Source organism: Salmo trutta, chromosome 25 (genome assembly GCF_901001165.1).
Source record: "Salmo trutta chromosome 25, fSalTru1.1, whole genome shotgun sequence".
Taxonomy (NCBI): domain Eukaryota; kingdom Metazoa; phylum Chordata; class Actinopteri; order Salmoniformes; family Salmonidae; genus Salmo; species Salmo trutta.
In genome coordinates this window covers 25,442,074-25,504,724 of record NC_042981.1, presented here as the reverse complement: position 1 = coordinate 25,504,724, position 62,651 = coordinate 25,442,074, and the positions used below count along the sequence as shown (strand labels likewise).

The 62,651-nt window shown below is 43.3% G+C and overlaps 2 protein-coding genes across 4 annotated transcripts; one reads left to right on the top strand and one right to left on the bottom strand.

Annotated features, from left to right (window-relative positions):
* Positions 1-2,468: 2,468 nt before the first annotated feature.
* Positions 2,469-27,762, bottom strand: LOC115162238 (sacsin). Of its 2 annotated transcripts, XM_029713361.1 has the most exons (9): positions 27,277-27,762; positions 27,017-27,061; positions 26,704-26,791; positions 26,372-26,483; positions 17,605-17,751; positions 15,933-17,370; positions 15,573-15,661; positions 3,291-15,454; positions 2,469-3,200 (listed from the first exon to the last, which is right to left on the bottom strand). In XM_029713361.1, the coding sequence occupies exons 2-8, from the start codon at positions 27,040-27,042 to the stop codon at positions 4,431-4,433; spliced, it is 12,924 nt and encodes a 4,307-aa protein (XP_029569221.1). In that variant the 5' UTR covers positions 27,043-27,061; positions 27,277-27,762; the 3' UTR covers positions 2,469-3,200; positions 3,291-4,430. The 2 variants fall into 2 exon arrangements, with proteins under 2 accessions (XP_029569221.1, XP_029569222.1); XM_029713362.1 differs by lacking the exons at positions 26,372-26,483; positions 26,704-26,791; positions 27,017-27,061; positions 27,277-27,762 and having other exon boundaries at positions 15,933-17,351; positions 17,605-17,734.
* A 1,504-nt stretch (positions 27,763-29,266) lies between these two features.
* LOC115162237 (zinc finger protein 239) lies at positions 29,267-32,948 on the top strand. Of its 2 annotated transcripts, none has more exons than XM_029713360.1 (2): positions 29,267-29,647; positions 31,235-32,948. In XM_029713360.1, the coding sequence occupies exon 2, from the start codon at positions 31,384-31,386 to the stop codon at positions 32,425-32,427; it is 1,044 nt and encodes a 347-aa protein (XP_029569220.1). In that variant the 5' UTR covers positions 29,267-29,647; positions 31,235-31,383; the 3' UTR covers positions 32,428-32,948. The 2 variants fall into 2 exon arrangements, with proteins under 2 accessions (XP_029569220.1, XP_029569219.1); XM_029713359.1 differs by having other exon boundaries at positions 29,267-29,654.
* Positions 32,949-62,651: the final 29,703 nt, after the last annotated feature.

Here is a 62,651-nt window from a genome sequence, read left to right as displayed (position 1 = left end):
ATACACTTCCACGCCCACAAAGGTTCTAGCATCAGGCAGGGCCATGACTACACCAGTGAGAGGAACCAATTAAGTTCCTGCTTAGCAACAGAGATGTATTGGCTGTCTAGATGTGTAAGGTGTTGACCCCGCCTATTAGGAGGTTATAAATATATGTGCTTGTGTAATCATGTCTTGTCTTTGCAGCTGTATGTCCCAGTGGGTGAATAAACTTGGTTTGAGCTTTTTCTAGTCGTCCATTTGAGTTTTTACTCTGTTTGTTCAGAACCTAACACTAACTATATCCATACTATGACCAATAAGCATACTACATACTCAACTTACGTCACAAATAGTACCATTAGTTAGTTCGAGCACAGCTCTAGTTAAGCTGCAGCTGGGCCAAAACAGAGTGGCACATCTTGCTCTTCATTGTAATCAGAGGACTAATATACAGTGGCAAGAAAAAGTATGTGAACCCTTTGGAAGTACCTGCATTTGTGCATAAATTGGTCATCAAATTTGATCTGATCTTCATCTTAGTCACAACAATAGACAAAAATAGTGTGCTTAAACTAATAACACACATTATTGTATTTTCTTGTCTATATTGAATACATAATTTAAACATTCACAGTGTAGGTTGGAAAAAGTATGTGAACCCCTAGGCTAATGACTTCTCCAAAAGCTAATTGGAGTCAGGAATCAGCTAACCTGGAGTCCAATCAATGAGATTGGAGATGTTGGTTAGAGCTGCCTTGCCCTATAAAAAACACACAAAATTTGAATTTGCTATTCACAAGAGGCATTGCCTGATGTGAACCATGCCTCAAACAAAAGAGCTTAAGAATTGTTTAAGCTGGAAAGGGTTACAAAAGTATCTCTAAAAGCCTTGATGTTCATCAGTCCATGGTAAAACAAATTGTCTATAAATGGAGAAAGTTCAGCACTGTTGCTACTCTCCCTGGGAGTGGCCATCCTGCAAAGATGACTGCAAGAGCACAGCGCAGAATGCTCAATGAGGTTAAGAAGAATCCTAGAGTGTCAGCTGAAGACTTACAGAAATCTCTGGAACATGCTAACATCTCTGTTGACGAGTCTACAATATGTAAAACACTAAACAAGAATGGTGTTCATGTGAGGACACCACGGAAGAAACCACTGCTGTGCCAAAAAAACATTGCTGTACGTCTGAAGTTTGCAAAAGTGCACCTGGATGTTCCACAGCGCTACTGGCAAAATATTCTGTGGACAGATGAAACTACAGTTGAGTTGTTTGGAAGGAACACACAACACTGTGTAGAGAAAAAAAGGCACAGCACACCAACATCAAAACCTCATCACAACTGTAAAGTATGGTGGAGGGAGCATCATGGTTTGGGGCTGCTTTGCTGCCTCAGGGCCTGGACAGCTTGCTATCATAGACAGAAAAACTTGGGAATTAATTTATCAAGACATTTTGCAGGAGAATGTTAGGCTGTCTGACCGCCAATTGAAGCTCAACAGAAGTTGGTTGACGCAACAGGACAACGACCCAAAACACAGACGTAAATCAACAACAGAAGAAAATATGCCTTCTTGAGTGGCCCAGTCAGAGTCCTGACCTCAACCCGATTTGACATGCTGTGGCACGACCTCAAGAGAACGGTTCACACCAGACATCTCAAGAATACAAAACGGTTTCATTTCAGCAATAAAGAGGAATGGTCCAAAATTCCTCCTGACCATTGTACATTTCTGATCCGCAACTACAGAACATTTTTGGTTGAGGTTACTGCTGCCAAAAAAGGTTCAACCAGTTATTAAATCCAAGGGTTCACATACTTTTTCCACCCTGCACTGTGAATGTTTACACGGTGTGGTCAATAAATACATGAACATTTATAATTGTTTGTGTTATTAGTTTAAGCAGACTGTTTGTCTGTTGTTGTGACCTAGATGATCAGATCACAATTTCTGACCAATTTATGCAGAAATCCTGGTATTTTCAAAGGGGTCATATACTTTTTCTTGCCACTGTAATTACTATGCATGCCAGTCTCTGAGTTGAGGAGAGACTGACTGCATCACTTATTATTTTCATAAGGAGCCTACACAGACACTTATTCCACAATGAGTCTTTTTGCAGTCCCCAAATTCAGAACAAATTCAAGAAAGTGTACAGTATTTTATAGAGACATCATTGTATGGAACTCCCATCTCATATTGCTCAAATAAACAGCAAACCTGGTTTCAAAAAACAGATAAAGCAACACCTCACGGCACAACGCCTCTTCCCTATTTGACCTAGATAGTTTGTGTGTATGTATTGATACAGTTTGTAGGCTACATGTGCCTTTTTTAAAATTGATGTAGTTCTGTCCTTGAGCTGTTCTTGTCTATTAATATTCTGTATTATGTTATGCTTCATGTTTTGTGTGGACAGCATGAAGAGTAGCTGCCTTGATGCATCAGGTGGAAAACTCCTCTACAAGCCAGAGACAGTAACTTAATAGAAATACAAAACTTTAATTTAAAATTGGTCAACTTAAAGCAACATATACCAACATTTTATTGAAATTGCACACACCAAAGGTTCTGGCCAAATAGCTGAAAACAGTTAATTTCGTCATACGGTTACTGAGATGTCCCCTTGAAGCTTGTTAATTTTGTAGCAATGCTAGTGTAAACGAATGGAATCAGCTGATTCCTATCGTTTCCACTGGCATTGCAACAAAATGCAAACAGATTTCTCATGAACTGTAGTGCAAGTTTATTTGACAAGAACGTTGGGCATGGTATTGAAATGGATGCAGATTAGAATGGACCCCCAAGAGCCTCCTAACCCACCATCTAATGGAGCACCTGCCCCGGGTGATGCAGTGAGAAGGAGGCGGCAGCTTATACAGAGATTGGTGGTAAGAAACAGAATGTTCAACAATTGCATTATGTAAATTAATCAAAACCCTTCATATTCTTCCGAGTTCAGTCACAATCTGCCCAACCTGTTCTGGTTTTGCAGGACTGAGGCGGTCAACACGCAAAATGTAGACGTGGACGCAGACGTGGATGGACCCTCGACACCTGTAGCCAAACCTGGATAGCACTCCTGGCACCTGCTGATTTGGGAGCCTCACGCACTTTATCCCTGTGTGGAGGGGGCACGGGCTGCAACGCAGCTTCCCTTGGTGGAGGGGGCACATTCACCCGGTGCACGGGCTGCAGAGCAGCTTCCCCTGTTTCTATGTGAATAAAATAATATAATGAAATCATGTGCATGTGTTGTATATTAAGTATTGACAACCAAGTTTCACATTATCTTAATTACTTACCGAGATCAAGTGATGCAGTCGTGGGGGTTTCGCACGCCGACTTCATCGTTTCCGATGTTACTGCTAAACGATGTAGAAGTTAGGATTAAACCCCCCCCCCCCCCCCCCAATTTTTCGGTTATGCAAACCCAAAGTTTCATCAGATGTCCAGTTGGCTGGTCTCAGACGATCCCGCAGGTGAAGAAACTTCTCAGTGACTATGTTGTGACGTACAGCAAGTTAGCCACCAGGGGGAGACTCGTCGAGGCCTGGTGACCAACGGAGTCTACATCTCGAGGCGATGGCTCTCTCTGCTGGATGTGCCAGGTCTCGACGGGCTCTCCGGCCAGGACTAATTGGGGCTGATTGTGGTTGGTGACTAAGGGCAGCACACAAGGTTGGGGGGGACTGGGGGAAGAGAGGTTACGCCTGTGTAGTTGTGTGCAGTACCAGAGATAACGGATGGAGCTTGGTTTGTTCTCCACAGGATACAGCAATACTCTGGAGCCCAGAAGATGGTCTTCCAGAGGAGGTCTCCTGAAGGAGACCTATTCTTTTCTCTTTGTTTGTTGTTTAATGAGCACCCTTGAAACCGAACTAATACAATTGTGTCTGATCTGTGTAAACGTCTTGACCAAACCCCCCTGGTCTGCCACAATGTATTCACGATGTCAATACCGTCTCAGCAATTCACCAATATCCCTTAAGTAAAATGAAATCCAAATGTTATTTTTTATTTTGAACCTTAAACTAATTGTAATTGGTAATGCATGATCTCTGAGGTACTTGAACTCTAATATTGTCATGTGTCAGAGAGGATGCAGAGAGAGAATGATCAATCTTTATTAAATCATGTTTATATTTGACATTTATGAGAACAATATCTTCAACATAAAAAAGTAGAAAAACATGTAACTGTATTTTTGTGAGCATTTAACAATAATATTGTTCTTTTTAATTGATTCTTCAAAGGAATTATTGAACCACTATGTGTATAACATACTCTCAGTAAAGAACAAGATCACAACATGAAAGTTACATGTAGCATTTCTAAATCAAGTGAAATAGCCTTTAGCATTTTTTGTAGCATTTCTTAATGAACTGGGTGTCATGTTTTTGTTTTCTATCAATGCCCAATTGCAATATGTAAGTGGTCTTCAATCAATTAATATATATTTCTATTTTGCACAGAAGTTTTGATGCCATGTCCAGCACCTCTGATTCGTTCTCATACTTGAACCTCGTATTGGGAATGTGTGGTGATGGGTGGTAGTTTGGGTATTGAGTGGTCTTGGGGTCGACTCCCAGCTGTTTCAGTTTGCTCACAATGTTGGGTAGAGTGTCTAACTGGGGGCTGTAGCCAGACACCCGCTCAGCTAGGCTGGAGATGGAGCTGTCTTTGTAATGATGTCCATGTCTTCTGTACTCTGCTGCCACCAGAGCCTTCTCCACGGCCTGATGTACCTTGAACAGAGCCCACTCTGTGGTCCTGCCTCCTGTGTCGTTGTCAGCAGCGGCTAGGTCACACTGTGCTTGTCTCAGCCAGCGCTCAGCCTCTGCTCGGTTGGGTTGTGGTACATTTTCATGATGTGCCCAGAAGTTGTATCTAGTATTGTGTCCCCTGTAGAACCTCTCTCTCCCACACCTGTGGCGATGAGCTTCTTGGTTCCACTGGTTGTAGAAGTTTCTGAAATTTGTGTTCCACTGCTGTGAGGATGGTTTCCCCGTCTTGTGTGAGCATGGTTTCCCCGTCCTGCCATTTTCAAGATCCTCAATTCTGTTTTTCAGATACTTGAATGCCTCCGTGGCTAGCTTTTGGCAGTCTGGGTTTTTGTCAGGGTGCCACCTCAGGTAGAGGCGTCTGATGGCCTTGAACCGCTCCTCTGCAGACAGAATCCAAATCTCTGCCAGACATTTGTCTATTTCCTTTTTGGCTTCTTCCAGAGACTGTGGTGAGGTCTTTGTGGATGAAGACCGCTGCACAGATTCTCCCAGTTGTACCAGTTCCATGCACGTTGCTCCAGTGGAAGAGGATGAGAAAGGCTTCTTTTGCCGTTTAAATTGGTAGAGATCAAGGGCACTGACTTCTATGACTTCATCTTTCCCAATCTGTATTTTGTATCTGTAGGGACTCTGTCCTGATTGGCCAGATGGCACACACAGCTGTTCCACTATAACTGCATAGCAACAATGTTCCTCCTCTGCCGTATTCTTAAAGCCAACATATTCCCCAGATTCATAGTTGTTGAGGAAGCTCATGTCTAGGGCATCATGCCACTCTTCAGGAACAGGACTTCCTGGTTCCGGTGGCCTTTTCAGGGAGTCCTCAGTATCAGCACTGTCATGGATTCCAATCTGTTCTAGAGTTGTCTTGACTTCCTTCATGCTATCACACGAAAGAAGGTGTCCTAGAACTAGCAGGAGGTTTGAGCCAAGAATGTTATTAAGAAGGGCATTAATCTCTTTAGTCAGTCTCATGATGATCTCACTCTTCACTTTGTGGGCCTGGTCGTCATTGTGTTTCAGGTAGAAGGTACAACCTTGCTGGCCCTTTTTTACGTACACCTGTGTGACAGCAGTGGTGTCACTCAGTAGCTCCTGGCCAAGTTGAAGCACTGTTTCAAGGCTGTTGCAGCAGGTAATCTCAATGCCGCCAAAGGTTTTCTGACACATGGTGGCAGCATCGCCTTGTGATATCTTGCCCTGACACTGCTCTCTGATGAGACACACTAGACCATGCATGAAGGGAGCTGAGGACAGGTGTGCCCCAAACCATCCGCTGAACTCGCAGCCCTCCCCGTACTCACACAGTTGCATGTTGGATTCCACCACATTCTCTACTGTAATCTGAGAGAGCATTTTGGGTTGTATCTCCAGGGGCAACAACTGCATCATTTTACAATGTTCATACATGTCGTTCTCTAAATGGCAATTGCTCAGTTTCTCCAGGAGTTTATATTTGTCTTTAATGGGACCCTCCAATCTGCTAAGCTTGAAGACTGTGTCATTGAAATACAGTGAGGCTGAAAGGTACAGTCTGCCATCGGTTGAAGGTAGATACAAGGTCTTGGGAAATTCTGAGGTTAACTGATTTTCTTGCAATTTGATGATCAGACGAAAAAGCTGCTCCACAGCCCGCTTGACAGTTTTCTCCTGATTTGGCTGAAGGGTCTGCTTGTCGGTGGAATCTGCATGGATTTCTTGTAGAACATTGCAGTACTGCTCTGCAGTAGGCTCGTCTTTGACGCCACTTTTCTTGAAGAATTCTGCAAACATGACATCCTTTGGAGGAATGCAGTACAAATATGGCCTGAACTCCACATAATGAGGCAGTACCAGAGCTGTTTGCTTGGTCTTTACAAGTGCAGAATCTTCCTCCACAAGCACCACAGGGAGATCAGTCAACGGCTTGGGGTCAAACTCTATTGTTTGTAGATAGGTGTAAGATGTCCGGAACACTTCAGCTCGTGTTCCAACCAAGTCAGCAGTTTGGCATGGTGACTGACAGATGTTTCTGAGGTTCTCTGTCACACGTTCTGAAGGGGGTCGATCAACTGCACCTGCTTCTCTAATCATTTCAATATGCTTTCCATTGCAGTTTCCTAAGTGCAGTATTGGCATGGATGTCCAAATCAGGCATTGGTGGAGGACATCTTTTCCAATCAGACAACCTCTGATTGAAACTACAGTCCTCTTTCCTGCAAATGACTGGTGGTAGTTGCACAACCTCTCTTGAATTTCCACAGGAAAAACAAACTTGATGTCAGCAATCGTTTTCAGAAAGTCTGGTGCTAGGTTTTTGACATTTATTTTCAAAATAGTTTCAAACAATGTAGACGACATCAGTTTCAGCTCATTGAGGCTGGCAGTGCCTTTGGCATCCAATTCAATTTGATGAGCAAATTCAATTATTTCCTCATTTGACACAGTGCACTTCATTCCAAGTTCAATGAGCAGTTTCCTTGCTTGTCTCTTGAGATTTATGTTCCCTCTATTATTAAATTCATTCCAGAAGCTTTCTGGCACAAATCTTTTTTGCGGCAGCATCACCTTGTACAACTTCTGATTCTCATCAAAGAAGTAGGAGGCCATCTGCAGATTCCCATGGATGTCCTGAATGAATTTCCCATTTTTCATTATAGAGATGATTTTATCATGGTACTGCTGATAGTCGTGTTTGAGTTGTAGTGACAACAACAGCTGGACAGAGTGGATAGTTTGTTTGTTGTTTAGCTTGTGCAGGAAAGGCAGAATGAACTGGACATAGTACTCCAAATCACTTAAGATCTTAATGCTCAGGTGTCTTGACAAGCTCTCATTTACAAAGTTGTATTTCAGGAAAATGTTGTCGTCATCTGCCATGTACACATCTGGAAAGCTTTCCCTGAACTCTGTGTTGAGGATGTATACATTTCTGGGTCCATCAATACGCTGCCGTCTACCCTGTATGGTTTCAAATAGTGGCAATGACTTGAGCTTTCTCTGGTAGTCCTGTTTGTTTTTAGATGAGCATATCCCAGACTGTAGGACAGTTTGAAGTGTCTTCAACTCATCATCTGAAAGATGCTGAAATTCTGAATGTTCCAGCTGGTGGACTTGGTCTAACACAGCACTGCTGTCGCTTGTCTTCAAGAGCTCAGGTAGTAGATATTGATGCCTGTTCAGTTCTTGGAAGAATGTAAGGTCCAGTTTCATGAGACCAAGTTTCATGAGAATTAATATAATTTCTTCTTTTGAGAACAGAATCACACTGGACATCTTCCTCATTGTTTGCAGAACATGTTTGTTGTTTAGTCTTGGGCACACAACAGGCAACATAGGGCAGTCAGAGAACAGCTCCTTGATGGCTATCAGAGCCTGGTTACCATCTCCATCCGTTGAAGCTGTATGATTTATGTGATAACTAAATAATTCCCATAGTTCTTTCAGCCATGAGTGTATTATCTGGTTTGGTACATGTAGCCTACAGTGTGGATCAGTTTCACAGTTTTGAAGGAGATGCAGAAGTATAGGTTTCAAATACTTTGCTGCGACTGGAATTGTCAATTGTTTAAGAAAGTTCCCATCTTGTAGAACCTCAAAATGTTTGGTGTTGGTTCTGACATCAGCAAAATCCTCATGATGTCCATGGAACATTCTGTAAAATGTTGACAGAAGCTTGGGAGAGTCAGGGTCAAACACTCTAAGAATCTGATCTTGAGTGAGAAGCAGTGGAAGTCCGGTGACTGAACTGGAACTCTTCTTGTTAGCATCTTTTTTAAGTCTACTGTCTGAACTGGAACTGTTCTCGCTAAATTCAAAATTATTGATACAGTACTCCAAGAGAATGGAGCATCTCTCCTGGTTTCTGATCAAAGTCTGGCCAATGGGTAGAGGTAAATCCATTTCAGTGTGAGTTGGATCATTCAGTGGTTTCTTCCTCAGGTAGTTACCCACTGTCAAAGGACTGACTATTCTCACTTCAACCCCAGCCGTTTTGAAGCTGGTCCATATTTCTTTCATTTTTCTGGATGAAGGAACCAACTGCATTCCAAGATCATCTAAAATAGAAACCATAGATCTATTTTCTTTGCTCAAATGAGGTGCATCACTTGGTTCCGTCTTGCTCACACTAGACCACTCAACAGTGTACTCTGTTATTGACCTGTGTTGAACTTGTCGAGTTGAGCCGTGTAGCACTGGAATAAGGTCAAGTTTTCTGTCATTGACTGACCTGTAAACTTCATGAATCATTTCATGCCAATCTTGTCCAGTGTCTTTGGTGATGGTGGGGAAAAAACACAAGTATGAGCTATCAAGGACTGAATCAAGATGTATGGAATTGACTTTCACTTTCTTTAGGTCACAACGGATGTAATTGAGAAGGTCAGCATACAATGGGACGATGACATTCAATTTCAGGGACTCATTCCAATCTATCTTCAGACTTTTCCCATCTTCTTTCCAGAAACCCCGTCTGGAGGAATCTACTTCAAAGTTTCCGTTGACATGGACTGGAAGTCCAGTTTTACCAGGCAAGGGCAGGGAGCAGAATGCTTGTCCAATGAAGTCATCCTGTTTAGGCAGAGAGCTTGTGCTGAGAATTGTTCCTCGTTCTCTTGGCTGAGAGCTTACACATGCTGCCAAAGCTGCCTGGGGAACTCTGCCAGTCTGTCCTTCCATATCAGTGTTTCCTTTATAAGAGCCAAACTGCTCTGCAATGATCCACTGGCTTTGCCTTTTATCAGATGATGAAATTTTGACACTGTAAATGGCTTTCTGTGGTGTTTGTCCGTGGGACAGCAGCGACTGTTGTACGTGGTTTTGAAAAGAAACCCATTCTGCAATGCTCTTCTCATGAATACTTTTTTCAATCGAGAAGGTAATCTTGAGCTTTCCTGTGCCTGGGTTGATTTCATGAAACTGGATTTTCCTGATGTTCTTCAAGAACATTATCAATCCCTCAGGGTCTTCACAGAGAGCTGAGGACAGTTCTGCCATATCTTTGACATTGACCCCACTGTCGGATATTTCTGAGGATTTTGCCATGGCAACAGTCCTGATAGGCAACCTAAACATGGTGCCTTCTTTAAGAGAGAATTCTTTTGGGAGAAATGTATTGTAAACATCCATGAAGGTGTTCTTACATTCCTCTTTCCATAAGATTTTGACTCCTGGTGATTCTCGTGATCCATCAACATACTTCAGATTGGGATCAGATATGCAGAGCCATTTGTCACCGGTTAGGATCGAAGGACAGTCAGTCAGGTGGTAGACTGAGTTAAACCCAAGTCCATATTTTCCGGTTTTCCCTGGAATGTTGTGCTTTCCACCTTCTCCTAGCTGTTGAATACCTTGCAGATCAGCATGAGAAAACACCTGGTTGTTGTACACACACAGTGCAGGGCCCTGAAGTGGATTCCATCTCTTTCCAAATGTTTTCTCTGTGCTGTGCTCTCTTTTGTCCCAAACAAAGTGAATTTCTGTGGCCTCTGCATCATCAGCATTTTGGATGAGTTCTTTCAGGATGTCCTTCTTCGAGGGATAAGCTGAGATTATGTTTTTAATGCGAACTGTCAGTTTCTCATGTTGTCCAAACTCTTCAGAAAATGGTGAGAAGTTCTCTACTGAATGCTTTAGCAGTGTGTGATGTCTTGTTGTGATCACCCCAAAATGAAGTGCAATGGCACGAGATATTTTTGTATGGCACAAAGTGACATCTTCTGACACTTCCATCCAGGGGCTGTCATTGAAATACAGCTGGTTAGATGGCTGCAAAACACCCCTTTCATCAGGTATGAGACATTCATCTTGTTTTTCATCTTTGGCCTCATATAATCCCCTTTGGAGTATTGTCAGACAAATTTCTAGATCATTATTGGAAAGTGGGCTGATGCCATAGGCTTGGCTGAGTTTCTTTAGTACACCATGAAACTGTTCTGGTGTGAATTGCTTTTGGATGCATAGACATTTCCAGAGCTTCTTGAAACTGGAGAAGGCAGTTGGAAGCACATGAAGATACGGTTTAGCATCAAATTCCTCATTTTTAGCCACAGACTTTACATCCACAAACCTGTCTTCAACAAGGATAAAGGGGAATGAGTGTGCCCTCTCAAAAACGACAGTCAATTCCTTCTCATCATGCAGCCATTTGTTCAAAAAGCTGTAGCAATTATGGGCTGTGTTGAAGAGCGTCTGTTTGTCACATGTTTCCGAGTGCTTGGATGCTTCCTGTAGCTGCTGAAGCACTGTCTCGAGGGATGGGCTTTCACAAACTCCCAGTATGCATAGCACTGCATCGTCACTGTGTATTTTCAGATTTAAAGAGTCTACCACAAACTGTGTCATGTCAACTAGATGGCGACATCTGTCACTGTAAATGTCAGTGGGCTTTTGAAGTCTGACTATTCCATCCTTCACTGCTCCACCCTTCCCTGCGTATGTATTAACTGGAGGACATGCTGGAATGAACACGGTGTTTCTCAGAGTCTCCCAGTGAGGCGAGGCTTCCTCCTTTAGGGAGTCCCTCATCAGCTCCAGGATGCACTGAACATGCTTGTATGCTTTGACTTTGTCTTTTTGCCAGATGTTGGCAATGGTCTCTGCTCTTTCTGTGATGTCCTCCAAAGGGAGCTGGTCACTCAGCATCCCCAGTTCTGACAGACGTTGAATCCTTTTAGGGGAACGAAAGTCGTTTTTGGTTCCGCCGAGGAACCGTCCTTCCTCTTGCTCAAACAAGTATGCCACTTTTCCAGAAGTATTCACAAGTTTTTTGATGTACTGAAGTTTTCCACTTTTCTTTGTAGGAATGCATGGGTAGCTCCTTAGTAGATTGTCAATGGCATCGTCCTTCAGGTCAATAGCATGCAACACAAGAGCATTCCTACTCTTCTGGTCCATAGTGTTCAGGTTGTTGAATACCACTTCTTGGTAAAATGCTTCCCACTCCAATGTTCTCTGCTGGAGAATCTCATCTAAACCAGTCTGTATGAAACTCTGTCTCACCCAGAAAGGCAGAGGAACAACAAGATAAGATGTGCTTGAATTGCTTTGACACACCTTCATTGCAAGCTCCCCAACAGCTTTGTCCTCTTGAATAGTTGGGTGCAGAAATCTGGCTTTGTCCATTGAGCACCAGTTTTCCCCATCACTGAAGAGCTTCAGAGGTTTGCCAGAGAAGTGCTGACTGACGACCAAGTAAAATGTATCAACCAAGGGTTTGAAGGGTTTGTTCACGTTCTCTCCATTAGGCCAAAAGGTATAGTACTGGTAACGTTGAAGGGTTCCATTTCTTGACATCTTCTTCAACATTAGCAGTGTACTGACATATGCGGTTGTAACAGCATCCTGAAGGAGAGCTCTATTCCAGTCGTATTTCACTCCACTCTCCCACAGACCTCTCCGATTAGAGGTCACAGCAAAGGATCCGTTCAGGTTCACTGGGAGCCCTGTGGCAACAGAGAGAGGGAGGAAGCAGAACGCCTGGCCAACCAGGTTGGTTTCTCCAGGGACCCATTTCCCCGTCTGTGGTTCTTTGTTTAAAGGTACAGCAACACCTCCGATTGGCAAGGTGAGCACAGTCTGCTTATTGTCTCTCTGGACCATTTGTAAAGAATTCTTTGTCCCAAAGCAATTGTATAGGAGCCAAAACTGGACATCAGATCCATCACGATGTTGTTGAGTTAGTTCAGCTATGTTGGCTCTATGGCAGTCAATGACCTCTTGGCATTTCACATCACGCTTCATCAGACATTTCAGAGCATCATTCTGCAATATTCCTAGAGGAGTGTCCTCTGGAATCTTGATTGTGCTCACAACCTTTCTGGTGGCAATGAAAAGCTTCTCTATCTGGTCGTCTTGAGGAGGAGTGGAAGCATCAACCGGAAGGTTTTGAAGAGATATCATGTTGATGTTCTTCAGAAAGAGGAGGTGAGTTTGTGAGTTGTTTGTCAGGTCCTGTTGAAATTTCACTATGTCATCTCTGTCATACACATTTCTGCTGATTTCTGACTGGACAGCCTCCTCTCGTGTCCTGAAAGGTAGTTTAATGAGCGTGCCCGGGTAGAATTTCTGAGTGCTGTCTCTTGAAAGATTGCAATCAAAAATCCGCTCATATGGTCTGAATTGACCAGGAAACCTGTGCAGAAGCTGCTCCCGAGATAGGTTGAGCTTGATTCCAGGAGTTGCTTTGTTTTGTATGTGCTTTTGCAGGTGTGTAACATTTGGATCAAGTATCAGAAGCTCGTTACCACTGAGGATTGAGGGAATATCAGTCACATGGTACACTGCATTAAATCCAAGTCCAAATTTCCCTATTTTTTCAACCTGGTTTTCCTTTGAGGCAGATCCGAGTTTGACAATGTTTTTCCAGTCATCCTCTGTGAACAGCCCGTTATTGAAGGCCCAGAGACACGGTCCCTGACAGAGGACCATGCCTTGGTCTATGAGGCTATCAGCAGGATCTTTGTGGTCCCTGAAATCCACCATGAACTTACAGGTGTTTGCCCCAGCATCTTCTGCATTCTGAATTAGCTCTTTGAAGATGTCATTTTCTTCGTCATACTCCTTCAGAATGTTCTTAATCCTCAGAGTTATGGGCTCTGACTGCCCACACTGTTCTATTCCAATGAACTCTGGACGCAGGATCCGGGTGCTGAGGAAAGGGATGTTCAGCCACTGTGCTGTCGCCGGTGGAATCTCCTCGTGGATGACATGAATCTCCTCCTGGTCATTCTGTAGATCCTCCAGACCATCCCTGCTTATATCACAAAACACTGTTTTGGACAATGGTTGCAAGGTAAATCTCTGACTCCCTGCCATGACCGGCACTGGGATATTGTCCCTGACTGTCTTCTTCTCTCTCCACATCCAGTTCAGAATGGCTATTGACACTTTCAGCTCTGAAGGTTTTCCAAAAGATTGGGGCCTTTCTTCAATGGTCTGTTTGATGTCATGAAGGATGTCCTCTATTTCTTTCTCTGAGAGTGATGTCTTCACTCCAAACTCTGTCAGCAACTTTTTGTATGGAAGAAATTCATCTAGCACCTTCTCAATGTATGAGCTCAGATCCAAATCAGGTGGGTAGGCCAAGACTACATCATGAGGAAAAACAAAATGATTGTGTATCCACAGCCAAGGTATGAATATTTTGTTAATCACTTCCCTGACCTCACAGATGTGATCTTGCATGTATTTGTAAATACTATGCAGCTTGGTTTTAAACTGCACGTCTTTATCTGGATCTGTCATTGCCTTGGCCACATCTGCCAATGCTGACAGATTCTCCACAACCTTCTCAGCAGGAGGTAGGCGTAGCAGACCAAGTTTGCTGCTTACTTTCTGACTAAAGTCTCCCGTAAGTGGCATGACATGCCCTACAATGCCATCGTACTCTGAATGTCGTATCTCCTCCAGCTTGTAGAAACTTTTCCCCCTGTTATTTTCTTTCGTGATGTAAGGACTCTCACAAGGGACCCACTGCAGCTGTGATAGGTGCTGCAGCTGCTGATGCGAGAATTGGGAAAGCAGGTCATTGCCATTCAATAGTCTTTGAAGTGCTTCTGCTTTTTTGAAAGCATTTTGTGAATGAACATGTGATTTATCAATATGGGTGGCAACATGCAACACGTTGTCTGCTGAGACGTCAGTTTCCTTTGTCTGCAATCCAAGACGTGTTAAGCTGTCAAGCTTCTCTGGAGTATTTGTGAACACTGCTGGAGGAAAGAATTCTCTTTCAAAAAGGACTTTGAAGGTTTCATTGTTTGGATCAAAAATACTGTCGGTCTTCTTCAGCTTTCCATCTACTTCGATGAAGCTCAAATTTTGGCATTTTTTGTACAAGGTCCCATTCTGTGAGAAGAGGATACTGCCATGCTGTAATATCCAGGTCATGATTCCCTCTCTCTCTTGTTTCTTGAAAGACTTCTTCTCAACTCCATCAATCAAATGAATGGCCACCTGAGCAGTATTCAAGAGATCAATCTTGAGCAACATTAGGAGCCTGCGATCAGCCTCAGTTGCACACCGGACAATGGAATCCGGCATGGGGAGCTCTGTGGGGAGAGCTGGGGTGGAACCCAAAACCACTGCCTGCTTGTATTGGGTGGGAACATATTCTCCGGCCATTGATTGGAAGAGAGGCATCTTTGAGAGCAGGTCTCTCTCATAGACTGTGAGAGAATCCAGAGTAGAGAGGTAGGCTTTGAGTTCCTCTTTCTCATGGTAAGGAGCAGACCTGATTCCACTGATGACCTGACTAGCAGCTAAGTTCATGAACACCTGTAGAGTGTTCTGAGGCGATGGTGGTAGTACGTACGAGTCAAGATCTTGGTGCTTCAGGCATTTGTCTCTGTTAACGACTGTTCCCCCAACCTTCTTCATGACTTTCTCTATTTTGTCTGGTAAGATGGATTGTTTGCTTTTCTGAAAAATCATGGTTGGATTCTGTTGTAGTCTTGCAAGTATGACAGAATTGCTAGTATCGTGTAGTGGTTCGATGGGTATCAGTGGCATGCCTTCAAAACGTCTCAGATCTATGCAGTGAGTGTTGAGACATTTCCAGAACTCTCTGAGCCATTTCAATGGTGGGTGCTGACCACTCCCTACCTCCCAGGTGACATGACCTGTCTGTTTCCAGTCCTTTGGGAGAGTCTTCTTGGCAAATGTAGCCACAATTTCCACATCTACATTGAATACTTTGAATATATCTAAAAAGATGGAGATATGAAAATAACAGCCATGTGACAAACATGCAGGTATTTGCAATTCTACATGATATCCAAAACCTTTCATTGTTAAACATAATTGTACAATATGTTCCCTTACTTGTTGCAGCTAGTTGCTTCAAATGTTGGATGCTAGTGGTGCTGAGATCATCAGGCAGAAACAGGTCTTTGCAACCTGGAAGCAATACTCTGTATGAAGAGAATACTTGTAAATTATTAATGGAGAAAGGGAATGGATTATCCATATGAAAAATACTATAATGTATACAGGGATGGAATTTAAGGATTTTGCGCATGGGCCAGCCAGGATAGAAGACTACAATTTCTAATAGCCCAGATGGAGAGCGAAGGGTCCAAAATCTATGCAATGTGATATTTAAGAAGACACATGTCTGGCATATTTTCTACTAGCCCTGTCTAGCTTTATTTCCATACCTGACTAAGACAATTAAGAACTTACCTTGGAAATGAGTCATTGTCAATGAGAGTGATGTCCTTTTCTTCATTTGTGAATGTCTTGAAAGTCCCGTCACTGAGAGGCAGCATCTTCAGACCCCTGAGGTCGTGGTAATTCTCATCAGTCAAGATGTACTGCAGCAGAGACAGTTTGTCATTGTTGGAGAGATTAGACACAACACCCCTGCGGAGAACACCCCTTACAAGAGCTGGAGTCACCCATTTTAGCGTGTCAGGGTCTGGGAAGGCCAGCTGGACAGCTCTGGAGACATGATCTGGGAAGGTGACAAGTTTTTCTCCACCTGCAATCAAGGCCCTGGTCACGGCAGCCATCGTTTCAGACGTCATGGTGTCGTCGGATGGGCACACAGCCATGGTGGGAGAAACAAACTGTCTTTCGTCTTCAACTAGAGAGAAGATGGCGGTATTCTGTTTGAGTAGACGTTGTAAAAGGTCTTCAGCAATCCTATGCCACTTGTCTTTGTGTTTGGTCTGACTGAGGTCTGGCCAGATGTTGTACACATATGAGACGGGGAGTGTGGAGCTCTTGGCTAGGTTGGTGGCATCCTGCAGCATCAGGAGGTATGTGTGAGGGAGGACCTCCTTCACCAGCAGCTCATTCCACTTCGCAGCTTCATCATACTTCTGGTCTTCCTCCTGCCATTTGATATGTCTCCTGTTGTCAGTGAGGCCGAAGCAGGCATTCACATGGACCGGGAAGCCAGTCTTGTTGGAGTCATTGTTTGGGAGGGGAAGGAAGACACTCAGTCTGCCATCAGTCAGGACACTCTCCTGGCTACACCGGAACGCCAAGTCAACTTGAGGGCGGAAACTCAGCTTCTTGGCCAGTAAATCTAGCTCCGGAACATGTCCCTCTTTCATGCAGCATGTTGTCACGAGCCACTTGGTCTTTGTCTGCTTCTTGCCTTCGGGAGTAGAGGTGATGGTTTTGAAGCAGGTTGATCCATCAATGTTTGACTCGTTACTTGTCTTCAGACTCAGATCAACTGTGGGACTTGAGGTCACTGTAAGCCGGACATTAACGGATCCTTTGGTGTTGATGTGCTGCAAGGAGACTGATGACACATTCCTCAGGAACAGAGTGCTTATGTCTGCATCCGCAATGAAGCTGTCAAAAAGCTGGACTACTTTGTTGGAGTCATACAGGTTGTCTGAGATCTCTGAGGCCTCACTGCGTAAAGGAAACCTAAAGAGTGTCCCTTTAAAGTGCTGCTCCTCCTGGATGATATCCTTCCACCTCTGGCCACTGACTAGCTTGACAACGTCTCTGAATGGTTGGAACTGATCTTGCAGATTCAGTAGAGTTTCCTTGTCTTCCTCTTCCTCCAGAGACCACCGGAAGCCTCCAGTTCGCTCCCCAAAGAGCTTCTCTTGGGGGTCCAGGAAGCCCATGTACTTGGAACTGAATATGGATGGCACATCTAGAAATGATCAATATTACTGAGTGTGAATAAAATGCTGTAATTTAATGAAAAGCTGGCTATGAAGAGAAATTAAAACTTAGCAATGGGTGTTATGACTACATTTATAGTATACCGGTATAGATCCCTGTGCTGTGATATGGATTTTGTCATATCAAGCAGATCTTGTGATATAGCTAGCACATGTTCATGGTTAGATCATTTCATTGTGATAATAATACCTCTGAGGTTCACCTGTTATATGGTAGACCGAGTTGAATCCGATCCCAAACCTGCCAACTTTATTTGGGTCGTTGCGTTTGACGCTCCGGCCGGTGGTCTGGATCCCCTGCCAGTCCTCTGCTGTGAACTCTGCATTGTTGAAGGCATACAGAGCAGGACCTGCTCAAAGACACAACGTTCATACACATCAGTAGTCTAATTAATCAGGCTGTAATATACAATTCATTGGTATACACAGCCTGAAGCTAATGCCTGCTAAATCATGTAAATGTTCCTTACAAGCCAGAATGTTAAATAAAATTACATTTAAACTTACTCTACCGATTTATCTGTGCGGTTTGTCCTTCAGCTGCTCAAATTTTGCATCTGAATCTGAATATAGGTATATAGTTTGGTTTGGCACAGAGGTAAAATTATTTTGGATATTCGGGTTTCTCTCGCTATTGAACCAAGCATGCCATGACAATGACAAAATGTATATTCTGAATCAGGAGGATGGAGAACAATAAAGACAATTTTTTGTGTTCATCTTTTTATTAAAAATATTTTCTGGAGAATCCTGCATGGAATTCTGGATAAAGTCTGTTTGCTGATCAAGCTCTGTGACAATTTTGGCCTAAATTGAACTTCACGAGTTAAAAGTACATATTTGACCTTCTAAATCGGACTGGCAATGAGTAAGGATAAGTATTCAAATGGCATCAAAGAGAAGATACTCTGCTATGTTCACCGTGTTTAAGTCACTAACTGAGCCCAACTCCACGAGGTGGTAGAGGCCGCCATCACAGCTGAAACAGAGATGGCGGAGGTTCATCTCTCATGGCAAAACTGAAGTTATTTCAACGAGAAACAGCCACCTCTCTCGACAAGATGCAAACCTCTATCAATTGCATGAAGGCTACTCTAGAGAAAAATTATAAACGGATGACCCACATTGAGAAAAAAAAAGAGGAACATGACGAAGAGCTAATACAACAAAACCAGGCTATTAACTACCTGATGGGCCAAGTAGAGGAATTGTAAAAAAAAAAAAAAGAAAAAGTACAGTTGGAATAATATTCAAATGTTTGGGCTCGAAACCAATGCAGAAAATGGGCAGACAATTTCTACATTTGTGGACAAGATGCTGAGGGAGGTCTTGGAAATCGATGTTGCTACACCTTTGGTCATGGAGAGAGCCCACAGAACGGCACCTGCAGCCCAGAGTAGGCCCGGAGTGAAGGACACACAGAGGCCCAGCTCTATCATCGTGCGCCTTCTCAACTTCGAAATGAAACAGGAGATAATGCAGCCGTTGAGAACCAAGGGAGAACTATTCTACAAGGACAAGCGCATATCTATCTCTAATTGGCAGCCAAAAACATCACCTACTCTCTGATGTTCCCTGCGAAGCTGCACCTCACCCATGAGAGCAACCCACATCTTTGATTCTGTACCTGATGCCGAGTCTTTCCTGCACTCCATTGGGATTATACCACCTTCCAGACCCGAGAACAGGGTCTGAAAAAATATGCCCACTATGTGGCAAATTGTTGGACCCAGAAGGAGTGAGAGACAGAAGGACTCAAGGCTCAAGAAGTAGCTCAAATCTACCATGGAACATTGTCCAGTCCACATTGACTATTGAAGCGACCCCTTCTTCTTAAGGACTTGAAACTATTTGAATTTATGCTTATAATTGGGAGTTTAATGCTGGAATAATTCATCAATCTTTGACCTACAGTTTGTCGGGATGATAAGGTATTATTTAATCTGGAAAAAACAGAATTGCCTGCTTTCCTCATTCCCACCTTCTCTTTTAGTAGGCTATAGAGTAAAGATGATTTATTTGTATACATTTTTTTACGTTGTTTTATGGCAATTCCATATAGGCTACCCAAGTGTAGGTTACTGAAAATATTAGCCTAAAATTTGATTTAGACAATGCTTTTGGATTACATTTAATTTCCTGCATTTAACCCTTACTGTTTAGGACAGCCTGCTTTGGAACGAGAGACAATTACTATGCCTGCCCGCATATGCTTGAATTAATTTATTTTGCGTTCTGTTTTCTTATAGCCTATTATCGACTTCTGAATATTGTAACGACCCTGGGTTTATAAGCGCGGAAATCGACTCTGCCGCTCGAGCATGCTTTTGCGGCACAGTCGATAGCGCGCCGGACTTCGGGCTTGAAGATCGAGGGTTCGAAACCTGCACCTTCCTGTTTCATTACATTGGTGTCAGAAGTGGGATACACAGGCTACTGTTTGGCCGTAGCCCACGCCAAATAAATGAAAGGTACACTACAAACCAACCGTGACCTTCTCTTGTGAAGTCCAGACGTAAGAGAGAGAACAATGGCTAAACCCGGTCTTAACTTCCAATGCTCCATCCCCCTGCCCAACCCCCCTCCACGCCACTCCGCCAACCACCAGGCTGCCCGGTATCAGAATATTCCAGGCATTCCCGTCATTGGCAGATAGCAGGTTGTTTGGCATGACCCCGCGAACACTGGTAAGTACAACACAACCCACTAATAGCCTAACACATAACCCACAGCTGTCTGTGCGGGTCGCTACAATAATATCAATTACTCTAAGACCCAACTCAAACAAACAGTTATGCTATCTCTCGATGCTGAAAAAACATTTGACCGCGTCGACTAGTCTTTCTTTTAGCAACGTTAAAGAAGTTTGGTTTTGGAGAGCTCGTTTTGAAATGGATAGAGTTAATATATTCATGTCCAAAATCATCTGTTATAACGAATGGGAATATGTCGCATTCCTTTTCGCTACAACGAGGAAATCGCGAAGGAAATTCTCTCTCGCCACTGGTATTTGCCCTTACCCTCTGGCGGAAGCTATTCGAAGTACCCTAAACATTCACAAGATATCTCTATATACAGGCGATGTCATCCTGTACTTATTAAGAGGCTGAGACAACAATTCCAAATATATTAAAATTAATAGGTGCTACATCAGGCTATAAAATTAACGTTGGTAAAACTATTGCAATGATGCCATTTGGCGATGCACCCTCGAGTATCAAAGACAACTACGCATTTAGGTGGACTGATACAAGCATGCGTTACTTGGGTCTTAATATTACATCAGACTATGGGAAACTATACGCTTTGAACTACCCTGTGATTAGTAAAATCACTGAAGATCTAGACCGTTGGATGCATCATGCCCCTCTCCATATCTGTAGCAGGTCGGGTTGCTTCAGTGAAAATTAATGGCTGACCAAGACTGCTTTATCTGTTTTCAATGCTTCCTGTTAAAACTCCCGCTAAAACCTTTACTCGCCTAAATGCAGCAATAGGCAAATTTTTATGGAAAAATAAGAAGGCTCGTATTAGTTATAAAAAACTACAGCTGTTCAAAGAATTAGGTGGGCTTGGCCTCCCTAACCTTAAATCATATTACTGGGCGGTGCAATTTAATCACATAGCATCATGGATTCAACAACCAAAGGATTTGTCATGGCTTGAAATTCAGAGTCAATATTGTGAATACCTTTACATTGTATTCTCTTTATAGCAGACCCTATTTCTATTGACAGGGATAAACAAAAACCAATTATTACTCTTACATTGAAGACATGGAGGGAGGTTCAACGCCAATATTAAATGAGTAATGACTCACCTATATACCACAACCCAGCCTTTCTTCCTGCTACTATGTCCCAATTATTTAGGGATTGGGAAAAGAGAGGGCTTTGTAGTCTCTCAACTATTCAAAGGCTCAATTTTTAAGTAATTTCAAGAAATCCAGGAGGAATTCATTGTATCCCAAACAAATTTGTATAGGTACCTTCAAGTAAGGCAATTCATTGTTAAAAAATGATTGTTACAAAAAATGACTGAGCCGATTACTCCTATTGACAAGATTGAATTACTTTATCAAGGGGAAAACATTGGAACCGTTTACATTTTTTTATCACAATATCCTTAACATGCGAATATTAACTTTATATAATCTTATAAACTCATGGCAGGTTGAATTACAGGTGCAGATATCAGAGGAGAGGTGGGGGAATATATGGAAAAGACTATATAAAGCCACTACATATAACCGAACAAGGGAGTTTCAATTCAAAGTACTACATTGATTTTTATGAGCCCTTATAAACTTAAGAAAATGAAAAAAGGAATATCCGCTACGTGTTGGAGGCAGTGTGGACAGATATGTACTTTATTACATATTTTGGCAATGCCCGAAAATCCAGTATTTTTGGTCTGACATCACCGGTATTATTATTCAACCAGACCCATGTCATCTCCTTCTAGGTATTGTTCCTATATCTTTTAGCAGCAGCAAGGAAATGTGTAACAAAATGCTGGAAAAAAATTAACATGCACCCTCAAAAGATATGTGGTTAGGTCTATGTGGGGAAATAGCTAGCTAGTTAGCGTTGGTGCGCGCTAATAGCGTTTCAATTAGTGACGTCACTCGCTCTGAGACCTTGATGTACTTGTTCCCCTTGCTCTGCAAGGGCTGCAGCTTTTATGGCGCGATGGGTAACGATGCTTCGAGGGTGGCTGTCGTCGATGTGTGCAGAGGGTCCCTGGTTCGAGCCCAGGTAGGGGCGAGGAGAGGGAAGGAAGCTATACTGTTACATTGGTGCCAAAATAAACACCATTTTCAGATTTTAATCTTTTAAAAAAGTTGAAAATTCTAAAAATAAACAAGTGTGGATTGTTCTCCATCCTCCCCTGATTCAAAATATACCATTGTCATGCATTCATTGTCATGGCAATCTTGAATATTCAATATTAAACAAACTTTACCTCAGTGGCTTTTGAGCAGCTGAAGGACAAACCACACAACCGGTAAAGTATGTTTAAATGTAATTTTATTCAACATTAGCTAGGTTTCCATCCAATTGGCACAGATTTTCATGCCAATATTCTCAAATCTGCATAGAAAAAAATTGCTTGATGACATAGTGCACATAAAAGCACTTTTGCACTTACGCATTCATGTACCAAAAATGTTAAATATGTTTTTGTGTTTCCATCAAATGCTCAACTCTACCATGGTTTTGTTACAAAAACATGTGATAAATAACATACTTGCCCAATCTGGTTTTGCCCAATCATGCTCTATAGACAACAGTTTGCGGATAAAGTGGACAAGGTAGGTTATATGATGAGATACGGATAAAAACAAGATTATTTTATTAATTGGCAGCCAAGAACCGATCATCATGTCAGCAGCATCATTCATATGATAGGGCCTAGCCTACCCTCGATATTTTTTTGAAATTTGCATGAAGCTCGTCACCGTGCAGTTAACCACCATAAGTTAAGTTATTAAATAACTTATGTTAATGATAACTTATTCAATATGCATATGAACTCTGTATGCTTTTCCATGTCTTGGTGGTAGTAGGCTACAACCATAGAGAATGATAGAGGCCTCTAGTGGCCAAAAGGCAGTTTTAGCATGGGCAGTGCCATAGAGCCCCATTATACCCAGAAAACCTAGAGGTCAACAGGGGTATGGTTTCAATTGTTTTCCCACCATTTTTCACATAGGGGATTTTAGAAACACTTCAAATAAGGGCTGTGTTTCGTGTAGGCTTACCCTGGCGTGACGTTTTGATAACCATGTAAATGTCTCTCGGACAAGGTGACTTTTCTCAATACATTCGGCTCTATTTACTCTCAGATTTGAAAATGAAATAGTATTTGTCACATGTGCCAAATACAACAGGTGTGGACCTTATCGTGAAATGCTTACTAACAAGCCTTTAACCAACAATGCAGATGTTTTTTTAAGTAAGAAATAAAATATTTGCGAAAAAAATAAACATATAAACTAAAGTAAGAAAAAAAGTAACACAATAAAATAACAATAATGAGGCTATATACAGGGGATACCAGTACAGAGTCAATGTGTTTGGGTACAGGTTATTTGAGGTAATTGAAGTAATATGTACATGTAGGTAGGGGTAAAGTGAATATGCATAGACAATAAACAGCAAGTAGCAGCAGCATAGAAAAGGGGGTCAATGCAAATAGTCCAGGTAGCCATTTGATTAAATGTTTAGCAGTCTTATTGAGCTTTTTGGACCTACAGTGGCAAGAAAAAGTATGTGAACCCTTTGTAATTACTTGGCTTTCTGCATAAATTGGTCATAACATTTGATCTGATCTTCATCTAATAATGTAATAATTTGTAATAGTAATTATTTGCAAGCCCTGCCACATCCGACGAGCGTCAGTTCTGGTGTAGTAGTTTTTAATCTTAATCCTGTATTGGTGCTTTTGCCTGTTTGGTGGTTTGTCAGAGGGCATAGCGAGATTTCTTATAAGCATCAGGATTAATGTCCCGCTCCTTGAAAGTGGCAGCTCTAGCCTTTAGTTCAGTGTGGATGTTGCCTGTAATCCATGGCTTCTGGTTGGGATATGTACGTTTACAGTCACTGTGGGGACTACGTCGTCGATGCGCTAATTGATGAAGCTGGTGACTGATGTGGTATACTCATCAATGCCATTGGATAAATCCCAGGAAAATATTCCAGTCTGTGCTAGCAAAACAGTCCTGGAACTTAGCATCCGTGTCATCAGACTACTTCCGTATTGAACGAGTCACTGGTACTTCCTTCTTGAGTTTTTGCTTGTAAGCAGGAATCAGGAGGATAGAATTTATGTTCAGATTTGCCAAATGGAGGGAGTATGAGAGCTTTGTACAAGTCTCTGTTTTATAGTAAATGTGGTCTAGAGTTTTTTCCCCCTATGGTTACACATAGAAATGAGGTAAAACAGGTAAAACAGATTTAAGTTTTCCTGCATTAAAGTCCCCGGCCATTAGGAGCACCGCTTTTGGGTGATCATTCTCTTGTTTGCTTATGGCCTTATACAGCTCGTTGAGTGCGGCCTAAGTGTCTGCATTGGTTTGTTGCGGTAAATAGAACAGCTACGAAAAATATAGTTGAAAACTCTCTTGGTAAATAGTGTCATCTACAGCTTATCATGAGGAACTCTACCTCAGGCGAGCAAAACCTCGAGACTTCCTTAATAGTACATTTCCGCCTAAAATGACATACCCAAATCTAACTGCCTGTAGCTCAGGACCAGAAGCAAGGATATGCATATGCTTGATACCATTTGAAAGGAAACACTTTGAAGTTTGTGGAAATGTGAAATTAATGTAGGAGAATATAACACATTAGATCTGGTAAAAGATAATACAAACAAAAAAACCTACCTTTTCTATATATTTTTTTGTTCCATCTACAATCAGATAGGAGTTTAGGTGTAATTTAGATTTTGGCCACCAGATGGCAGCAGTGTCTGTGCAAAGTTTCAGACTGATCCAGTGAAGCATTACATTACTACACTATATTTTGCATCAAGTCTGCCAGGAGTTTGCCAAAATGTGCCGAATTGGTCAATTGTCAATTTAAAACTTGCACAAGACAGTTTACAGAATTGTCAATTTAAAGAAATGTAACCAATTTATTAATTACTACATTTAGCTAACATTAGATAGTTAATCCATAGATTCTTACCTTTGCCTCGATTCGGCAATCTCGTCCAGATCATCATGGCATTTGCAGTTCTTTATGATAGCCACATTAGCAGCTAATTAGCATTTCATTTTTTGGGGGTAAATACCGCTGCATATATTGATAAAAGTCACCTTGTTCTAGAGAGATTTACACGGTAATCAAAACGTCACTTCAGGGTAAGCCTACACGAAACACAGCCCTTATTTTAAGTATTTCTAAAATCCCCTATTGTAAAAGTTAATGGATCAAAAATTATTGGAACTATTTTCCTGTTTAATCGCTAGGTTTTATGGATATTATGACACCTCCACTGTGGGACTCTATTGAGGGCTTCCACCATGCTTCCACCATATTAAAGTAGTCAAAGTAGTCAACTGGATGGGGATTCCTATGGGTTATAGCTTCAATGGCGTTGCCCATGCTGTCACAGAAGCCATGATGGCACAGATATAAAGATTAGTCCTCTATCTATCTCTATGGCTACAACATCATTGCTTGACTCCAATATTCCCACCGCAATTGTTGCATCATGTATTTCACAGACACCAAAAAATATCCCACCTTGTCTAACGTATTTATTTTGTCGACATTGGGACATTTTGTCGACAAATCTGATGTTTCCATAAGGTCTGTAGTGACTTTTTTTATGCGGCAGGTCATTGATCCGCATTAAATGGTTGGATGGAAACCTGGTTATTCTGGCTTGTACATTTACATGATTTTGCAAGCATTAGCTTCTGGCAGTATATACCAATTAATTGTGTATTACAGCCCGATTATCAGAGTAAAACATCAGGACCTGCTCTCAGACACGACAACATTCATACAGATCAGGACCTGCTCTCAAACAGGACAACAGTCAAAGTTGATCAATCTTTTCAACGCTTTTGCTTCAATATTTGTTTTGTAACCAAATCAAAAGTGATGGGGCATTGCCACACCAGATTTTAACGTTTTTGGAAAAATGCCAGCTCACCACACGTTTGCTGGTGGCACAGCATGAGCCAGAGCAAGCATGTTTCCTGATACTGTGACCACATGTATTTTTGCATTCCAGCATGATGATCAAGATCCTAATCAGTTCTGCACCTGATATTAATCTGGGCATGTTGCCCTCTGTTTTATGCCTTTTTTTCAGATGTTGTGTTAGAAACCCCTTTCTACATTTACTGCCTAATGTGGGGTTATTAAAGTGAAATCACAACACTTTCATAAACCCACTGTCAAACATCAATGTTGTTTATTTTCAATCTTCGCAAATATGAAATAACCGTACCTTGGTACTTCCCCAGGCCTTCAGTCTTGAGGCTCTGTCTGCCGTAGCATCTCTCATCATGGAGGAACACAACATCCGACGCCCCAGCATCATCCGCATTCTGGATCAGCTCCTATAGTCACAGTACAGATGAGGATAGGGATGTTTACATAGGTGCCTTTAACTAACGTTTGCATAGTAAATTGGTCTATGGCCAACTTATACAAAAGATACTCACACTTCTCCTTTAAATGTAGTGACTGTGATGATATTTACGTTAGGTTTACATTTTGGTGATTTAGTAGACACTTTTCCAGAGCGATCAAATGACATGATTAATTGATCAAACTCACCTTTAATATCTGTCCTCCATCAGGGTACCTCCTTAGGATGTCCTTCAGGTAATCAATGAAAGGGGGCGCTGTTGCACCAAATGAATGTCTTAATAAAAACAGGTTGAAGTGAAAAAGTTGGATATTTTAGTTTTCACAGTATTGTTGAAAATGTAAACTCATTATTCTACATCTCTACCTTCGTTCTACTAAAATTCGGAATAAATTGTTTTAATTCTATAAAGTCGTAAAATATAACTGACATTTCCACACACACCAAGCAACTAGTTCCACTGGTTTAAAATAATTATACTGGTAAAAGTATTCCTCTTACCGTGTTTTTCTCTTACTCAAACTCATCCTTCCACATTGTAGGATTCTACAGAAACCAATGAATTAATTATAACAATCAGGGTTATAATATCGCAGGACAAATATAACTGCACTAATCAGTCAGAAAAGAAAAATGTCCCTATAGTTCAGAAATGTATTAATCCATGTTCAAGTATCCTAGTCATTATTATAACCTATAACTAAATGAAAGTTATCATAAGACATTTGTTGTATTTAAGATACATAAATTGATCAATTTACCTCAATCATTTCATGAAGTGTGAAGAAGTCATCTGAAACCACCTATGTCTTCAGACTAAATATTCTTAGCAGGCTAATGGTTTTATATGCCCTGCGTCTATACGTATGAGCCCCTCCATAACCCATCCCTACCAGACTGTTCAACAGTTTCAGTTTATCAACATTTCCTCCACAGTGGTGAAATGAAACTTTACAACCCATTTTATCCTGTTCTGTCCGGCCAGAATCGGAATAACAAAGTTTTGTTTTGTTTTGTTTTCATGCATTTCCGTGTATGAAACGAAACTTTGATGTGAATGTGATTCAAACAAGGGAGCCTGTGAAAGGCTATAGCGCGGCGACTCCCTAAAAACACGCCACTTCGATACATGTGACTTTTCGTGACGCAGATCTCAGACCATGCATATGCACAGCTTTTAGTGATCAATTGTATTGCAAGCAAATATTGTTATTTTGAGGGAAATTGAGGCGTTTGGTGCAGAGGAATTATAATAATGGCAGGCTAATAAAAACATTTGAACATAGGCCTTATGATAAAACATGCATTTGCCATTGGTAAGGAGATCGCATAGCAGTTTGTAGCCTAATGTGTTTCTTTGAGTTTTATTGTAAAGGGCCTACATCAAAATCATATTTTCTGACATGACTGTTATATTCCCACTACACAACAAATATCAGGCTACAATGTATCTATCCATCGCTTATTCAGCTAAGCATGCTCGAAAGTAAATAGACCGGTAGTCTAGACAGTATGGGTAGGCTCCAGTATTGCTGTGAGATAGTTCAAGGTTATTTAATCTCAGAGCCTATACCATGACAGGAGATAGAAACAAACATCTATTGACAAACAAAATATTGAACAACAATTAATATTTTGCATAGTATGGGCTGTAGCATTTACTTTTAAATTGTTTCTATATACAATCAATAATGCAGAATGCCAGGCCAGTGTTTGGCACTTGCTTTAGGTGGCATGTATTTTTTGTTTGAAAAAGTAACTTGCAAAAAGATTAAAACATTCTGCCCACACCTCTACAGAATTGTGCTAGAATTTGATTAATTTAGATACGCCCAATTCCAACATTTCCAAATAATACAGCAAATTAGGACGTTTTTATAACCATAAAATGAGAATTATGGGCATTTTCCAGGCAGTGTAGCGCTCATTCACTAGTGCACATTTATAATATGGTTCTGATTTATCAATGAAAACATGCTTATGTTGTGTGCGACAGTTTAATAAATTCCAATAATTTGTGGGGCAAGCAAATCCTAGAATCTCCACTTGCCAGAATTTAGTAAGACATTAATGTACGTTTCATAAATGATGCCGCAGGTGCTCAAAATTATGACTTGGTGGTTTTGAGTTAAAAGCCCCCCTCCCTGCTATAATTTGCACAGAAATCACCTTGTCACCTAAAAACATTTACACATTTCTCCTGGATGCCACTAGTCTTGCTCAACTAAAAATGTAATGTCTCATCTCAACTTTTTAAGTTAGGTTACTCCTAAAAGATTTTGAGGTAGGCCTACATTGAGCTAATCATTTGTAGTTTAGAAAAAGTTATATATCTAATTACGTTTTAATATATACCAGTAGGGGAGCCAAAAGGTAAATAATCCACTTGGTTAGAGTCCCCAATTGAAAAAAATATATTTTCACATGACCCTCCTCTTCAACCTGGTCGCAGAGCATTTCAAATGATTCACTATGTAAATCCGAGACACTCCATTTAGTATTATATGTTAATAATATGGTATGTATTCATTTATAAATATCCATCACCCATTTCGTATATGTTACGAAATTACGAATTACAATTCGTATTATGTGTTACGAATTTGCAAACGTACTATATGTTACGAATTTGCTAAACAAATGATTCAGTATGTTACACATTCTACCTAGGTGGTTAGGTTTAGGAAGTAGGTTTTAAAGAGTTAAGTGTAAGGATAGTGACGTCCCAAGGATCCAGGATAGCACTAACCATGCGACCGCAGACGTTCATTTCGCCTAGCCGAATTCTGCTAGAAGCAAACCGAATCTATGTATGCGGACTCGTATGGGACTATGCATCCCACTCGCAATTTTTTTCTGGTTCATATAGTCAATGAACTAAGCAGACCAGACCCAGCTGCTATCGCATTGGTGTCAATAGGAGAGCCACCATGTTATAAGCAGACTGGAACTGACTTTTTAAAATATTTTTTGTTATCGTAAACGGCCTGAGTAAACGATCTTCATTTATCCACCATCTTTAGTAAAAACCACTGATTTTAGCCTACCATTGGAGCAGCAGCAGACACAAACCCGCTGTCGCCTTTTATCTGATTGCGGTCATTACCCTAATTATGGGAGTCGCCAGGGAAGGTGCGTCGTAAGTAGCCTATGCTAATAATATAGCCCACTACAGAATATGTATTCAGCATGGTTTATTTGTAGCAGTCGCTGTGTTTAGTCGCATCAGAAAGGCAGGGTCTATTTTCCTTCTCGCTACACAACCATGTATGATGTCCACTTCAAGCCAGGAAACAGAAGGCGCACACATAAGACAGTGTCATATGCCGACCTCAACATTACATAGGCATATAGGTAGTTACTATATGATTGTCGGTGAAAATGTTCCGTTTGTAGAAGAATCAGCGCAGGGACTGGTAGTCTACACCAGAGAGGAAGATGCGAAGCGAGAGGGTCTAATCCCGTCAAAATCTGTCCTGGCGAAAATACAGCGATAATTAGACCTACCTTCCCGCCTCTGGGACAACGACCCTCATTGTTAGGGCGGAGACAGACCGTCTCGTTATAATATACACTATCTCAGGCTACACCCGCCATGTTGGCCGTTTCTCATCACCCAGGCAAAAAATAAAACAAATGTAAGGAAATATGCATGTTGTTGTACAGAGATGCTCGTTGTATCAAGGCTAAATGGCGTGATTTCATGAACGTGAAAATGTGATTCCGTGCCTGCCAGTGATTGGCATGCATTTTATTTTTATTTAACTAGGCAAGTCAGTTCTTGTTTGACTGCTGTGCTATAGCCTTAAACCGAGAATAAAGTACATAATCATTTAAATAATAGTGCAACAGCCAGTGGTGTAAAGTACTTAAGGACACATACTTTAAAGTACTACTTAAGTAGTTTTGGGGGGTATCTGTACTTTACTATTTATATGTTTGACTGCTTTTACTTTTACTTCACAACATTCCTAAAGAAAATAATATACTTTTTACTCCATACATTTTCCTTGACACCCAAAAGTAGTCATTACATTTTGAATACTAGCAGGACAGGAAAATGATCTAATTCACACACTTATCAAGAGAACATCCCTGGTCACCCCTACTACCTCTGATTTGGCAGACTCCCTAAACACAAATGCCTGGTTTGTTATGTCTGAGTGTTGGAGTGTGCCCATGGCTATCCGTAAATTAAAAATAAAAAAGTGTCTTCTGGTTTGCTTAATATAAGGAATGAAATTATTTCATATTTTACTTTTGATACTTAAGTATATTTTGGAAATTACATTTACTTTTGATACAATATTTATAACCTAATACTTTTAGACTTTTACTCAAGTAGTGTTTTACTGGGCGGCTTTCACTTTTAGTTGAGTCATTTTCTATTAAGGTATCTTTACTTTTACTCAAGTATGACAATTGGGTACTTTTTCCACCACTGGCAACAGCTACCTCGTATAGGCTAACAATGTCAGTGGTTAGATGGCACTTTAGTCCTACACACACTTTACCCAATAGGCTACTGTAGTGATTGGCAACCAATTATTGGTCAAAAGAGACAATTTGATGCTGCACTGTGCCATTCTTATCAGCACATTTTGTTGTCAGAGCATTATTATAAGCGAGTTCCCATCGAAAGTTCAATAAAGGTTAACATTGTTGCTTCACTTGATAACGGGAACTATCACTAATGCATATCTATGTTTTTACTTTCAGGTTTGAAGAGGAAGAGAAACGCCTTATGATGAAACCTTTGACTAACTGTCAGCAGGGTTAATGTGTGTTTCATCCAAACACAAACCCAGGTGTTAGTGCCACTGCCAAACGCATGCCCAGGAGTAGATACAGGTGTTAGTGTCAACCCCATGTCAAGTAGACACACATCCTCTCCAACCATGAGGCCTGACAATAACAACAACCACAACAGTGTGCTGGATGGAGACGGAGTGGAGGACGGGTCTGGACCAATCAGCAGGCCCCGTCAGCCCCAGTGCCATTCTCTCTCCTCCGGCCGGGCGCGTCACAGCCACCGCCGCAGCAGCAGAACAGATAAGCAGCCTCACACCTGTCCTCTCTGTTCCAAAACGTTCATCTCTTCCTCTCACCTTGCCCTACACCTGCGCTCCCACAGCGGGGAGAGGAAGTATAAGTGTGGCGTGTGTGGGAAGCTCTTCCTGCAGTCAGCCCACCTGATGCGCCATAAGACCACCCACACAGGGGACAGGCCCTTTAAGTGTCCAGACTGTGGGAAGGGCTTCGGTCGCGCTTCTCACCTGAAGACACACCAACGCCTCCACACAGGGGAGAAGCCATTCCAGTGCTCCGTCTGTGACAAGGCTTTCACCCAGAAGGCTGGGCTGATCATGCACCACCGCCTGCACACTGGTGAGAGGCCTTACAGGTGTGATCACTGTGGTAAAGCCTTCCGCTCCTCCACACACCTGCTGGCCCATCAGGCCCTGGAGTCAGCCAAGCAGAGCTTCACCTGTGACAGGTGTGATCAGAGTTTCAGGTCAGCCTCGTCCCTCAGACAGCATGTTAAGACACACAGCAGCACCATGGAGGACCTCTGCTGTGGGGTCTGCTGCCGGTCCTTTGTCCGCTCCTCCTACCTGCAGCTGTACATGAGGCTCCACAGAGGACAGAGGCCCTACCACTGCAGGGTCTGCAACAAGACTTTTGCTAAGATGACCACCTTCCAGAGACACTGTGACAAACACCTGAGGAGGAACGTGGACATGGACCAGGGGCAGGAGGAGGAAGAGGAGGATGTCAAACCTACATTGCCCCCACCCTCCACCCCTCCTTCTCCTGCCCTTTTACCTCCTCCTGTTCCTCCATCCACCCTTCCTCTTTTGTCGGAGGTCAATACACGCTCTAAAACTAGAGCCAAAATTAGGATAGAATGACTATGTTCTGGACTTGGAGTATAACAATGGGGAAAGAACATAAGTGGCATCCTTAAACATGTGCAATTACTTGCAACAGTCATATTATGTATATTTACTGATAGGGTATTACAAATTATTTAAAGTTTTTAATTATACAAACTGTATTGTAATGTAGTTTATAGTATTGTTTTGTTTTATTGTTTTAAGCATGCTTTTGTATTTACTAATACACACTTAGACTTTCCCTGTGTGACTTCAACACTTCAATGTGCTGTGCAATCCTGATGCTTTTCATACCATAGTCCATATCGCACAGTACCATATTATACCATAACGTAAAGTCTGTATGATCATATCACTCCATCCTTGGACCAAGTATTAACTTTTTAATAACAATAAATGTTGATTGGACAGGTTACAGTATTTTATCTTCTCAATCATGTGATTCTTCCAGGTTGTGAGTCTTTAATGTTGCTCAGTATTCTGTGTATCTGATCTGAGTTCCACAGAAGAAACAGACATTAAACCAAGTATCAGTATTAGAGGTCTGCCTGCTACATCCAAAACTATGATGTCATGGGGAAACTGTTTGTCTAGACCTACAGGGGAGAAAAAAGCTACAGGTGAGGTGGCTCATATCTATAACTTATTGTATGTTTAGATCTACAAAAAACGATTGAATGTGAAATATGTTAATGTCAGAAGATAGAGAATGCTAAGTAATTAAGCTACTGTACATATTGGGACAAATTGTAACTTCCACTTAAGTAGAATTTTCACAAAATTACCCAGGGCCGGCTCCAGGCATAAGCGGTCGCTTAGGGCCCCAGGCTGCTAGGGGGCCCCCAAAAACAAATTTAGGAACTCAGTCAGTGTCTCAACTTACTGTTGAGAGTTAGAATAGTAGAATGTGCAAGTTAGAAATATGTTTGTGCATCAGCAATTTCTCTTGTTATGTATGTCACTGACTGTCACTCAATTAGTCATTTCAGCTAACAATATTTTGATTGTTAAATTAGACGAGGCAGCCATCTAATGTGGCAGACCAAGGGGGGTTGATCTAGACGTTTACCAGATCAGACACGGACAGAAGGGTGATACCTCTGTTTCAAGGGTTTTTATTTAAACCAATAAAGAAAAGAAACAGGTCTCCTCCAGGAGACCTCTTCCCGGTTACTGCCATCTGTGCTCAGGGGAATGCTGTCTCCTCTGGGGTAGAACACAAAGCTCCTAGGTTCTAGCAGACAGTGAGGACGTCTATCTGGAGCAACCTCTCACTACCTCCTACCCTCCCGTGTGCTGCCTTCCTGGCAGTTTTATTGGCCCCACACGGTTGGTGAGCAATCAGCCCCTTGATTACTCATCAGCCTAAATCAGCCCCAATTAGTCCTGGCCATAGGACCCGTTGAGACGTGGCATGTCCAGCAGAGGGAGCCACCGCCGCGTGATGCAGACTCCGTCTGTCACCAGGCCTCGACAAGTCTCCCCCTGGTGGCTTGTCCGCGGTATGCCAGGGGCCATCTAGACCAGGGTGAAGTGCGTGCCCAACAGGTAATACTTAAGAGTGTCAGCGCCCACTTCACCGCTAGACACTCTTTCTCGACAATCGAGTACTTATTTTCTCAGGGGTATCAACTTCTGGCTTATGTACATGATGGGGTGTTCCTCCCCATCGTGTACCTGGGACAGGACGGCCCCTAGCCCCGTGTCGCAGGCATCCGTCTGCACCAGGCGTCGGGCGTCACGAGAATCGATAAAAATACTTTAAAGTACTACTTAAGTAGTTTTTTTGGGGTATCTGTACTTTACTATTTATATTTTTGACAACTTTTACTTCAATACATTCCTAAAGTAAACTATGTACTTTTTACTCCATACATATTCCCTGACACCCAAAAGTACAATTTTAATGTTTAGTAGGACAGGAAAACTGTCCAATTCACGCACTAAGAGAACATCCCTGGTTATCCTTACTGCCTCTTATCTGGCGGACTCAGGAAACACAAATGCTTTGTTTGTAAATGATGTCTGATTGTTAATAAAAAAATTGCTTAATATAAGGAATTTAAATTATTTATACTTTTAATACTTATTATATTTTAGCAATTGCATTTACTTTTGATGCGAAAGTATATTTAAAACCAAATACTTTTAGACTTTTACTGGGTGACTTTCGCTTTTACTCCAATGCTTTTCTATGAAGGTATCTTTACTTTTACTCAAGTATGACAATTGGGTACTTTTTCAACCACTGGTCATGAACCACCTGGACCTTCCTCCCCTGGGGCTTGACATTCCCCTGTCCAATCAAATACTCCATTTCCTCGAACCCTAGCTTGCATTTCTTGACATTCGCTGTCAACCCGGCTTGCCTGAGCGCGTCCAGCACCGCCTGGAGGCGCGTCAGGTGATCTTCCCAACCTGGCTGTGGATGATAATGTCATCCAAATAGGCCGTGGCGTACTGTTGGAGGGGTCAGAGGAATCCACCAACCAGGAACTTACTTTCAGCGGTGGAGATTAAAACTAGCACCTTGTCACCCACATGGAACTCTTAGGACTGGGTACCATCCACCGCAATCACTTGGGCCACGGCGGCTTTCAAGTTCGGATCCTCCCACTGGCTTTTTCCCAGCTCGTGCCTCCACAATCTCGTCCCACGAGGAGGGGTACCGACAACTCAGGTACGGCACTCACCACCATCTGGCAGCTCCCTTGTTGTGTCACGATGGTGGCCTGCCTGGTCGATTACCGCTTGGTGTCGATGTGGACACAGGAGATCTCCTCACCACTGTCAGTCGGATGGGCCAGCAGGCGCGCTTGTACGAGCTTTACCACACTCCCGTAATCCAACAGAGCGTGGATGTCGTGACCGTCGACTTTCACTGGGACCATAGGGGCTGGAGGTTGGTGGCCCGCCTCGTCTTTGGGCCCGTTGATGGCATCGACTACTCTCAACTGGGGAAATTCCATGAGAGGTGTCCCTGGGCTCCACACTCAAAACAACTCCTTTGGTCTTCATCCACCTGGGGTCGTCGTCGGCGGGTCAACTCTCCCCCGGCTGTCTCTTCGTGGGTCAGCAGTCCTTTAGCCCGGCTGACTGTCGGATTGGGGAGTACGGGGGTGGGGTCGTCTTTCCGTCCCCTCCGACGGCTCCTGGACTCGGCCTGCGTCCCCTTCAACAGGGCCTCTGTATTCTGGTGCGTCTCCACGGCTCCCAAGAGGTCCTCCAAGGCCTACCTACATGTACAAATTACCTCAGCTAATCTGTACCCCCGCACATTGACTCGGTACTATCAGAACTCAGGATAAGACCCAGATGCAGACAGCTAGAGTCACAGATGTTTATTGACCCAAACAGGGGGCAGGCAAAAGACAGGTCAAAGACAGGCAGAGGTCCGTAATCCAGGGCAGAGTCAATAAGGTACAGAACAGCAGGCAAGCTCGGGGTTAGGACAAGCAGAGGTTCGTAAACGGGTCAGAGTCAGGCAGGTACAGAACGGCAGGCAGGCTCGGGGTCAGGGCAGGCAGAATGGTCAGAACCGGGGTAACTAGGAAACAGAACTTGAGAAAGCAGGGAGATGGGAAAACATGTTGGTAAGGCAAGACGAACTGACAACAGACAAACAGAGGACACAGGGGATAATGAGCAAGATGAGGTGACACCTGGATGGGGGTGGAGACAAGCACAAAGACAGGTGAAATAGATCAGGGTGTGACAGGTACCAGTACCCCTTGTGTAAATATTTTCTGAACTCTTCCTTGAACTGCATTGTTGGTAAGTAAGCATTTCACGGTAATGTCTACACCTGTTGTATTCGGTGCATGTGACAAATAAAGTTTGATTTGATGTACATGTATAAACTGGAAGTAGAAGCCTAAGTAATATTTCCATTAGTTTACTCCAATTAGGGGTGGAAGGGTTACGGGAAAATAATAAAGAACGAAAACATGTTTGCTCCAATTATGGGAGGGGTGGTAGGGTAAGAGGAAAATAATAAAGGAAAATATATTTAAAAAAATACATACAGTATTTAAAATAATATATTTACAAAATATATATATGGAGGATTGAAAATGATGCAGACAATTACATTGATAGAATCAGATAGAATTTGTAATCAGATTACATGTAACATGTAATCAGTTACTCCCCAACCCTGAGTAGATGTAATTGTAACGATCGTCTGAATGAGGGGACCAAGATGCAGCGTGTTCATCTTGATATTTATTTTTACTCAGAACACTTAAACAAAATAATAAACAATGGAAACGAAAGCGCACAGTTCTGTCAGGTAAAACACAAAACAGAAAACAACTACCCACAAAACACAGGTGGGAAAAGTTCCCAATCAGAGACAACGATAGACAGCTGCCTCTGATTGGAAACCATACCTGGCCAAAACATAGAAATAAAATACATAGAATGCCCACCCCATATCACACCCTGACCTAACTAAACAGAGAAAAATGTCTCTCTCAGGTCAGGGCTTGACAGTAATGTTCTATATCTATGGTCTTACCAATAAGAGCAATTCCAGTCTGTAGGGCTGCTCACAGAAACCCATCCTCTCTGTGTAGTAGCTGAGGGCCTGACAGGGGACCAGGCAGAGGGAGGTGCCCGAGGGCCACATCATCCCCCCTCCCTCAGCCAGCGGTCCTGCGCCTGCAGCACAGACTCCACCATAAACTCAAACTGGAGGACAGAGGAGGAGAGACGGTATGAACTCAAATGGAAGAGGAGAGCGATAGCCTATGCGTCTCAGAGTAGGAGTGCTGACCTAGGATCAGGTCCCCCCTGTCCATGATGTAATCTTATTCCTTGTGGCCTAAAAGGCAAACCTGATCCTTAACCAGCACTCCTACTCTGAGACAGTTACCCTGAGGCAGATCGTGAGCTCTGAGAAACAGAAGAGATGGGAATCAAGAAGGTTCTCGATTACAGAGTTGAAGTGACCAATTGCTTAACTAGGAGGAGAGAGAGCCCAGGAGAAGCCAAACCTGTGTTTGATTCAGGCTCCGTTCCAGCATTGGGGAACATCCTGCGCTGTAACGCCCTGGCCATAGAGAGGTTTTTTTTGTTCTTTATTTTGGTTAGGCCAGGGTGTTACATTGGGTGGGCGTTCTATGTTCCTTTTTCTATGTTTTTGTATTTCTTTGTTTTGGGCCAAGTAGGGTTCCTAATCAGAGGCAGCTGTCTATCGTTGTCTCTGATTAGGAATCATACTTAGGCAGCCTGTTTTCCTTTTTTTTTTGTGGGTAGTTGTTTCTGTTGTGTGGTTTGCACCGACAGAACTGTTGGCTTTCGTTTTCCCTGTTTGTTTTTTTGAAGTGTATCATTAAAAATCATTATGACCACTTACCATGCTGCATCTTGGTCCCCTCTTCCAGATGATCGTTACATGCGTGCGAGCTTCTAGTCTATTTCTATGGGCACACGCATTGTTCATGACACAAACTGTTCACACCCCTCTTGTTAGTGGAGATCAAAAATTGTGCAGGTTTAATTAATAACCTCACTAGGGCAGGGGACAGCATTCGGAATTTTGGATGAAAAGCGTGCCCAAAGTAAACTGCCGGCTACTCAGGCCCAGAAGCTAGGATATGCATATAATTGGTAGATTTAGATAAACACTTTAAAGTTTCCAAAACTGTTAAAATAATGTCTGTGAGTATAACAGAACTGATATGGCAGGAAAAACCTGAGGAAAATCCATCCAGGAAGTGCTATTATTTTGAAATGGCTGTTTTTCCATTGAAAGCCTATCCACCAAACAAAGAGTTATGACGCAGTTCACGATCCCTATGGCTTCCACTACATGTGGCCAGTCTTTAGGCATTGTTTCAGGCTTTTACTCTGAAAAATGAGGGAGAAACACCACTTTCAATGAGAGGACAGTGGAAATTTCCAGACATGAGTCCTGCGCATGACAGGGAGCGTGACTTACTTGTTTTTCCTTTTCTATTGACGAAGCTATTGTCCGGTTGAAATATGATCGATTATTTATGACAAACACAACCTGAGGATTGATTATAAACATCGTTTGACATGTTTCTACTAACTTTTATGGTACTTTTCAGATTTTTCGTCTGTCTGCTGTGACCGCGCTTTGTTCCAATGGATTACTGAACAAAACGCACCAACAAAACTGAGGTTTTTGAATATAAAAGAGGGACTTTATCGAACAAAACAAACATTTATTGGGTAACATGGAGTTTTGGGAGTGTAACCATATGAAGATCATCAAAGGTAAGTGATACATTTTATCACTATTTATGACTTTTTTTACGCCTCTACTTGGCTGGTTACTGTTTGTAATGATTTGTCTGCTGGGCGCTGTTCTCAGATAATCGCATGGGTTGCTTTTGCCGTAAAGCCTTTTTGAAATCTGACACAGCGGTTGGATTAACAAGAAGTTTATCTTTAAGCTGATGTATAACACTTGTATCTTTTATGTATGTTTATTATGAGAATTTCTGTTTTGTTGAGTTTCACGCTCTGCAATTTCACCGGATGTTGTTTGAGACAGTGGATTACTGAGCAAAATGCGCTAACAAAACTGAGGTTTTTGGATATAAAGAGGGACTTCATCGAACAAAACAAACATTTATTGTCTGCTGGGCGCTGTTCTCAGATAATCGCATGGTTTGCTTTCGCTGTAAAGTCTTTTTGAAATCTGACACCTTGGTTGGATTAACAAGAAGTTCATCTTTAAACCTATGTATAACACTTGTATGTTTAATTCATTTTTATAATGAGTATTTCTGTTTTTGAATTTGGCGCTCTGCAATTTCACTGGATGTTGGCCAGGTGGTACGGTAGCGTCCCACACCCCCTAGAGAGGTTAATTAAAGCTTATTTCCTGCAATTCTACACATTTAGTCATGTAGTGCAGAGCAAATATTGCAGTGTTAAAGCTAATTTCCCGCAATTCTACACATTTTGTCATGTCTTATGTGAGCTTCGTTCTATAAGCTAGAGGACTCCTGATATCTGCAGGAGTGATAAGTCTAATATTTTTTGGTCTTTATCTGTTGTGTTCTAGTACTGTTTTTTTGCTAGCTAGGGCCATCTACTTTAAGTGCTGCCTGGATTCCCAGTGTCCTACTTGATGTGTGAACTGTTGACTGCTCATAATTTGCAGATAGTTGATGACACATCAACCAGGATCAAGGGGCAGGGCAATTTGTTACTTGTTTTGGTAATCAGTGGCTGTATTGAGAGGGGGAAGTGGTTTCACCTCTCCTAGGCAATCAGCAATTAGTAGAGGGAGGTGTGCTCTCCACCTCTGCTAGGCAATTAGCAATTATTGTTAGTTATTCATTCTCCCCTGGTTTACAGATGCTCCCCACCCCTTGGCTGCAACCCTTCTAATTTAGTGTACCCTGCACGCACAACCCATGTAGAATTACGGGTCTTTGGGAGCGTTTGGAACTGGCGATCTGTGGTCAAGAACGCTGAGTTCATCTCAGCCTATGCTACCCTTCAGTTGCTTGACTTTTTGGCCCTGATGGAGACATGGATCAACCCCAGAGAACACTGCTACTCCAGCTGCTCTTTCTTCAGGGATTATGAACAAATTTTGAAAATGGTTTTAGCAGTAACAGTATATTGTTATGCTCTTTGACATTCGTAGAGATAATGTGATTAAGAAAAGGTTAACTTCTCTGGCCTAGGTGGGACGTGACTGTCCCACACTATTCAACGGCCAGTGAAATAGCATGGCGCGAAATACAAAACAGCAAAAATATCATAATTTCAATTTCTCAAACATACGACTATTTTACACCATTTTAAAGATACACTCCTGAACGCCTCACCAATATCCAATGGTAGAGCGTGGTGCGAAATACAAATACCTCAAAAATGCTATAACTTCAATTTCTCAAACACATGACTATTTTACACCCTTTTAAAGACAAGACTCTCGTTAATCTAACCACATTGTCCGATTTCAAAAAGGCTTTACAGCGAAAGCAAAACATTAGATTATGTCAGGAGAGTACCCTGCCAAAAATAATCACACAGCCATTTTCAAAGCAAGCATATATGTCACAAAAACCAAAACCACAGCTAAATGCAGCACTAACCTTTGATGATCTTCATCAGATGACACGCCTAGGACATTATGTTATACAATACATGCAAAATGTGCTTTCGCCGAAAAGCTATTTTAAAATCTGACACCGCGATTGCATAAAAGAGTTCTGTATCTATAATTCTTAAAAATAATTGTTATGTTTTTTGTGAACGTTTATCGTGAGTAATTTAGTAAATTCACCGGAAGTTTCGGTGGGTATGCTAGTTCTGAACGTCACATGCTAATGTAAAAAGCTGTTTTTTGATATAAATATGAACTTGAGTGAACAAAACATGCATGTATTGTATAACATAATGTCCTAGGAGTGTCATCTGATGAAGATCATCAAAGGTTAGTGCTGCATTTAGCTGTGGTTTTGATTTTTGTGACATTATATGCTAGCTTGAAAAATGGGTGTCTGATTATTTCTGGCTGGGTACTCTGCTGACATAATCTAATGTTTTGCTTTCGCTGTAAAGCCTTTTTGAAATCGGACAGTGTGGTTAGATAAAGGAGAGTCTTGTCTTTGAAATGGTGTAAAATAGTCATATGTTTGAAAAATTGAAGTTTCCGGATTTTCGAGGACTTTGTTTTTCGCGCCACGCATTTTTGTATTTCGTGCCATCCATCATTGGATATTGGAGCAGGTGTTCCGCTAGCGGAACGTCTAGATGTAAGAGGTTAAGAATTACAGATACAGAACTACTTTATGCAATCGAGGTGTCCGATTTTAAAATAGCTTTTCGGTGAAAGCACATTTTGCAATATTCTGAGTAGATAGCTCGCCATCACGGGCTAGCTATTTTGACACCCACCAAGTTTGGCCCTCACCAAACTCAGATTTACTATAAGAAAAATTGGATTACCTTTGCTGTTCTTCGTCAGAATGCACTCCCAGGACTTCTACTTCAATAACAAATGTTGGTTTGGTTCCAAATAATCCATAGTTATATCCAAATAGCAGCGTTTTGTTCGTGCGTTCAAGACACTATCCGAAGGGTGACGCGCCCGACGCGTTTCGTGACAAAAAAATTCTAAATATTCCATTACCGTACTTCGAAGCATGTCAACCGCTGTTTAAAATCAATTTTTATGCGATTTTTCTCGTAAAAAGCGATAATATTCCGACCGGGAAACCCTGTTTTCGTTCAAAGACGACAAAATAAAAACATGGTGTCTGCTCGTGCACGCGCCCCCAGTCTCATTGTTCTCTGATCGACCACTATCCAAATGCGCTAATGTTTTTCATCCATGGCCTGCAGAGTCATCATTCCCCGTTCTGGCGCCTTCTGAGAGCCTATGGGAGCGTTAGAAAATGTCACGTTACAGCAGAGATCCCCTGTTTTGGATAGAGATGATCAAGAAGGCCAAGAAATGGTCAGAAAGGGCGCTTCCTGTTTGGAATCTTCTCAGGTTTTGGCCTGCCAAATGAGTTCTGTTATACTCACAGACACCATTCAAACATTTTTAGAAACTTTAGAGTGTTTTCTATCCAAAGCTAATAATTATATGCATATTCTAGTTTCTGGGCAGGAGTAATAATCAGATTAAATCGGGTACGTTTTTTATCCGGCCGTGAAAATACTGCCCCCTATCCATAAAAAGTTAACCACTGATCTCATTCACACAGAACTACCGTACGCCTTGACCCCTTTCTCCTCTCTCTCTCCAGATGACATCCTGTGACTAGTGAGGTCTGGCCGCCCGACAACCTGCCCGCTCAAACCCATCCCCCCTCTCTTTTCCAGACCATCTCTGGAGACCTTCTCCCATTCCTCACTTTCCTCATCATCTCATCCCTGACCACTGGCTGCATCCCCTCTGACTTCAAAATGGCCCAACAAAACAACACTCGACTCATCTGACGTCAAAAACTATAGACCTGTTGTCCTTTTCTTTCCAAAACACTTGAGCGTGCTCTGTCTGATCAACTTTCTCGTTATCGCTCTCAGAACGATTTTCTTGACCATAACCAGTCAGGCTACAAGACGGGTCACACAACCGAGACTGCTCTTCTGTGTCACAGAGGCTCTCCGCACTGCCAAAGTTGACTCTCTCTCTCTCTCTCTCTCTCTCTCTTTCTCTCTCTCCTGTTCTCATTCTTCTCGATCTATCTCCTGTCTTTGACACTGTGAAACATCAGATCCTCCACTCAACCCTCTCAGGGCTGGGCATCTCAGGCTATGCACACTCTTGGATTGCAATCTACCTGGCAGGCAGCCGGTGACGTGGAGAGGATCTGTGTCTGCACCATGTACTCTCACTACTGGTGTCCCCCAGGGCCCGGGTCTAGGCCCTCTCCTCTTCTCTCTCTCCAAGTCACTCGGATCCTCACATGGTCTCTCCTATCATTGCTATGTTGCTGAAATTCAACTTTACTCCTTCCCCCCCTTCTGACACCCAGGTGGCAACACGAATCTCTGCGTGCCTGGCAGATATCTCAACTTGGATGTCGGCCCACCACCTCAAGCTCAACCTCGACAAGACGGAACTGCTCTTTCTCCCGGGGAAGGCCTGCCCACTCAAATATCTCTCCATCACAGTTGACAACTCCACAGTGTCCCCCTCCTAGAGTGCAAATAACCTTGGCGCGACCCTGGACAACATCCTGTCGTTCTCTGCAAACATCAAAGCAGTGACCTGCTCCTGCAGGTTCGTGCTCTACAACATTCATAGAGTACGACTCTACCTCACACAGGAAGCGGCGCAGGTTCTAATCCAGGCCGATGTCCTCCCCTGTCTGGCTACTGTAACTCGCTGTTGGCTGGGCTTCCCGCTTGTGCCATCAAACCCCTGCAGCCGCCTGGTTTTCAACCTTCCCAAGTTCTCTCATGACCCCCCCCCCCCCACACACACATTCCACTGGCTTCCAGGTGAAGCTCCCATCCACTACAAGACCATGGTGCTTACCTACAGAACAGAGAGAGGAACTTCCCCTCCCTACCTTCAGGCTATGCTCAAACCCTACACCCCAACCCGAGCACTCCGTTATGCCACCTTAGGTCTCTAGGGCCTCCCACCCCTGTGGAAGGGCAGCTTCCGCTCAGCCCAGTCCAAGCTCTTCTCTGTCCTCGCACCCTAATGGTGGAACCAGCTATCCCCTGAAGCTAGAACAGAGTCCCTGCCCATCTTCCGAAAACATCTGAAACCCTACCTCTTCAAACAGTATCTTAAGTAATCCTCCTCCTCACCTCGACCCCTCCCCCCCAAATAAAATAATAATAATAAAACCACTTAACCAGCACTTGCCCTTGACCCCCCCCCTTTCTGTCTCTACAGACAGCTACGTTATTTAAGAAACATTTACTTTCTATGCCTGTGATATGTGGTTGTCCCACCTAGCTATCTTAAGATGAATGCACTAACTGTAAGTCGCTCTGGATAAGAGCGTTTGTTAAATGACTAAAATGTTCATGTGATATCTGAGTGACTCAAACATTACAACAAAATCAATGGGCTAAAAAACGTTAGCTGAAATGGGCTAGTTGATCTGAACATTTTAGAAAAGTTCTAAATAGCTCTCTAAGGCATACAATGACTGACACGACAAAAGGAGAACTGCTGATGCACTACCCAATTTCAAAATTGCACCTTGTGCATTCTACTTTTACAACTTTCAAGAGTAAATTGAAAGCCAGACAACTTTTTTTTTTAAATAATTCACTAAAAAAGACCCTTTACGTCCACCACAGTTTGGGAACCACTACTCTGAGGTCTCTTCCTCTACATCACCTGGCTGCAGGTAACTGGATGGAACGTAGCAACCTGGTAGCCGGTCTTGGCTAGAAGGGGTACTGCTATTGCCAAGTTAACATTTTACCTAACCATAACTCTTTTCCTAACCTTAACCTAATTCTCCTAACTTGCTGCGTAAGTTCTCCTAACCTGCTACAAAAAGTCAAATGTGACAAAAGCTGTATTCCATCTAGTCAAAACCCTGGAATACATTACGTTGTTACAGGTGTCAAGTTTATGGGCATGTGGCAGCAAGGTGTAGGAGGGAGGTTCCTAGGTATGAGAAATGTGCAGAAGGGCATGAGACAAAGGAATGTGTAGCATTGGGGAAAGTAGTGTTAATTGTAGGGGTGCCCATGGGGCTGCGGATCAGAAATGTCCCATGCGAGAGAGGCAGGTTGAGGTTTCCAGGGTTAGAGTAGTGCAGAAGTTGTCATATGCTGAGGCAGTGAAGAAAGTAGAGGAAGCTGGGTCAAGGGGCAGGGATCCTGAGGGGAGTAGTGGATCTGTACCAGTATAGAGGGATAGGCCAACAAGGGATATATGTTTCAGTAAGATTGTATTTATAGCAATGTTTATCAACTGTACTGCAGGGATGGAGCATAAGTCGCAGAAAATGGAGGTTGTTGTGGCAGCTGCAGAGGTATTTGGGTGTGCGAGACTTGACATCCGAAGAGTTACATGGTGTGTTAAGTGGTGGTGTCCCATCCTTTTCAGGTTGTTGGCCTGAGGCAGGACTAAATAGATTTAAATAGCGGAGTAGGATGGTGTTATTTTTTATTATTTGATGTATTCTTTTTTTATTAAAACATTTTGTGAGTTTTGTGTAGTTAGATGGTGAGGTATTTGTTTATTTATACATTTTTTTTCAAACAAAGTATAAGGGAGTTGTACTCCAGTCTAGTAGGTGGTGGTAATGCAACATTTATTGGATGCCAACTGCCGTTAAACTTCATCGAATAAGTCAAAACCCTGGTAGCCACAGAGACCTCCTAGCTCCGCCCACCACCTGGCGTCTTGGTGTGGACCAGCAGTCAGTCTCCAGCTCTGAAACTGTTGAGGAAAGAGAGAGACGGTATAAGATGCTTAAATACGTCATTAGCTGGGACCAGTGCTTGACTTGGACTGAAGCTTCCGGTACTGATTTTGGCTGAAGGTACTGTTTATATTCAGGTGCAATAGCTCCAAAATACTTTCGAGCTAATATACTATAAGAGGAACAGGAGCTCAAGCAGTAGAACATTTGAGCTGCAGGTGTTGTGCAGAAAGTCTCCCCCCTGCCAGAATCCCGCCCCTCCCACTTTCGCATGGACGCGCACTCACTCAATTCTTCATTGATGCGACTTGCTTGCTAGTTGAGATTTCTGCTTTTCACTCCGTTGTCAGTTTAGCCTACATTTCACTGATCTTAGTAGCAGAAAGCATTGTTTTATTTGTGTGTCCTTCAAGGCAGCTGTAAATGATCACCTTAGGCAGTGTTTCATTTTATTTTTTATGGTGGATTGATCTCGGTGGAAGCACTAGTAATGTCTGCAGTTTTCAGTTTGGCTATTTGTTTCAAGTGTATTAGTCTATAAATAAATCTCGTTGCCAATCTTGGTGTTCTCTGGCAAATGCCAAAAGTCCTGCACGGTGTTGGGCTGTAAGCACAACCCCCACCTGTGGACGTCGGGCCCTCATACCACCCTCATGGAGTCTGTTTCTGACTGTTTGAGCAGACACATGCACATTTGTGGCCTGCTGGAGGTCATTTTGCAGGGCTCTGGCAGTGCTTCTCCTGCTCCTCCTTGCACAAAGGCGGAGGTAGCGGTCCTGCTGCTGGGTTGTTGCCCTCCTACGGCCTCCTCCACGTCTCCTGATGTACTGGCCTGTCTCCTGGTAGGGCCTCCATGCTCTGGACACTACGCTGACAGACACAGCAAACCTTCTTGCCACAGCTCGCATTGATGTGCCATCCTGGATGAGCTGCACTACCTGAGCCACTTGTGTGGGTTGTAGACTCCGTCTCATGCTACCACTACAATGAAAGCACCGCCAGCATTCAAAAGTGACCAAAACATCAGCCAGGAAGCATAGGAACTGAGAAGTGGTCTGTGGTTACCACCTGCAGAACCACTCCTGTATTGGGGGTGTCTTGCTAATTGCCTATAATTTCCACCTGTTGTCTATTCCATTTGCACAACAGCATGTGAAATTTATTGCCAATCAGTGTTGCTTCCTAAGTGGACAGTTTGATTTCACAGAAGTGTGATTGACTTGGAGTTACATTGTGTTGTTTAAGTGTTCCCTTTAATTTTTTTGAGCAGTATATTTGACTCTGATGTGTACAACAGAAAGTATTTGACTCTAGTGACAAAATTAAGGAAATTAGAAAGGGGGGGATTACGGCAAGGACATTTTCTTGCCTACCGAAATTCTCTCCCCCTCTTCCATTTTGGGACTGCAAGGCCTGGCATACTTTATAATACTTTTGGTAGGCCATGATGAATAGTAGTGTGTGCCACAGAAAGTATTTGACTCAAGCCACAAAATTAAAGAAATTGGAAGGCGGGGGGGAGGGGGTTGGCTGGCAAGAAAATGGCCTTGCCGAAATCCTCCCCCCTTCTAATTTCCTTAATTTTGTCACTAGAGTCAAATACTTTCTGTGGCACATATCAGAGTCAAATACTTCATATATATAGAACAAACTTCACACCAGGATAGGCAACCACAATTAATAATTCATGTACGTGTGTTATATTTAACAGAGGAGGGAGTAAAATGTAGGCAAGCAATTAACATTTCAGAACAACTACTAGTCGAATAAGACATGGGAGAGATGACGAATTTTGGCAAAGAGATTTATTTATAGACTAATACACTTGAAATAAATTAAGCGCCGCCCTATGGGACTCCCAATCACGGCCGGTTATGATGCAACCTGGATGACGGGTGGCCAGACTGCCTTCCCAATCTCCTACGCCTTGCGAGTGTCCAGTCTCCCATGGGCTGCAGAGTTGAGTTTAACATCTGTCTGTTGAATTGGGCCAGATTAACGCCGCCTGACTCATCGACAGCTTTGCTATAGGAGGCATTTATAACTGCGATTTGGTTTGCCTGGGCTACAGCAAGGTCGTTGGACTTAGGACTTAGTTATCCTTTTCTCCCAGTTGGAGGATCTCTTCCCCTGTAACACTTGTCGTTAGGAATGGACCAAGGCGCAGCGGGAATGTGGATACTCATAGTTTTTTAACCTGTTATGGATAGGGGGCAGTATTTTCACGGCCGGATAAAAAACGTACCCGATTTAATCTGATTATTACTCCTGCCCAGAAACTAGAATATGCATATAATTATTAGCTTTGGATAGAAAACACTCCAAAGTTTCTAAAACTGTTTGAATGGTGTCTGTGAGTATAACAGAACTCATTTGGCAGGCCAAAACCTGAGAAGATTTCAAACAGGAAGCGCCCTTTCTGACCATTTCTTGGCCTTCTTGATCATCTCTATCCAAAACAGGGGATCTCTGCTGTAACGTGACACTTCCTACGGCTCCCATGGGCTCTCAGAAGGCGGCAAAAAGCTGAATGGTGTCTTTGCAGGCCCTGGCTGAAAAACATTAGCGCATTTAGATAGTGGTCGATCAGAGAACAGAGACTGGAGGCGCGTGCACGAGGCGACCCCATGTTTTTATTCTTTCATCTTTGAACAAAAACAAAGACTCCCGGTCGGAATATTATCGCTTTTTACGAGAAAAATAGCATAAAAATTGATTTTAAACAGCGGTTGACATGCTTCGAAGTACGGTAATGGAATATTTAGAATTTTTTTGTCACGAAACGCGTCGGGCGCGTAACCCTTCGTCACCCTTGGATAGTGTCTTAAACGCATAAACAAAACGCCGCTATTTGGATATAACTATGGATTATTTTGAACCAAACCAACATTTGTTATTGAAGTAAAAGTCCTGGGAGTGCATTCTGACGAAGAACAGGAAAGGTAATCAAACTTTTCTAATAGTAAATTGGAGTTTGGTGAGGGTCAAACTTGGTGGGTGTCAAAATAGCTAGCCGTGATTTCTGGGCTATCTACTCAGACTATTGCAAAATGTGCTTTCACTGAAAAGCTATTTTAAAATCGGACATAGCGATTGCATAAAGGAGTTCTGTATCTATAATTCTTAAAATAATTGTTATGTTTTTTGTGAACGTTTATCGTGAGTAATTTAGTAAATTCACCAGAAGTTTTCGGTGGGAATGCTAGTTCTGAACGTCACATGCTAATGTAAAAAGCTGGTTTTTGATATAAATATGAACTTGATTGAACAAAACATGCATGTATTGTATAACATAATGTCCTAGGCGTGTCATCTGATGAAGATCATCAAAGGTTAGTGCTGCATTTAGCTGTGGTTTTGTTTTTTGTGACATTATATGCTAGCTTGAAAAATGGGTGTCTGATTATTTCTGGCTGGGTACTCTGCTGACATAATCTAATGGTTTGCTTTCGCTGTAAAGCCTTTTTGAAATCGAACAGTGTGGTTAGATAAAGGAGAGTCTTGTCTTTAAAATGGTGTAAAATAGTCATATGTTTGAAAAATGGACGTTTTTGGATTTTTTGAGGAATTTGTCATTCGCGCCACGCCTATCATTTGATATTGGAGCAGGTGTTCCTACTAGCGGAACGTCTAGATGTAAGAGGTTAATAAACTCAAGTAAAGCATCCACAGGAAAACCAACAATAAACACGACAGCAACAGTTTTGCAGGCACACAAAATGCAGTGCAAAAACAACTACCCACAACCCCAAAGAAAAACACACACTACTATATAGGACTCCCAATCAAAGGCAACTCAACAAACCTGCCTTCAATTGGGAGTCCAATCACCAACACAACACTTAACACACATAAATCCTGCCACGTCCTGACCAAAACGAACACAATACCTCCCTCTGCTGGTCAGGACGTGACAGTACCCCCCCCCCCCTCAAGGTGCAGACCCCGGAATGCACCTAAAAAAAGAAAACACAAAAAAAATCCCCAATACCCCAACAAAACCAATAAACAATAACCCCTAAACAATAAGGGAGGGAAGGGAGGGTGGCTGCCGTCAACGACGGCACTGTGCTACACCCTCCCTCCCCAACCCACCTATGCTGGAGGTGGCTCAGGTGCGGGACGTGGACCTCGCTCCACCTTCGGCGTCGCCCACCCGAGTGGCAGACGGACCACTCTGGCTGGACCGGAGGACAGGCGGGCCACTCGGGCTGGGCCGGAAGACAGGCGGGCCACTCTGGCTGGGCCGGAGGACAGGCGGGCCACTCGGGCTGGGCCGGAGGACAGGCGGGCCACTCGGGCTGGGCCGGAGGAACAGGCGGATCACTCGGGCTGGGCCGGAGGACAGGCGGGCCACTCGGGCTGGACCGGAGGACAGGCGGGCACCCTGGCAGATCCGGGCAGGCGGGCCACTCTGGCAGATCCGGGCAATCGGGCCACTTTGGCAGACCCGGGCAGTCGGGCCACTTTGGCAGACCCGGGCAGTCGGGCCACTCTGGCAGCTCTGGGCAGTCGGGCCACTCTGGCAGCTCTGGGCAGTCGGGCCACTCTGGCAGCTCCGGGCAGTCGGGCCACTCTGGCAGCTCCGGGCAGTCGGGCCATTCTGGCAGCTCCGGGCAGTCAGGCCACTCTGGCAGTCGGGCCGCTCTGGCAGCTCCGGGCAGTCGGGCCGCTCTGGCAGCTCCGGGCAGTCGGGCCGCTCTGGCAGCTCCGGGCAGTCGGGCCGCTCTGGCATCTCCGGGCAGACGGGCCGCTCTGGCGGCTCCTGACTGGCGGGCGGCTCTGGCGACTCCTGACTGGCGGGCGGCTCTGGCGACTCCTGACTGGCGGGCGGCTCTCGCGACTCCTGACTGGCGGGTGGCTCTGGTGACTCCTGACTGGCGGGCGGCTCTGGCGACTCCTGACTGGCGGGCAGCTCTGGCGACTCCTGACTGGCGGGCAGCTCTGGCGACTCATGACTGGCGGGCAGCTCTGGCGACTCATGACTGGCGGGCAGCTCTGGCGACTCATGACTGGCGGGCAGCTCTGGCGACTCATGACTGGCGGGCAGCTCTGGGGACTCATGACTGGCGGGCAGCTCTGGCGACTCATGACTGGCGGGCAGCTCTGGCGACTCTTGACTGGCGGGGCTGGGCTGACGCACTATACGCCTGATGCGTGGGGCTGGTACTGGACATGCCAGCCTGGAGACACGCACCTCCATGCTAGTGCGTATAGCGGGAAACACCGGACCGTAGAGGCGCACTGGCGGTCTTGAGCGCAGGGTTGGCATCACCCCTTCCGGCTCGATGCTCACTTCGCCCTGGCACATGCGGGGCGCTGGTACTGTGCCTACCGGCCTGAAAATCCCAGGCCTCACCACAGCCCCAACCCCAAAGCACGCTACCTGTCCAGTCTGTCTCTGCCCTACAAGGGTACGGGGAGCTGGCCTGGGGCTCCAATCTCACCCCGCCAAACAGCCCTTGTGCCCCCCCCAAAAAAATTATTGGGGCTGCCTCTCGGGTTCCCTTAGTTCCCTTAACTTGTCCTCCCAGAATCTTCGCTCCTTCTGCCAAGTCCATCCATCCACGCTGTTCTCCTGTGGCTCCCTCCTCTTCCGCTGCTTGGTCCTTTTGTGGTGGGTAGTTCTGTAACACTTGTCGTTAGGAATGGACCAAGGCGCAGCGGGAATGTGGATACTCATAGTTTTTTAATAAACTCAAGTAAAGCATCCACAGGAAAACCAACAATAAACACGACAGCAACAATTTTGCAGGCACACAAAACGCAGTGCAAAAACAACTACCCACAACCCCAAAGAAAAACACACACTACTATATAGGACTCCCAATCAAAGGCAACTCAACACACCTGCCTTCAATTGGGAGTCCAATCACCAACACAACACTTAACACACAAAAAACCTGCCACGTCCTGACCAAAACTAACACAATACCTCCCTCTGCTGGTCAGGACGTGACATCCCCAGGCTGCTTGATGGTGGTGCATTTTGGGCAGACAAATCCCTGTCCATTTTTCAGTTCCACTTCATGTTGATATTGATTGCGTGGAAATTATCTAATTTGTGCCCAGCTGTCGATAAAAACACGTCTTGTAGTAAAGAGTTTGGCCAGGGGGTGGCACTGTAGTCAACATGTTTTTCTCTTTTTTTCATCCCAATGTTCGCAGCGAACTCAGCTTCTTGCATCCATCAAGTCTAAATCATATAGACAGATAGTGGAGTTATGTAAAGCGTTTCCTATGTACCGACCAGCATATAACATTTTTGTGTCAGCTCAAGTTAATTGGTTCAAGTTAATTATAATCTCTGTAGTGACTGCAATGGTGTGCTCCTATAGAGATTTTTTTTATTCATATAAATGGAGTACGTCTTTACTTTTCTCCCCATAGGCCTCCAAGACATGATGACACGGGCAGGTTGAGAGGGATGAGGCGGGGCCAGCTAAGGAGACCTCATACCATAAGACACTCAGGTCCCTCAAACAAAGGACCAGTCATCTGACCCAAGGCAAGTTCCTATGTACGCGTCTGCCGGTAGGCATACACCTCATACCTGTTCCTTACATCACATTAAAATGGTTCTGATCAACTAACAATCTGTGTGTCCAACAGGTGCTGCGAGGGAGGAGGCTCTGAAGACCATGAGTCAACTTAAAGCTCAAGTTATGTAAGGGCTGTGGCACAGGGAGTGAATGGATGTGGCAAGCTCTCCACACACTGCAGTATCTGCTCAGACAGTTTTGATTCAGATAGTGGTAGTTCGAGAGATGGATTTTATTGTATTTACAATTACACTGTAATATATTCCAATCATTCATATGAAATACAAGTCTAGAAGTCGATGTGCTACAAATAAATTTTGCTTTCTGTTTGTTTAATTTAGAAATCACAAAAAAGAAAAGGAAATTCAAATGGTGACGTCACAGAAGAGGACAAATATACAGAAGAGCTGGTTTGGTTTAAAAAGTCTCCAGATCAACATCAGGTGTAGAGAATTACCGGTATTGGTCAGTTTTTCACATGATGGTAAGTGTCAGGCAGCCATCAATCCCTGTGTAGAGCCACAATGCATCATCTAAAGGACAGGGCTACCGCAGACAGAGCTATTGGTAGACAACCCTGAGGCCACGGCAGAGGACAGGAATAAGAAGTCCCGCTATGACCTCTGCAGAGTCATCAAACGAGCAAAAGGACAATATAGGAATAAGGTTGAATCATATTACACAGGCTCCGCCGCATGTGGCAGGGGCTACAGTCCATTACGGATTACAAAGGAAGACCCAACCGTGATCTACCCAACGATGCCTCTCTAACAGCCAAACTCAATGCATTTTATGCACGCTTTGACAACAACATCGTGCCGGGTGTGTGGGCCGTCATCGACCCAGAGGATTGGGTGATCTCGCTCTCCGAGGCCGACATGAAACGGTCTTTAATCAGGTCAACACCCGCAAAGCCGCGAGGCCTGGGTGTGTTCTCAGAGCATGCGCAGAACAGCTGTCATGCATATTCACGGTAATTTCAACCTCTCCTTGTCCCATTCTGTAATCCCCACATGTTTTAAGATGACCACCATCATAACCGTCCCCAAGAACTCTAAGGCTTTATGCCACTGACTACCGCCCTGTAGCACTCACATCTGAAATCATGAAGTGCTTTGAGAGGCTGGTTATGGCACACATTAACTCTTCCATCCCAGACACCCTAGCCTAGACTCAATTAAATTTGCATACTGCCCCAACAGATCACGCAATCTCAATTGCTCTCCACACTGCCATCACCCACCTAAAGAAGAGGAATACCTACGTGAGAATACTGTTCATTGACTACAGCTCAGCGTTCAACACCATTGTCCCCTCCAAGCTCGCCAACAGCACCTCCTTCTGCAACTGGATGCTGGAATTCCTGACGGGCCGACCCCAGGTGGTGAGGGTAGGCAACGTCACCTCTGCCACGCTGACCCTCAACACGGGCTCCACAGGGGTGTGTGCGTAGTCTCCTCCTGTAGTCCCTTTTCAGCCACGCACGATTCCCAACACCATCAAGTTTGCTGACGACACAGCGCCTGATCACCGGCGACGATGAGTCAGCCTACAGAGAGGAGGTCAGTGACCTGGCAGTGTGGTGCCAGAACAACAACCTCTCCCTCAACGTCAGTAAGACCAAGGAGCTGATCGTGAACTACAGGAAATGAGGGGGCGAGCACGCCCCCATCCACATCGACGGGGCTGCAGTGGAGCAGGTCGAGAGCTTCAAGTTCTTCGGTGACCAAATCACTAAAGACTTAAATGGTCTAAATGGTCCAAATACACACGTACAGTCATGAAGAAGGCACAACAGCGCCTCTGCCCCCTCAGGAGGTTGAGAAAGTTTGGCATGGGCCCTCAAATCCTCAAAAGATCTACAGCTGTAACATTGAGAGAATTCTGACCGGCTGCATCACTGCCTTGTATGGCAATGCGCTACAGAGGGTGGTGAGGACAGCCCTGTACATCACTGGGGCCGAGCTCCCTGCCATCCATATCAGGTGGTGTGGAAGGAAGGCCCGGAAAATAGTTAAGACTCCAACCACCCAAACCATAGACTATTCTCTCTGCTTCCGTACGGCAAGTGGTACCGGTGCATCAAGTCTGGCATCAACAGGCTCTTGAAGAGCTTCTATCCCCAAGCAATAAGACTGATAAATAGCTAACAAAATAGCTACACAGACTATTTGAGTTAACCTTGTATCTTTATTGACCTTTTATTTATTTTTATTCACTGTCTCTATGCACACTCACAGGGCCCTACACACACACTCACTCCATCATCTGCTCACTCACACATAATATGCACCTACATTTATACTGAATAGACACACGCACACCCACTCACATACAAGCTGCTGCTACTCTGTTTATCTTATATCCTGTTGCCTAGTCACCTTACCCCTATTACTACATATCTACCTCCATCACTCCAGAATCCATTCACATTGTAAATATGGTTCTGGAACTGACCCTGTATATACTATGCTTACTTACTTATTGTGTTCTTCATATTTCCTCTTAATTCTCATGTTTTTTTCCTAGTATTACATTGTTATTGATTATTGCATTGTTAGGTTTTCAGTTTGCAAGAAATGCATTTCACTGTACTTGTGGATGTGACCTTAACTTGAAACTGAAACTTTGGTACAACTGATTTTATCCAGCATACGTCAAGTTTCACCTTTAAATCACTGAAAATGCAATGTTTTTAAAGCCTGGTACATAGGGATAAGGATGTTGGCCTCTCTAGGTGTTACGCTTAATTTACGAAGGCTTGGAAGACAAAACATGAATGCTAAATCTTTTTAGTTCATGTCGCAGTAAAACATAAAAAATGTTTTATGCTGGTATCAATTAATGAAATAGATACTTTGTTTCCATCACTTACACAGTTTTATTCACTACCTGATTCTTGAAAATATATATATATAAGAAAAAGCTCAGAGAACATAATGTTTCCATAGATATATGTCTGATGTCTCCGTGTTTATGACCTCTTTTTATGAAAAAGCCTTTTTACAGAATCTTACTAGATTCTTCTTTTTATGCTGTGTAGGTTTCTGCATTCTAGTCTTTATTTTCTTCCCCACCACTTTGTGTGTGTGTGTGTGTGTGTGTGTGTGTGTGTGTGTGTGTGTGTGTGTGTGTGTGTGTGTGTGTGTGTGTGTGTGTGTGTGTGTGTATACTTGATTGAACTGGCAGCAGTTTAGCTGGATAACTCTGGCAGTCAGACCTCTGAGGTCAGTATGGACTGCTCTCTCTTCTCTGATCACGTTTGTGTGTTTGCACATACATGATTGACTACTATACATGGGTCATGTGATGTGTGAGAATGTCATGTTTTCTTGTGTTTTCAGTACTTTATTATGTCATGAGATTGTCAACTACTAATATAATCCCCAGATTAGATTTACATTTAGTGTCTCTCAGATCCCTAGAGTTGTGCTATCAATCTCTGCATTATACGCTGATATGTCACCACCACTACGCCTGGCCTGGCTGGCCAATGTGCTACCAACCTCAGGGCAGAGTGTCAATCTCTATTACCTGTAGGGTCTTAGGCATCATTCCTCTCTCTCTCTCAGACAGACACTAACTACATGCTTATTTGTTTCAATCCCAAAATGTATTTTAGATTAATTGGAAATGTTTAGACTAACATTTGAATTATGCAAAAGTTTCCATCTAATGGAGTTAACTGGGTTGGTGCGATTTTTCCGCACTCTGGTGCGTTTACCCCTTAGTTTGGTTCCATTGGACTTGTATGAAGACTCGAGAGTGCACCAAATGGGAACTCGGAAATCTCCGACTTCCGTGCATTCAAGACAACTGGGAACTCGTGAAAAAACGAGCTCCGACTGGGAAAAATCGTATGAACGGTCATCCAATTCAAAACATCAGGGTGGTAAGAAGTGTCCAAATCGCTACAGAGCTGGGCAACTGCTGAGGGAGCCGAGGAAATGGTCCAAGCAGGCAGCATCTAGATGCCCGCCGATATCTGCGGCAATCTGGACATTGTGATCCAACGGATGCCACTGTAACGTTAATCTTATTTACCGCTAAATCGGACCTAAAACAGACTCAACCATGTCCTCAGATAGTAAGTATCCCAATAGAGAACATGAATAAATGTAATTTTAATAGCAGAGGCAAGAGATGGGCTAGTACAATTATTTAATTCCATGATCGGTTGTTACATATGCTATGCGGTTGATATAGACCCTCTCTTGTCTTGGGGTGACTGGCTACAATGTTTCCATTTTACACTGCTTGATACAGCAATACTATATATCAGTGTTGGCTGCATACTGCTGACATAATAGGCTACATGATTCTGCTATTTCATCTACGACTTTGGAAAACGCATGATGTGCTCTGCAATTGTTTGTTGGCTTGGCATATGTTTAGAATTCCTCTGCCATATTTGCGGTGACCTAGCGGACTAAACTCCACTCCATGATGGAGGAAGTTTCTGATGACTCCACCAATGGAGTGGAGCAGAGACCAGGCTTTGTGGAATCAAATAGTTCCAACTACATTGATTCGCCCAAGGTCAATACTTAAACAAATTTAAAGTATGAAATGCCTACCTTGTCGGCCTAAATGTTTGTCCTCTGTAGTTGCGTGCCTTTCTTTGTTTGCGAAAATACATACTTTTTCAATCAACTTTAATCAAATACAACCACCTACTGATTTTTAGCAAACAAAGGCACGCAACTACAAAGGACAAACGGGTACAAGGTAGACGTTTCATAATTTTAATTTTGACCTTGGGGCGAATCAATGTAGATTGAGATGGATTAAACAAAGCCTGGTCTCTGCTCCACTCCATTGGTGGAGTAATCAGAAACTTCCTTCGCCGTGGAGTTTAGTCCACAAGCGGTGACCTGGCCATTGTCATCATTATTATTGACTTGTACAATGGCTTATTGTGTTAAATTAGGACACAAATGATTCAAACTCAATTCAGTAAGTGATAGGCCTTTGCCCAGATCAATACTTGAATTTTATGTAGGCTATAACCATTCATGTTTTTGTGGTCTTAAAGGAAAGGAACACCCATTTTGAATGTTATATTGTTTTTGTGCAACTGAGTGATGTTCGATTGATTCTTTGGATCATTTCATGTTTTCATGTGTATTCGAGTTATTGACCTTCAAGCAGGCAAACATCCGTCCGGTATGACGTTGCACCGTGATAAAGTCGCTCTCACTACACTGGAAGTTAATAGGAATATGACTTTTAGATCACGAAAACGTCTATCAAACATGTCAAATTTCCAGACTGACCGATGTCATAACTCGAGAGGATGTCTTCTCTCGAATGAGCCATTGATAAAATTTTTGCTATATTCCTACCTCGAGAAATGTGTAATTTAACGGAGGGTCTAGCACATTTTTCCTATTTGTCTGCCTCTTTAGTCCAGGGTGCATTGCATGGTGCCGTTGCCAGAGATATTATAGAAAGGGGATAGGAGTCCAATGAATGAAGGAACGTATAATGCCCCACCCAGCAGACTGTTGACCAATCGCGTTCATGTTGTCATGCTGCGTCATGCGGTTGCTAAAATAATCATAACGCAATCCCTTCTCAAAGTCAGTGTATATGAAAGTAATAATGTCACGATTCCAAAGCTATACGATACAACGGATAGCAAGTTAATTATCTCACATCTCGGAAAAGATTTGTAATGTTGTACTTCTCGTTGACGCGCCCTATAGACTCCCATTCACTCCTTGAAAAAGAACGCTCCTTGTCCCAGAATCACCGAAAATGCACCGCACGGCCCATTGACTAGAATGGGCAACTTTTCTCATCTCCTCAAAAGTATATATGCTGTTGCGAATGTTAGACTCCACTCTGTGAAGCATATCGATCTGCAGGTTGAACATCGGGAGATTGTAGGCTCCTAAATTGATAGTGCAGTTTGTTTAGCCAATTTTACAGCTAACTGGCTACATTACGTGATTATATTGTCTTTGGTATTATTGTGTGTAGCTACGTTTGCTAGCTAGCCAGCCAGCCCATAGGAAAAGCACTGCATTGTGGATTTTGTAGCCGACTTGAGCTGCAACAGATTTCCACAACCATTTTCCATGTTGCTACCAGTGCCATTATAACGCCAAAATCAAACATTTGTTCACAAAAAATATTGTTCACATATTAGTGTCATTTAACACTGTAAATTAAAGGAATGAGTGGTTTTGTATGGATTTTTCTTTTAATGAAAATACTATGACACACAAATAAAAAAGGTTATATTTGCATGATATAGCCTGTCTGCTCCTATGGAACGTTTTTTCTAGATTGTTTGACAGGCTACAACATTAGTTTATACAAATCAGGTCATTAGTAGGCTACTACTTGCAAGGCAGAATGACAGGATCCCCTAACTGACCCAATACAAACACACACATACACACACAAACTATAAGCTCCTTATTACATGTGGAAAGTTATCTGCACACCCAATTGTTGCCATTGTACTGGCATGAGATTAGTTTATTGAAGTCAATTCTTATGCAAACAATCTCATTTAGTTTTGTTTCAAAGGAGAACATTTCCATCATGTAAAAGTGCACAATGAATAGACTTTATGAAACAAGTGACTTATCTTTATTATTCCATCACATTATTTAAATAGCCTGTTGTACCAGAGTGGTGAATGGCCCTGCATTGTAGTATTGTAGTAACCTTTTGGAGTAACTCACCAGCAGTTGAACACAGTTTTCAGGGGCCAGTCTGGATATTTATTAGGGGTGTGCCTGCTTTGTCACTTATAGTATATCTACTAAGAATGCCTAATGGTGTTCATATGAACTCGTAGAAAGGTGAGGGTGGAGTCGAGACACCCTTTAAGGTAAATATGCTGATTTACTGTGATACTGGAAAGTGTGTTGCCTACTGTACATGCAGTCATACTTTTACTGGTATTAGATCCTTTTTCTGGGTAATGTGCATTGGGCAGCAACTCTCCAGTGGAGATACTATCCCTGAACCACCACATAACAAAGCCGGGGTAAAACCTAGACATACAGTATATTCACACAGCCTCAAGCAACCTCCTCTCTCAGTTCCCGTGAGGGAGAGATTGAATAGATTCTCTCTGATCTCTTATCTGTCACGGTTGTCAGAAGGAGAGGACCAAAACGCAGCAGGGACATGAATACTCATCTTCTTTTATTAGGGAAAGAAGGAAAAAAAACAAACAAACACGTATACAAAACACAAACGTACTAGACAGTCTTGTCAGGCACACTCAGCAAAACAAGAAACAATCTCCCACAACACTACACCTAACAATTACCCATATATAGGACTCTCAATCAGAGGCAACGAGAAAACACCTGCCTCCAATTGAGAGTCCAACCCCAATAAACTAGACAAAGAAATACAAAAGACTAGAGACCACATAGAAATACAAACCTAGAACATAACCCCAAAAACCCGGAAATAATAAATCAAACACCCTACTACATAAAACACCACCCCGAACCACATAAACAAAATACCCTCTGCCACGACCTGACCAAACTACAATAACAAATAACCCTTATACTGGTCAGGACGTGACATTATCGCTATATTTTTTTCTGAGCTTTGTGTTGTGCAGCAGCTCCTCTGCGCTGGAGAATATGGTTAAGTAAAGTAGAGAGCCCGCTGCTGTGTCTGCTACTGTTGCTAATGGTGGCCTAGTTACAGGGCCATGCGTAATTCATACATTCCTCTCCTCTCTCCATGTTGGGCAGGCAGGGTTGGCCTGGAACTGACTGGGTTTGGTGTGCGTGTGTTTGAATATGTGAATGATTTTTGATAGAGGGGGAGGTTAATTTTGTTCTACAAAGCTGATTAGCTGAATCAGGAAAGTTATTCAGTTTGGTTATTCATGTACAGTATTTCCTGTTTACTGTATTCCCAGGATTTACTCTATTCAGAACATTGCAGATTAAAACGTATAGTTTCATGAAACATCATATCTTCACAGATCTGATTGTTTATTTTTGTGATCTCCATCCCCAAAAACTTTTGGCAAAAACCTTTGATTTTAGATGTGTTTGAGCCTAACCCCAGTGAAAAGGCAGTCTGAACTTTTTCAGCAATGTCATCACCTCACTCCATGATGTTAGGTCAGAGAGAGGATTCAGGAAGACTGTTTGGCCCAGCGGGACAAGAAGAACATTAAGAAATACAGAGGGAGCTAATTCTTGTAGAGTCAGAACACAACAAGGGAGAAGGAGGTAGGGTAAGAGGAGAACTGAACTGAGACTGAGGGCAGTAGAGCTGGATTAAAGTCTACCTGGAAGCATTACACATGAAGGGTAAGAGAGGACGTACAGTACAGACTCCCAGTCCTCCTCTACATAGACAGGACCTGCTCTACTCCACTCAGCCAGGACCTGTAAACTGCTTTCATTTGATCACTATATCTTCAATCTGGTTCATTCCGGTTGATAGGAAGATGTATGAACATGTATGTCGTTTGATTGGAACAACGATCTAGTCCAGGCTCTGTCGCAGCCGGCCGCAACCGGGAGACCCATGAGGCGGCGCACAATTGGCCCAGCGGCGTCCGGGTTAGGGGAGGGTTTGGCCGGCAGGGATGTTCTTGTCCCATCGCGCTCTAGCGACTCCTGCGGCAGGCCGGGTGCAATGCACGCTGACATGGTCGCGAGGTGTATGTATGGTTTCCTCCAACACATTGGTGTGGATGGCTTCCGAAGTTAAGCGGGCATTGTGTCAAGCAGCAGTGCGGCTCGGCTGGGTTGTGTTTTGGAGGACGCACGGCTCTCGACCTTCACCTCTCTCTCGAGTCCGTACAGGAGTTGTCGCAATGGGACAAGACTAACTACCAATTGGATATCACAAAATTGGGGAGAAAAAGGGCAACAACAAAAAATATACACTGCTCAAAAAAATAAAGGGAACACTTAAACAACACATCCTAGATCTGAATGAAAGAAAAAATCTTATTAAATACTTTTTTCTTTACATAGTTGAATGTGCTGACAACAAAATCACACAAAAATAATCAATGGAAATCCAATTTATCAACCCATGGAGGTCTGGATTTGGAGTCACACTCAAAATTAAAGTGGAAAACCACACTACAGGCTGATCCAACTTTGATGTAATGTCCTTAAATCAAGTCAAAATGAGGCTCAGTAGTGTGTGTGACCTCCATGTGCCTGTATGACCTCCCTACAACGCCTGGGCATGCTCCTGATGAGGTGGCGGATGGTCTCCTGAGGGATCTCCCCCCAGACCTGGACTAAAGCATCCGCCAACTCCTGGACAGTCTGTGGTGCAACGTGGCATTAGTGGATGGAGCGAGACATGATGTCCCAGATGTGCTCAATTGGATTCAGGTCTGGGGAACGGGCGGGCCAGTCCATAGCATCAATGCCTTCCTCTTGCAGGAAGTGCTGACACACTCCAGCCACATGAGGTCTAGAATTGTCTTGCATTAGGAGGAACCCAGGGCCAACCGCACCAGCATATGGTCTCACAAGGGGTCTGAGGATCTCATCTCGGTACCTAATGGCAGTCAGACTACCTCTGGCGAGCACATGGAGGGCTGTCCGGCCCCCCAAAGAAATGCCACCCCACACCATGACTGACCCACCGCCAAACCGGTCATGCTGGAGGATGTTGCAGGCAGCAGAACGTTCTCCACGGCGTCTCCAGACCCTGTCACGTCTGTCACGTGCTCAGTGTGAACCTGCTTTCATCTGTGAAGAGCACAGGGCGCCAGTGGCGAATTTGCCAATCTTGGTGTTCTCTGGCAAATGCCAAATGTCCTGCACGGTGTTGGGCTGTAAGCACAACCCCCACCTGTGGACGTCGGGCCCTCATACCACCCTCATGGAGTCTGTTTCTGACCGTTTGAGCAGACACATGCACATTTGTGGCCTGCTGGAGGTCATTTTGCAGGGCTCTGGCAGTGCTTCTCCTGCTCCTCCTTGCACAAAGGCGGAGGTAGCGGTCCTGCTTCTGGGTTGTTGCCCTCCTACGGCCTCTTCCACGTCTCCTGATGTACTGGCCTGTCTCCTGGTAGTGTCTCCATGCTCTGGACACTACGCTGACAGACACAGCAAACCTTCTTGCCACAGCTCGCATTGATGTGCCATCCTGGATGAGCTGCACTACCTGAGCCACTTGTGTGGGTTGTAGACTCCGTCTCATGCTACCACTAGAGTGAAAGCACCGCTAGCATTCAAAAGTGACCAAAACATCAGCCAGGAAGCATTGGAACTGAGAAGTGGTCTGTGGTCTCCACCTGCAGTAGCACTCCTTTATTGGGGGTGTCTTGCTTATTGCCTATAATTTCCACCTGTTGTCTATTCCCTTTGCACAACAGCATGTGAAATGTATTGTCGATCAGTGTTGCTTCCTAAGTGGACAGTTTGATTTCACAGAAGTGTGATTGACTTGGAGTTACATTGTGTTGTTTAAGTGTTCCCTTTATTTATTTGAGCAGTATATAATAAAAAAATAACAATCTAAATGTTATTTATTTTCTAAAGTGAATTAATTGTTTCTGTGGTATAGTGATTGGACTATCGAGAGATTACCTATCTGTTATAGTCATGAAGACGTGACTAGAATGAGAATTCAAATGGCCTTGAACTGTGAAACCTAGAAAAGTATGAGTTATTAAAGTGTATTAAACGAGAACCAAGACTACTTGTTTTATTCAACAACACAACGTTTATGGCCACGAGGAATGGAGGACTGTAAACGCGTACCTCAAGGACACGAAAAAAGCTGATTACATGTTCAAACCCTCGCCCCTATTCTTTCTTATGCTCAGTTAGCCCTGCCAGTCTCAGAGCTGCAGACTTGTACATGAAAGTGGTGAGAC

What these genes read in the sequence shown, in the direction of transcription:
- LOC115162238 (XM_029713361.1), bottom strand. Translation starts at nt 27,042, where the DNA reads ATGAGTTTGAGTAAGAGAAAAACACG. An exon ending in ATGGAGGACAGATATTAAAG is followed by an intron (nt 26,484 to 26,703) that starts GTGAGTTTGATC and finishes CTGTGACTATAG; the next exon opens with GAGCTGATCCAGAATGCGGA. An exon ending in CTCGGTCTACCATATAACAG is followed by an intron (nt 17,371 to 17,604) that starts GTGAACCTCAGA and finishes GATCATTTCTAG; the next exon opens with ATGTGCCATCCATATTCAGT.
- LOC115162237 (XM_029713360.1), top strand. Translation starts at nt 31,384, where the DNA reads ATGTCAAGTAGACACACATCCTCTCCAACCATGAGGCCTGACAATAAC.